Raw genomic sequence first — 72089 nt, forward strand, 5'->3', positions numbered from 1 at the left:
TTTTTGGGTTTTTTTTTTTTTTGTTTGTTTTTTTTTTTTTGTTTTTTTTTTTTGTTGTTGTTGTTGTTGTTGTTGTTGTTGTTTTTTTTTTGTTTTTTTTTTTTTTTTTTTTTTTTTTTGTTTGGTAGGGTTTTTTGGGTTTTTTTTTTTTTGACTTCTTTGTCTCATTCACATTACTCAGCAGTTTGCTTGGAAAAAAGCACAAAAAAAATGGCAAGAATTCCCTCCAAGAAAGGAATGAGAAAGACAAAGAGAAACCAGGAGAGAATAATTATGTTTCTGCATTCACCTTTTCAGACCGAACAACTCAGTGACCCCAAAATTCTCTAGTCTGTCAGGGGAGCAATTAACCTGAAGAAACCACCTTGTTTTCTCTTTCTCCTGCAGAAATATTGGAAATTTGTACAGAAAATCATTGCCTTAGGCATCATTGAGAAGGAGAAAAAGGACCTGAAATATTTAAAACATGTAGCAAAGAACAATTTCAGAAATGAGTGCTGTCCTGAGTCTGATCCTGAGATGGTGGGCCCTCAGCTAAGGCCATGCTTGGTGTCACAAGCATCCTAGAAAATTGAAAAAATGCTACTGTACAAGACATGACTGACTGTTCACATGTACACTTTCTTAAAAAATTTAGAAATTTTTACTGAAAGGCAATTCTATTTTTATTACTTATGTAAATATTTTTTTTTTTCTCCAAGAGTTGTGTGGGTTTTGAGCTTATTACTCAAATATCTATGTTTGGACATTCTTGGCAAGACTTAGCTTTTTATCTCAAGGCATTATCTAAATATTAAATCTAGTTTCCCAGTTTGGGAGGGAAACAGGTCAGGGAGAACTATTGCTCTTTACTAGGTGAAATAATAACTCAAAATTCCTCACTGCAGTTGTGTGATTCTCAGTCAGATTAATTTTTAATTCTTTAATTTTGTAAAGGGCAAATCTTTAAAGTATTTTTCCATCTTCTAAAATGTATAAAATTTAAAAAATGCCATGATCATCAATCAAACAGCCATAATTATACAAGGGACTTCTCTTGGTTCAAATTCAAATACCTCAGTGCTGACTAAGTAATGGTTCTATAAAGAATGGCTGATATGTACTCTTTCAGTATCTCATTAAAATAGCAATAGGCATGATAAATTTCTTTTAAAAGGAGCCATATAATTCATATTTAAAAAGCATATATTTATACAATATATACTTTACACACCCTCAAATACAACAAGAAAACAAATGCACAGACATGTCTTACATCTTTTCTATATATGTAGCATATGTTTTTAAAATATGTCATTAGCAAGAGTCAATTAAGTTATTCGACATCAACATAACTACAGACAGAGTTTGGGCATGGGGTTTTAAAATGGGGAATGGTTTCTGATTCATTTCTTCATATCACCTTTTAAAAACTACACCACATAAACAGAAGAGTGAGAAGTAGTCTATTTTCAGCACAGCTGTAGCTGCCTCTATGAGGAACAAATACTTTATCCTGAATTTGCAAGGCCCCTTCTCAGAGCACTATGAAGCTATGAATTATGCTGTCAGAGAACATTGTTTTGGCCTTCCATGGAATTTCTTTCCTATTGTTTGCAGTCCAGCTCAAATTTTAGTTTCTGACTCTTGTTACATGTCATGCTGCTAGCCACCCTGTCGCAGACAACTATAGATTTTCCCAGCTAAATTTGGTTACAGTACCTAATTTAAAAATACATGCAGGGAAAGAAATGTAATTTACAGAGGGTACTGCTTTGTCTCCTTCATAAAGAATCACTAATAATTACACACGTACACACAAACACACACACTCCAACAGCTGGTCATCTTTCAACTGTTCTACAGCAATTTCACCATTAGCAAGTAACAAACCTAATTAAAGATCAGCATTCTTTCAGTCACAAGGAAAAATTAGAAGTTTTCTTGTCAGTCCGCCAAGGACTTACTGCAGAATTTCTAAATCTTCTGTGTTCCGTTAGTGGTGTGTTTTAAAGTTCAAAGAACTCAAGGAAATTAACAGTCTGACATAAAAGAGCCATCAAGAACAAAATACCAAATCAAAAAGTTATTTAATACAATGCTAAGTACACTTAAAATTATTTCTTACACCTCTCCACAGTGATTACACAGTGGCCCTTCACATGTCACTTTTACAAACTGGCAAACACATTCTACACAGCAAAGGTTATCTACAAAATTTATTAAAGATCAACTTGATCAGTATTTTCAAGACTGATATGTTAAAGATCTATGATTTCATCCTTAAAATAATTTACTATTTGATTTCCTTTGTAATTTATGACACTCTTTTCATAACACTTAATTATAAACATCTGTGTAGAAAACTGTATTAGATTAGCCTTTTATAAGCATTTTAGCTGACATGGGGACCCAGAATTTTTAAACAAAGTTGCACCAGAACTTTTAAGCTGTAGGCAGAAAGGAAAGTCCTAGAACTTTGTGAAATGAGCATGTACCTCATACTAGTTTCAAATGTTTTCACTTAGAAGAGAAAAGGCTTTCTACAGGCGCTGCCATATAATGCTAAAGAATTTTGAATCCCTGGCATACATGATAAAATTTGACTGAGCATGGCGAATTAACTTTCTGTTTGGTTAATGATTGTATTGCATACTGAAGGGATTTGTATCCCTGCATCTTACTGGTAAGTCTTTCTGTAAGAGGCATCTTAATCATGCTTTTAGCTTGATGTTAAAAACTATTGATCCTTACATAAAGGATACAGTGATGTATGAGTTCAGTATTAGAAATCAGGAATCTTAGTGGATTTTTTTTAAACTGTGTATTTTTATAAAATATATTACTGAGGGGGAAATAGACTGGCATTAATAGAAAAACCACAAAAATTTAATTCATTTAAGAATATGGTGAAAAGATGAGAAGGAAATTTAGAGTCAGTAGCTATAGCTCTAAGAGAATTTTTTTTTTTTTTTTTTTTGCATTATAAGAGTTATAACAAGAAAGGAGAAATTTACAGATCCAATCTGATGGACCTTGTTTCACTTCAGTCCAGCTAAGCTAGCTATGAAATTTGAGAACTTGAGTTTCAGGAAATTTTGTTAATGCATCTTGAATTACTCGTCTTGCCTTCTCTAAAATTTGTGGAAACAGGACACTGGGGGAAGCCTTATAGACAGAAAAATCCTACACTTAAAAATAAAAATGTCTTTAATTTTAAGTATAGAGACTTCTTTAAATAAAAAGTAATGAGAGGCAAACAAGCTAGATTCAACCTAAACAAATTGAATACTAAATAATGCTTGATTTTTGTCAAACTCCTTGGAAATAGCACAGCTAATGTGTCGCTCTTCCCTACATTCATGGTAAACATATTTTCTAAAATAAATATTCATATCCTGCTACTTCCATTCTATGACCAATTGCTGAATGATAAAATCCTCAGGTTCTTTTGTCCTCTGAAGTTTTTGAGGCTGAAACTAGACCTGTTGTTTCTCTTAAATACCTTAAATCATCCATTCCATTCTATTCCTCACTTTTTCCCCCAATTCAGTGCTTAAAAAAAGCAAAAGAATTGTCTCTTACTTTTCTTAAATAACAATATAAAACTATTAATATATTCAGTTTTCAATCCATAATCCTTCACAAGGCTGAGATTTTCTTGGATGACATTTTTAAAATTTCCATTTTTAAATCTTACCTGCATGTTCTTTTATATTAAAAAGCCATCAAAACAAATAAAAATCAATACTATAACAGTATTTTGTTTTCTGCAAAACAATACTTACATGTCAAATGATTTCTTATCTGCTGAAATTTGTTAATTATATAATGTGCACAGAAAAAAAAGGCACTCCTACCTTATAAAAGCAGCATTAACAGAAAAGGGACCTTGAAATTAAGTGCAAAATTAACCTGAGATACTTCTTGTCTCAAATGCATCATTGGTGAAAAATGAAATTATGTTATTGTCACAGAGGAGTAAGGCAGAGAGCTTGCTTTGATTAAAAACTCTGTTTAATTTACCACCTTGTGAATTAATATCATGCAGTTTGGTACTGAATTTTAACCCAAAAGCTGCAGCATTCTTCAAATTCTCTTTGGGCGTGTATAGGTATTTCCGACTACCAGGTACCCTTCAAAAGTTATGCCTATTATTGTCAGACTACTTGAAGTCTGAACAGGAGCACCAATATGCAAAAAATGTATAGAAAAAAACTGCACTCATGAGCCCCAACTTTGATGTTTGACTGCTTATACCAATAGCTGCCACATTCACTCTTTCTCCCAGGTCTGGGGCAGCTCCGACGCCCAGACTGCCGGATCCACCACTTCTCTCCCACGTGCCGCTGCGGCTGGCACACCGGTTGGGGTCTGCTGGGTTTGGTCGCCCGCACGCCAGTCTGAGGCAAAGAGGGAAGGAATGTCCAGATCATCCACGAGGAAGGCAGGAAGGCTTTATTACCACTGAGAGCTGCAGTGGAGGGGCAGCAACCCGCGCTTCCAACTCCACGTGGGGGAAATGGCGGCAGGACCTGGGAGGGAGCGGGATGATATAGGGGATGTGATAGGGAGGGCAGACGCTACCCCCCCAATCCATACGGGTGCCATGATGATGATGTAGGACAGCAATCAGCCGCGTAACCATAGGCGCAGACACCGAGCCTCGGGCTGAGTGGGATCGTGGGGATGGGGCGGCGGACACGGGGTTTCCCAGGGCCAGACAGGGGAGTGGTTATAGGAGTGGTGGTGGGGGAAATCCAACAGCAGGCAGCATGGGGCCAGAAACCGCGGGCGGAGGGGGGGGGGGGTGGAAACGACACGGCAGGTTCACAGGACTCAGCTAGCTAACACAAATAAGAACCCCTAAAACCCAATCCCAGGATGCAACAAATAGCCTTATTCCCTGAAATCAGAAGCTCATTCTGTAACAAAAATTGTTGTTCTCTCAAACTAAAATGTGATGAAGTAGTGCATTCCTTCCAGAAATGCCCTCTCAGTTTCTGCTGTACTTTAAAATGGCCACTGAAAAGGATTCAGATACAACTGTAAAACAAACAAATATATACATACACACACACACACACACACACACACACTCCTTCAGGTCATAGCTGTCAAAGATCAGGAAATGGTTCATTATGCATTGTTTCTTCTCAAAGGAGATAGCCCTTAAGACAGGACAAATAGCAATAATTTTAAAATACACTTAGGTCTGGAAAGGTTTGGAATCTGCAGTAGATCTGAGCTTTCTTGAAGTCTAAGTTTCTATAGTTCCCAGGGATAATGAGAGAATCACATGGAATGTGCAAAACTTAAGTACAAATATTCCAAGGTTCTTTTCTCTGCACTATGTGTATCAAGATGTAAAAACATCTATTTTAAAATATGTACTTAGACAGAGCTCTAAAACTTTATTCCTCAAAAAATTTTATCCTAATTAAAAACCTTCATCTGTAATTACATATATGAACAAAATATTCTTGTAGAACACAGTCAACTCCCATTGTAAGGTTTTCTCCTGAAGAAAACCTTCACTTATTTGTGAAAAAAAAAAAAAAATCAGAAGCATGAAAAACAGACTTTGCAGATAGATCAGTTTCTCAGGGGCTTGTTATAGTCCTAGGTTCTTTCTGAAAACAGATTAATGACAGAAATAGCAGCTTTATTTAGTTTGGACAATGTAATATGTGATTGTCTGAGGAATATAGTGGGACTCAAGTGATATTTTAAAAGCTCACATATATTATGTAGAAGACTTGTGAACATAATGCACTTCTTTGGGGTTTTTTTCACCTAAGGTCACCAAGGAGCTCTTTGTTTTGGACTTTTGTCTCATCTTCCCAGCTCATTTTAAGTGAGCCCTACAAAAATAAATTCTTCAATCCATTTTAAATACACAAATATCATAAACCGTAAGAAAAAAAAAAAGCCAACACTCTTGGATCTACTGTTTAGTAACATGCAGCATTATAGTAGATAACATTAACAAGCACCAAAGCAAACATGAAAACTGACCCATTTGTTGCTGACTCCTGCTATGAGATTACCACCTTATATCCTTTTTGACTCTCTGTCTTGTCCCTCTATCCTTACATAAATGTTTATCACTACTTAAGAATTTTCTTATTCATCCTCTGATTTGGCTTTTTTGAGTGATTCTGATTTAACTCAAAGGATTTCATTTTAGTCTGATGAGTGCTCTACAGAGTCAAGTGAAAGGACAAAGAGGTGACTAACAAAACAATAAAAACAAAGTTGAACAGTTTTGAGCAGTTGAGAACTATGACCTCTGAATCCAGACTCTTCTCAGTAATAGTTTCCTTGGAAACTGAATAATATACAGAGATGTCACATTTGCTTAATGTCCTCAACACACCTTTCAAAAGTAGGTTCCTTTTGTTTCCACACAAAGATTCCATTCTGCAAAAATGAAGTTCAGAACTTAATTGATATTACTGCCTTTCAGGCAGTAAGATTAGAATTTTAGCCACAGTGAAGTTAACCTTTTCATAAAATTCTGATTTACCACTGCAGTGAAACCTTCATGGTTAACAAGACCATAAACCTTCCAAGTCTAAGAATTTTTCCTGCAGCCAATGGCTTCGTCAGCATTCCACCCAGGAGTCTGCTTCTTCCACATCAAGATTTATGTGACTGAGAGAAGATTCATAAGACAGCACAAAAAATGCTGCACAAAGCCCACCCTTTTTTTTTTCCTTTTTTCATTTTTAGTATTTTTTATCTGCATACAGTTGATTAAACACAAAAGAAAAAAAAAAAAAAAAACAAAAAAAAAAAAAAAAAAACAAAAAAAAAAAAAAAACAATCACCCAAAACAGGAAATTAGAATCTTAAATGTAGGCCATAGAAGTTTTTAAGTTCTCAGTGAAAAAAATTACTATTGCACTCAAACAATAAAGTCCGTGCTTGTAACAAACTTTAATTTTGCATTATATGTTTGGGGTTTTTTTTGGATAAACTTACTTCTAAAAGCTACCAAAAAATATTATACAAAGCATTCCAGGCATGGATATGTAACTTTCTACATACAAATACATATTTTGTATGTGTGAATATTGTATTTAGTGTTAGCAATTGGAAACTTTAGAAAAATCATACAGGGCATCAAGTGCAATTTTTGGTATAAGTTCCTTAACATTGGACATTTAGAAGATACAAAATTAGATGCATGAACAATCATGGGTTTACTAGTCCTAACTCCAGAAATTCTTTTTGAATTCTTAAACAAGATAGTGTTAATAAGTAGGGCTAATCTAATTCATTTTCTAATTAGAGAAATGAGGTAATTTTCAAAATTAACATAATCAGGCTCAACCTTGTTAGATAAGTTTTTAGCTACTCTATCTCATTAACGCTAATATGATACCTGGAAGGGAAAGATTTTACAAAAACTTAAAATGTCACCATGACATTATATCTATCCCATTGCTTGGTGATGGTGTTGCTTTGAGCCTAATTTGAATCTGGAAAACAACATTATAGAAGGAGTTTCTCAGTAATATCCCAGACCTGATACCGTACATGCAAGGTACTGAAAAACACGAAAGTTAAAACAGTGTGTTGGAAATACACATTTAACTGATAAACTTTTGCAAATAATATTTCCATGAAGGCCAGCTGAATCACCAAAGCACAGTCACTGAAATTCTGAGATGTCTGCTTGGCTCAGCAGTTTTATTACACAGATCAGTTTTGCATTACCTCCTCCTGGCTGTGAGTGCCTGTAAGTGCTTATAGAGGGAAGTCATAAAACATTTATAGGCCTAAGAATGTAAATTGCAGGAAAGAGTGAATCCTCAATCTGTGGACCGACATTTGAAAGAGATTTTTCTGAGAAGTCTGTGGTAATCACCTGCCCCATTCCACACTGTGTAAAATGTTCATTTTTATTTTCTTTATAGAGTTTATCTTCAATTAGTATTTGGCATTCTAAAATGTAACTGTAAATGATAATTTATTGTAAATTACATACACTGAAAATAATATGCAATAATTTGCTTATTAATAATGCCTCATGTCCCAGAAAAGGTGGAAAAATAGACAAGGTTTCAGTTCTTCTCTAGGTGATAAAGCCAACAGTCAATTAAAGAAGAAAAAATAGAAGGATTTGACTGACAAAAGACTATATAGTAGAACTCTGCAACACAAGGGTTGGTGTATTTCTGATTAAATCGGAACAAAAAATGGTTTATTTAGTTTTATGTCACATTACAAAGTTCATCTTGAGTGCTAAAAATGCCCAACTTCTCCATCAACATTTTGTCATTACAATTTAGAAAATCTTTTTAGTTAAACATGCTGTAGTCATTGATCTCCTAATTAAGTAGTCCATTTGAGGCCTTTGACCTAACAGCATGAACACTCAATCCTTTCTGAATGTCTACAATATAAAAATAGAACAAATATTTCAAGTGCTGAAACATACAGTAATTCAGTAATAAGAAACCCACATAATTCTCACACTCTTTTGTGTATGGACATCTTATGTGAATTGTGGAATGGTTTACTAACATAAAAAAAGGGATAAACTTGGCCAGATAGAGAGGATCATTCCTCCTGGCAATGATTAATAACGGGTGTGACCTCTGTCACAAATCAGTGCTGAAACTATTCTATTAAGAAATGCGAACCAAGGAGAAAATAAACTATGAAATAATTATACAAATCCTGTGTGTACCATAATGACCCAGTGAGTTACAGGTACTGTCCACATCACAGAATTCTGTTGGGAAGAAACTATGAAATAAGGAAGGTAAAAAAGTCAATAGTGCTGACATATTAAATCAGGAGAACATCAAATGCAATATATATTTTTATTTGTGGCAGAGGACTGATATACATATACATGAGAAAACGGGGTAGTCTGTCCTACCGAACCCATGCTTAGACCTCCTCCCCCACAAATGTTAAAAATTAATTCAAAAACTAGAAAAGTGCTAGTTTTGAATCTGATTATAATCAAATGACTAAGAAGCAGGCAAGTATTATATGCATATATACATCTTTTTAGGCATATATACATATTTTTATACATATATACATGGGGATATTTTTAGAAGGCTCTGGTGCTACAGAATCACACAGAAGTTGAACTTAGAAGGGACCTTTTGAGATCTTTTTGTACACCTCATGCACCTCTTTTCACACACCCAGTTGCAACTGAATTTCTTTCTTCATCAATACCTAAGCTGTTCTTTTCAGTCCACCTCATGCAAAGCAAACAGTACATTCCTATAATCAAGTGCACAGAAAAAGAATCAGCAATTTGCTGAGTTCAGTTAGAGTGACATTTATTAAGCTCTGAAATTCTCATCTGAGTGTCAATGAATGTCATATGCTGATTTTATAATATTTACTTCTTACATACTTCTATGTTGAAATGACATTTATATGCCTTTCTGTGATACAGAAAATTGAAATCTAATATCCAAAACATCTCACTTTTTTTTTTTTTTCTACAACTTACCAATAAAATTCAAGCTTTAACCACAGCTTGAGTTTGGTCTTTGAAATTACAAACGAAACCTTGAATATCTATGCAGGGCAGGTACTGGAAATATATGCAAATGCATAAATGTAGGAGACAGAACATACAGCTTCTCTCTTACAAATACCAGGGATTTTTGTTTTCTTTCAAATCTGGAAGTCATTAAGTCTTATCTGCATAATGGGGATAAAAGCTACTTGACAGGGTGCTCAATAACATATTCAATTTTTTTGATCCCTGGTGATGCAAATAAGAGCTACATATATTTCTTCCTCTGTCACCTCCAGCCTCCTTCATAAGTTACAATCTCCAGCTCAGCTCCTTACCTCTCATCCCAACCTGCTTCTCTCTTTTGCTCAGTGGTACAATGTACTTACAGTCTTTCCTTGCTGACAAACTTTTCATTTCAGTACCTGGTCTTGCTAAGCTCTTTCCAAGGACTCATATGTTATTTGCCTTTCTGGACTCTGTTATCTCCTATGGCAGTAAAACAAGCATACCACAAAGACCAAAAGTTTTACTCAACCATTTTCAATCCCAAGATTAAATATTTACAGAACAACCCATCTTCCACATCACAAAATTAAATGCTACATTCTAACATTAAAATCTTCATTAATCACATGAAAATTGTAGATTTGGTTTTTTTGGGCTGGTTGGTTGGTTGGTTGGTTGGTCGATTTGTTGGTTGGTTGGTAGGTCTGAACAAACACATCATCTAAACTAAATATCCAAAAAATTATGCAAAGCTTAAAATGGGTATTTCAAAAGTTAAGTCTGCTATTTGAGGCAACGTGGTTACCTGAACCTCCTTAACAATATTGGGTAGTATATGACAGATCATAATTTTCAGAAAGAAGAGAGATACACTCAACAAAAGCCTAGGAGTTAACTTTTAGAACTTTTTAAAGTTTCTTTTTTTTTTTTTTTTCCTGATGAGGTCAGAAAGGTATGGGTGGCGAAATAATACAGTATTTTTGCAGAAAAATCTGTAGCAAATAAATGAGTGCAGTTTTCACATTTCTACAATCTGATCCTGACCACCAGATTCTACATGAAAAAATGCATTTATTCCTTTAGCATTAGTAATGGTACTGTCTGCAAGTGCTGATGTTTGTCCATCACAGCACGTCATTCAGATTCTGTACTCATATTTGTCTGTTAAAGCTACAGTTAATATCAAGCATTTAAGATTATCATTCATTTCTACATCCAACACCAAGGGATTGTTCCACATCCAAGTGCATCCCCCACTTCTCTTCACTGAGAAGTGTAGGCAGGGTTTTTTGATCCCTCCAGATTATTTCCACACTTTGTCAAAAAATAGACCATGGAAGCAAGGCAATCAATGTCTGTTTATAACTAACAGAACAACAATATCATATTTCAGTGCTTTGAGATGAATCATGAAGTTCCTGTAACTGTGAGAACCAGGGCAGAATATTTCAGAAATGCTCTACAAAATCCAGAGGTGTGACAATTTTAGTTCCAGACAGTTTTGTTCCAAGAAAATAATGAATGATAGTCTATAGCACTATTTTTAGGATTACTTTGGTCAAGGCAAATCTTATGCTAGTATTTCTTAATGCTTGGGGCCAGTTATGATATTCCAGCAAAGATGGCATATTCTATACTTGTAGCCTTTGACACAGGAAGCTTACATGGGACTAAGGTAGAAAAAATATGCACAGGTCTAGGAACAGAAGTCAGTTTTTAAGCATTTTAATTTCTGAGATGAACTTTCAGAGAACCATGGCAACTTCATAGGTATTGTCTGTTTATTGATCTGACTTATACAGGCATATTAGCATTAATACTACTGTAATTCACACAAGAAAGATGTGTCATGTCACCATGGAATTTCACATAATAATGTACAAATAACATTTGGTTCTGAATTACAAGTGCATGCCAACAGTCTTTGGTAATTCAGAGGGGAAAGAAAGGTAGAAAGGATGAGTGATGACTCATGAAGCTACTGCTTCAATAATTGGAACAAGCTGATAGGAGGAGTATTTTGATAGGGGAGGAGGCATGAAAATGTGTAGGAGGAAGGGAAGTATCTTCCTACAGAATTCAACCCTTTATCTTTGCTAAACAAAGCTGAATTAACCCAGTCTTGCTCCCTTTAGAAATTACCAGAGAACCTCAAGTCAAATATGATGTTTCTGGGGAGAAGGAAAAGACATTGAAGAAATATTTTATAAACAGCAGCAATGAATTGGTAAATAAGTTGAAACCTGAATGAAGTTTCATTTTCATTGCTTACACTGTATTTTAATTTGTTCATAACTACTGCAGAATGAAAATATAATTCCACAGGATTTTTACGAACACCACATTACATTTTCCCCTTCCTTTGTTTTATTCATATTTTAATTTTAATATTTCTGAAAAACTCTTATCTGATATGAGTTTATCCCCATTTTGCCTTGTAGGTTCATGTTTATTTTATAGAAGGATTTCTGTTAGTTCCTGTTACTTCAAGGTTTATTTCAACCAAAATGCATGATAATAATGCAATATCAAACACCTGTTTTTGGCAAAACTACAAATAGCACTAAATGGAAGAGCAGTTTTTGCTTTTTCTTTAACTATCCTCAAGTAAATGGGATCTCTGTCTTCCATTTAGTCTGGTATTTCCTTATTTTGTATTGTGCTCTTTTTTTGTGTGTTAATCTTTCCTTATGCCTCATGTATGCATTTTTTTTTTTTGATTCTCTGGCTGAGTCTTTGTCTTTTTCAGTGTTTTGTGACATAAAATGTTAGCTTATAGAAGCAAATACCATGAGATACCATAGAGACAACAACAACAAAAGTAACTTCTTAAACAGATAATAAGAAAACTCCAAACTCTAAATTGTGCTTCATTTAAATGTATTCCCTGGAGGGTAAACAAGATAATTATAAATTCTCCTCTTGAAGGCTTTTTCACAGCTTTCTATCTCCAAATTTCTTGGTTGCTCTTCTGAACCAAAGAATACATAAAGTGAACAGTAAAATTATATGTTCTGTGGACTTCTCTAACATGGCTTCCCTATTTCTAAGTAAAATAAAAGTATCCTTAACATTCTATAAACAAGATATTTATACATACATGCTATACTAATTTTCTTTCTGAGCCAATGACACTGATAACAGGGGTATTTTCATACCTAAGTAATAAGGGTTAGGGTGAAAGGATGGCCATATGCCTTCCAAGTAATTCTGACTCTGTAGCCTGTATCTACTGTTTTACTGTGCTTCAAGGATAGGAGGAATTAGCTTCCCTAGTCATTCACTGCAGTTTCATCCAGAAACACTACTGAAATGACAATGGCTATACAATTCTTGAGTTATTTATTCTGTGGACAATGCACACTGCACTACAGGCAACAAGCATAAAGGTATCTATGTAAGCTAGAAAATAAACTAATTATCTGAAGTTCAAGTTGTGCAGGCATGGAAACTTTAAACACAAAAGTTGGAGAGCAGGATCTAGTCCTTCATGATTATAACTAGTGACTGCAACAGTGCTTTATGGAAGAAAAAAGGTCAAAAGTCTATTTAGCATATAAAGTCTATTCAGTGTAAAACAATTATTTTCTCACTTAAACTTGTATATACAGTTTGGTATCCCTTGCAAGCATGCCACTTTTTCACAGGTAATGGATTACAGTCTCCCTTCCTCACATTTCATAACAGTTCTTGTCAGTAGTCCATGAGAAAAAAAAAACCCAAGGCGCATCTGATACTGCACACCTGGGGTGGTGCTACTTGAGATTCGTTAAATATTATACAGGAGCAGATCTTCTTACCTGTGGCGGCTACCTGCCACAACCTTAAGCAGACGAAATGAGCCAGCTAGCACTGTCCGTGTGAGGCCGGTGGATCGCCACATGAGAGGGCACCCCAGGGGAATGGCATCTGCCACTCTGGTAGTGCTGAGTGCTGCGGCATGGGTTACACAGCTTTGGTAGCTTCACACGCTGAGAGGAGATGAAGAGACAAGAGAAGGACACTTGTTTGCAAGCCCAAAGAGCTTTTATTCCCCCAGGCATGAAAGGAACAAAATGCTCTCGGAGCGGATGCAGTGATAAAATGCCGAAGAACAAAGGATGGGAACAGGTTAAATGGGGGTGGGTGGACAGGGGTGGAAACCTGGCTTGCCCAATGGGGACAAAGGATAGAGAAATGACATCAATCATAACAACCAATGGTAACATAACAGAGGTGGGCATAAAGTCCTGGGACAAATAGAAAGGCTAAATTGGAGTGATTGATACAGAACATTCTTGAAGAAGCTGGGGGTGGTTACAAGATTGACACCCCAACAGGGAGTGAACAAACCTTGACTGATGGAACCAAATTAGGAGAAAACAGGGAGAGGTGAGGAGATTGACAGATAACTGTGGATCCGAGTGGCAGGAACTTTTGGCGTAAACAACTTGGAGCAAACCACTGTGAGGGGAAAAATAGGGATGTACAAGGAACAAACCTAACTAACATTAATAAAACATCTGACTAAATAAAACCAACCCACAACACTTACCCTTAAAAAGGTTATATACATCTGCTGTCGTGTCCACTCAGATACCGCTCGAGTGGCCCGGCCGGGCGACACGATGATGGCAGAATGCACTCCCTTTGGGTTCCCCGAAGGGTTTGCAAGGAGTGCCTCCGGAGGAGAGACGGGACGGCGAAGCCACTGAAGAATGAGGCTGACTCTCCTCGGGGGCGAATGTCAGGTTTTATTGATAACTCCTGGAGCTCCAATAACACCTAACTCAAGCCGACTGACGAGAGCCCCGAGAGGGACTCTGCAGCGACTTATAAAGGGGGGAGTGGAAGGGGAGAACAGCCAATAGCGTTAAACTGGGGAGTGATTTTCGGGGAGACGGATAGTGATAACAACCTATTAGGGGAAGACTGGGGAGGGGTCCCTGGTCCTGATCCAATCACTCGGCGCCCCTGATGGAAGTTTCCAGGTGGTGGGAATGGGCTGCCAAGTGATGGACAGGGCACCAGGGAGGGGACACGGGAATGACTCAGCAGTTCTGCTGAGTCAAGGGGCAGGCTTAGGGAGGAGTGACAAGGGTAAACCATTTTCAAAACTTGGGTAACCACAATAATACAAACGAACATAATCAAACACAATACAACAATTCCCCCTTTTCGTTTTAAAAAGAAGGGGATGTAACTTAATGCTTAAACAGAACTTAAGAACTAAGAAGAAGTGAATTCAGTCCGGGGTAAAAACTCAGACTCCGGGTACAGGTCCCCAAACCACGGTTGTTGTGTCGGTGCCGTCTCATGCCATGGTTGCTCCTCTGCCGGGGTCTCCTCTGGTGGTGTTGACATGGAGACCCGGTTCACCTCAACCATCGTATTTATTAGGCCGACTAGCATCCGTTTGAGGACACTGAACCCAATGATTAAGATAACTAAAACAAACAAAATTAAGAGTACAACGTGAACTAAGGACTGTGCCCAACCCGAGAGTCCCCATCCTTCGAAAACATTCCCCAGCCAGTCTGCTGATTCTTTTTTAATGTCTGATATCATGTCCTGCATTTTGTTTGTTGTGGCGTGGACGTCCTCAGCGTGGGATGTTAAATTTAGGCAGCAAAGTCCTTCAAACTCTTCACATCGATGATTATGAAGAAGGAGGAGAAAATCAATTGCCGCCTGGTTTTGGAGGGTGGCCTGCCTCGTTATTTCCTCATCCGATAGGAGGTCCGAAAGCGCAGCTGACGTCAAATTGGCTTGTTTAGCTACCCAGCATTTGAGGTGAGCCAATTTCCTGAATGCTTTGGCCACAGCCACCCACGGCAAAATTGCAATGTTGGCAACCCCTTTTGGTTTTGACCAATGGATAATTTCGGAATCACAATTTGGGTCCAATTTTTAAGTTCTCTTTTTGGACGTGCCAATTTACGGGTTGCATTTTTCTTTTGCCAATTAGCAATTTGTGTCTTGTTGGGAGTAAACAAGCCCAACCGGCCAAAGGTACATGGGCCTTCGATCAGATGAGGGGGGATGCCAGCCCAAGCCCAATCCCCACAAATTAAAAAGGTGCCTTTGGGAAGGGAATGGGGTCGATTGTCTGGGGTAGATTTTGAGGGGATATGGATTACTTTTCGGCACCAATTTTTTGCAGTATAATTGAGGTTGTATTGCCTGATTTCAGTGAAGGGATGGACCTGGAGGTCAGGGTCAACAGCAAAGTGGATACAAATGTAAGCTCTTGAAGAACCTAAAAGGTCTAACTCTTGGGGAAGGGTTTACATAGCAGGTAACTTTCTGACCCACTCTTTCCAAGGGTTTACTTCCTTGATGACGAAAGAGCAGGTCTTCCTTCAGGGGGAAACTGAACCTTTGGGAAAAACAAAAGGAAACTCATCTAGTTTTAACGGGATCCCCACAAGGCAGGAAAGCATAGGGTTGGCGACGGAAGAGGTTGACAGGCAGATATGGTCTTGATTCATTGCCTTGGCCAGGGTGGTCCAAACGTTGGCCTGCGGCTGAGGAACTATCCACGCCTGCTGGGGATGTATGATGCTCAGCAGTACCGTGAACGGGATGAGGCTCATTTTTGATGTTACGGGGAGTTGGGACATCAGCAAAGGAATTCTGTAGGGGGAACTGAAACAAGACAAGGTTAGAAACTTAAAACTTTAATTTTAAAGGAAGGACCTCCGGCGTCGCTTCCTCCTCCACGCTGCATTTCCTACCTGGGAACTGTTATTATTCTTCGGGAGCTTCGGGATGTAAGGTTTGACAAACTTGGAAGGGACCCACTTCAAACCTGAGGGAGTGGTCATCAAGCGTACCCATGCCCCCAAGTTATCATGTCATAGGGCCCCTCCTGCTCCCACGTCTCCGGGTTCTTGACTAGCACAGGAGGTCTGACCTTCAGGCTGGTCTGTGCACTGTTGGTAAAGTGCCTAGCGATCGGCGGATTCAGATTTTCAAAAGAGCAATTCAAGATATTTAGCGTGAATAGTGCTCTTGACAACCGGACCTGGGGGGGCTCCACCTTCATAGTCGGTTGTTGTTGGTGTAAAACCCTCTTAAGACTCTGGTGGGCCCTTTCCACCACGGCCTGACCTGTCGGGGAGTAGGGGATGCCGGTCTTATGTTCTACTCCCCATTGCTGCAGGAAGCTTCGGAATTCCTTGGATTTGTACGCTGGGCCGTTGTCTGTTTTGATGACCCTTGCAACACCAAGCATGGAGAAGGTCTGTACTAGATGTTTTTTTGTATCTGCTGCCTTCTCCCCTGCGTGGGCAGAGGCGTACACTGCGCCAGAGAAGGTATCAATGGAGACGTGCACGTATTTCAGTCTGCCAAAGGACGTGACATGGGTAACGTCCATCTGCCACACCTCACAACTGTGCAACCCGCGAGGGTTGGCTCCCACACTTAAAGAGGGTAGGGAATGCGATTGACATGAAGGACATGTGGCCACAATTGCCCGTGCCTGTTCGCGGGTAAGGTGGAATTGGCAAACCAGGCCGGGTGCATTTTGATGGAAAAGCTGGTGGCTGATCTTGGCCTGTTGAAACACATCAGGGAGCGGGGCCATTCTAACTGCTGCAGCTGCAAGGGCATCGGCACGCCGATTGCCCTCAGCGATGAACCCCGGCAGGTCTGTGTGTGACCTCATATGCATCACATAGTATGGTTGCTCTCGGTGGGAGACTAATTTTACCAGTTTTGAGAGCAATTTATACAGAGGAATGTTGGACACCTCCTGCAATATTGCATTCTCTGCTCTGTACACTACACCCGCTACATAGGCCGAATCTGTTACCAAATTAAATGGTTCAGAGAACCTCTCAAAGGCTCTGACGACTGCAGCCAACTCAGCTATTTGGGGTGACCCCCCTACCTCGGCAATATCTGCCTCCCACCGCTGAGTCTGAGGATCCCTCCAAGTCACCACTGACTTGTGGGATGCTCCGGATGCGTCGGTAAAGTCTGTCAGAGCTTTAAGAGGTGTTTTACTCTGAATGCTTTTCACTGATAATGTAAATTGAACATCCAAATTGAAAATTTTGTGGGCCGGTCTCTGAACAGAGATTTCCCCGGTGTAGCTGTCCAGTGCAAATTGTAGGGCTTTGTTTTCCTGAAGCAAGTGCTCCAACATTCCTTTTGAGAAATGGCCCGATTCCAATTTTAAAGGGATGTGAATGCAAGTGAAGTCACAGCCAGCTAACTCCCTGATCCGGACCCTTGCTTTCCGGATCAACTCTGCCACCAGCTCTTGTGGCCGTGTCATTCTCTTGGACCGTTGATGACTGAGGAAAACCCACTCTATTATGGAGAGTGGGTCCCTCTGGTCCTGGTCCTTCTTCTTACCCTGGATGATCTCCCACTGGAAGATCATCCCGTGGAGGTGTGGCAGCTTACCCAGGATGATAAATTTAAAGGGCAGGCCCGGTTGGTAACGGTGGGCCTGCCTGGCAGACATCGTCTCCTGAACCTTTTCCAGTGCAGCTTTCGCCTCCGGGGTAAGAGCCCTAGGAGAACTCGGCTCCTCTCCCCCTTTCAATAAATTGAAAAGGGGGGCTAGGTCTTTGTTGGTAATGCCTAGCCAGGGTCTTACCCAATTTAAAGACCCACACAGTTGCTGGACATCCGCGAGAGTCTTGGTGTTATTTTTGATGGCCAATTTTTGCGGCACAATGGTCCGCTTATTTATTTCCAGGCCCAGGTACTTCCAAGGCGGCATCCATTGAACCTTGTCCTCGCGAAGCTCGAACCCTGCAGCAATCAATGCATTGATTGTCAGTTCAAGCGCGTGGGTAAGCAGATCGTCGGTGGGGGCACAAACAAGAATATCATCCATATAGTGGTGTATGATCACACCCTCAACGGCTGCACGGACAGGGGACAGCAAGGAAGAGATGTACCATTGGCAAATAGATGGACTGTTCTTCATCCCCTGAGGGAGAACTTTCTAATGGTATCTCTTCCTTGGGGCTCCCCGGTTGATGGTAGGAACCGAGAAGGCAAAACGTGGGACATCATCAGGGTGTAAGAGAATTTGGAAAAAACAATTTTTTATATCTACTACTGCCAAATTCCAGTTTTCAGGAAGCATCGCGGGGGACAGCATCCCAGGTTGGAGAGAGCCCATATCTTCTATTACTTTGTTGATTTCACGGAGGTCGTGAAGGAGCTGCCACTCGTCTTTGCCTGGTTTTTTGATGACAAAGACGGGGGAATTCCAGGGAGATATTGTTTCCTGGATATTCCCTTTGGCTAGTTGCTCCACCACGAGCTCCTTTAATTTTTGCTTGCTGAGCGGCCACTGCTCTACCCACACTGGAACATCAGTCTTCCAATTCAGTTTCTGGGTAGGGCGCTCATCAGTGACCGCTGCCCGAAAAACCTGGGGAGTCGGAATGTCAATTGTGACTCCCCATTGGGCCATCAGGTCTCTCCCCCACAAGGGTTCCGAGTAGTCTAAAACGAATGGGCATATGGAAGCCAATTGCCCATTCGGCCCCTCAATTTTTACGATGCCCTTTGATTGTTTTGCCAATTGAATACCCCCTACACCTTGCACATGTCCAGCCACGTTTTGCAACTCCCAATGTGACGGCCACTCCCAAGAGGGACTGATCATCACATCTGCCCCTGTGTCTAACAGTCTTTTCATGTATTTGTACTCGCCTCCCTGGTGCAGCCCGCATGAAATCCTGGGTTTCTCTTTTCCCAGCACCTGAGTCCAACACACTGTGGGGATGGACCCCAGGTGGTCGGGGTCCCCTGGGAGCTCAGGTACTGGGAGAGCTTGGGCGATCACTTGGCCCTTCGGCAGGTACACCAGTGGGTGAGTACAGTGCAGCCATACTACCAAATTCCCCGGATCAGCTGTTACCAGACCCAGGGCAATGGTGATGTCGAGAGGCGTGTGTTTCATGTCCCCAAGGATGATGTACTTACAATGGAATTCCTTCCCGGGTCCCGGGTCCCGGGTGTCTCGGTGGCGACAGACACGAACCACCAGTCGCTGTCTCTGAGATGTAGAGGTTCTGTCAAAGCCAGCCTAAAAGAGCCAGAAGAAGTGGTGACAGTTAGGATGGAGTTAGGATGGTCTGGGTGTTCCCCCAAGGGGAATGACAACCCCCCAACTTCTCCTGTGCTAGCCACTGGTTTAACGGTAGTCAAGTCCGGAGAATGAATGTCCAAGTTCCCAGGCAGGTCCTCTAATTCCTTGTCCCTCCCTGCAGATGGTATCCGACCCGCCCCATTTATGTCCTTGCCCAGGGAGGGACTGTGCTGACAACTTAGTTTTTTTGCTGGGTTCCCTCCTTAGGAGGGCTTCTTTGCCCCTGTCTCTTTTTAAAATCAAAAAACTCCGTCCTCAAGGGGCAATGCTGGACCCAATGCCCCTTCTGGCGGCAAAGATGACACAATTGGTCCCGGTTGGTCCCTTTAGCTGGTGGTCCCTGGAACCGCCGAGGTGGAACAGCCGGTGGAATGGGAGACGGCTTGATGTTGGCCGCATCTGCAGCAGAGATCCTCCTCGTAGAGCAGTAGCGGTCCTGCGGCTCCTTCTGTGGGATGGTGACCTTCCTTTCGCAGACCTCCAGCATCGAATTGAGGGTGGGGGTTGGATCCAGAGGCAAGCTGAGAATGGCGGCTTTGCAGGGCTTGTTGGCGTTGAGCCTCGCCATCTCAGTAAGAATCCCCCGCTTGGCCTCTTCACATGGCACTTGCAGGTCGATGGCCTTCCGCAACCACTCTACAAAACTCACAAAAGACTCAGAAGGCGACTATTTAATATAGACATAATTGTCTACAGGTGTCTCAGGCTTGAGCTTGAAAAAAGCCCTTTCAGCCGCCTTCAGACTCTGCTGCAGAGCCCCCCTTGGGATCTTTTTGTCCTGTTTCTGTCCTGACACCCAATCTCCTTTCCCACATAACTGGTCAAGGGATAGAATTCGTCCCTCAGCGTCTAATGATGTGTCCTGATTGGCCCACAAATCCGGCAGCACAGCCCGGACCTCTCTCTCCCATGCCACCTCCCATAACATGAACTCAGTCTGTGTAAGCAGGCATGAGAAGAGGGCCCTTAGGTCTGCCGGGGTGTATTCGTTTGATGTTAAAGTGGCCTTTAAGAGGCCTCTAAAATATTCACTGTCTCTCTTGAATTCCTTTTGGGCCTTACATAATTCTTTTATGGTCTGTTGAGGGATTGGTGACCACTGGGCAAGAAGCCCACCCTCCGGCCGCGGGACGTATGACACTGGTGCAGCCGAAAGGGTAGGAAGGGTGTCAGGCAGGCCTGGGTTCCCACGATCCCCCGCCCCGGAAACCAAAGCGTGGGAACTGGAAGGAAGGTCGTGGGAACTGTGGGAATCGGGGGCAGGACCAGAAGGGACGACACTGGGACTAGTGGTAGGGGCATTGGGTGGTGACGCGATTTGGCGGGCACTGTTGATGGGAGGAGAGATAGGAGTGGCGGGAAAGGTAGGAATGGCGGGAAAACCAGAGGACCAGGAGGGGTTGGGTTCCGCAAGGACAGGGCTTGGGGGAGGAGAGGGAAGAGGATCACGAGGAGAAGGAGGACAAGTGGCGGGAAACGCCATGTGGCGCCCGCCATCTTGTGCCTCCTGGGGGCCATTTTGAGGGGAGATGGGATCAGGGATATTGAATCTAACAGAGGGTTTTCTGGACAGGGCTGTACATTTAGGAGAGATTGGGGAACAGGGAAGATCCCGAGCAGTCTGGCCAGGACTGCCCGGGCGGGGGTCACAAGAATTCTGTGGGGAGCTGGGGAGACGGTGGCAACCCCGCACTGAATGGCGGGTTGCTCCCCTCAGAATTCCCGAATGAGGGGCAGTGGGAGAGGAAAGAGGGGTAGGATGGGATGAACCAGGTTGTGAACTGGGTTGTGAACTGGGTTGTGAACTGGGGAGAAGTTTGTCACTGGATGGCTGTTCCTGCATTTCATTTTTGACAATGTAACGAATTTGTAAAGCCAAATATGTAAATTTGGATAGGGATGGATCCCCTAATCTCAGGATCTCATTCCCTACCCTGTCCCAAAACGACACTTGCAATAACTTTTGGGCCGAAACATCAGGGAAATGCAGGGACAACCATCTGACAAACTTCTGAACTTCTGATTTTTTAAACTTCTGTTCCCCCCCCGCAAGGATGCCCACAACTTGGTAGTAAAGCCTCTTCTGCGAGACAGACAGCCGCGCACCCATGCTGTCAGTTGTTACAAGTGTCTCGGAGACCCGATCCCCAGCCAGAAAACGTAACAACTAAAGTGCAGTCTGCCCTAGCTGCCCAGCAACCTGCCTAGAGGTTGCTTAGCAACCCGCCCAGTAACCCCAAAACAGAGTGGGCAGAGTTACTTAAAAAAGCACTCAACCTCCCTTAAGAGAGGAGAGACTACAAAGAAACAACTTACCGAAGTTGCGAACTCAATGCCAGGGCAGAAACAGAAAATCCAGGGTAGAAACTGAAAGTCCTTGGCTGGAGGGCTTCAATGGGGGTCTGACCTCTCGGGTGACGGAGAGGCTACCAGACCCTTCCCTGGGAGCGCCACTCCCAAAAACGGAGTCTGCTCCCACCGGGGTAGCTTGACGGCCACAGGTGGAAAGTCTGGAGCCACAGGAGAGCAGCCTAGTCTGCCAGGAAAATCCTGGGAAAGACGAGCGGTCCCCCGAAGCGTCCGGTCACCTCCTCCATGGGGTCCAGTGGTGTTCTCGGGCCCCACATCGGGCGCCAAGCTGCCGTCATGTCCACTCGGATACCGCTCGAGTGGCCCGGCCGGGCGACACGATGATGGCAGAATGCACTCCCTTTGGGTTCCCCGAAGGGTTTGCAAGGAGTGCCTCCGGAGGAGAGACAGGATGGCGAAGCCACTGAAGAATGAGGCTGACTCTCCTCAGGGGCGAACGTCAGGTTTTATTGATAACTCCTGGAGCTCCAATAACACCTAACTCAAGCCGACTGACGAGAGCCCCGAGAGGGACTCTGCAGCGACTTATAAAGGGGGGAGTGGAAGGGGAGAACAGCCAATAGCGTTAAACTGGGGAGTGATTTTCGGGGAGACGGATAGTGATAACAACCTATTAGGGGAAGATTGGGGAGGGGTCCCTGGTCCTGATCCAATCACTCGGCGCCCCTGATGGAAGTTTCCAGGTGGTGGGAATGGGCTGCCAAGTGATGGACAGGGCACCAGGGAGGGGACACGGGAATGACTCAGCAGTTCTGCTGAGTCAAGGGGCAGGCTTAGGGAGGAGTGACAAGGGTAAACCATTTTCAAAACTTGGGTAACCACAATAATACAAACGAACATAATCAAACACAATACAACATACATCTGATGACAACTTCTGCATCTTGTTCTGAAATGCATCATAAAAGAAAATAAGCCAATTTCTTTCATCTTTCCAACTTTAATTCTAGGAACCTGAGCTACAGTTATAGTATTGCCTATCATTTTTATGATTTAGCATAATTGTACATGAAAAGTTTATGCCTCTCAAGGCAAGTCTATACCAATTATCAAATAGCTTTACATTGTGCTATATTAAAATATATTAAACATTTATTAATAAACACATAAAAATCAAAGAAAAGTTAGCAATGTAAGTGAACCATCCTGTGTTTCATATGCATGAAAAATGTCATGTCATCTATTTAAGTAAATGAAGCATTTTACTAGATAAGCTGGAGAATGATACCTGGATACTTGTTGTGTGACTAGTCTGTACATATTTCTCTATGTGAAATTTAGGGTATTAATTTAGTAATTTTGTTTCTGTTAAAGACTCTTGTTTTACATTCCAATTGCATTTCTTTTTCTTTTTCTTTTTTTTTTCTTGTTTTGGTTGGTTTTTTATTTTTGATGATTTTGAAGTTTTATTATTATTTTATATTTTAATCTGGTTTGGAATTTATGATATGTTAGTTTAGTGGTTATTGTTTACAGTGACAATGTCTTTTTTTAAAGTCATTAAATTTTTTTAAAGTCATGAGAAATTTTTTCACTCACATGCTAGTGATGCCAAAGTGTTGTGACCCGTGTGTTTGTGCAAGGTGTCATTACTATTCAATCTCCCGGCCCAGGCAATACAATTCAGTCTCATTCAAAGTCAGTCTGTGTGAGAAAAAGTTGTTTTATATTAAAAAAATTGTGAGTTTTTCAGTGAGTGCTAAATTTTGAGCAGGGACTAGAAGTTGCAGCTCTACTTTGAAAGATTATTTCTTTTTCAGAAAGGGAAAATGGACATTTCTCTTAAAATTTGTTAATGCAAAGATACAACAAAACTTCCTTTCTCTTTTGGTACATGTGGTAGCTTCAGGCACAGAGAGAATAAGGAAAGCTGTCCGTTTTACTCTCAGTGTATCTTATTAGACATGGGCAGACTGAAAGAAAGAGAATAACTCAATTTGAATAAAAAGAGAAGAAAGAAGGCTGCTCTGGAAAGACTAAAAAAATTACTAGGAACCTAGGAACTCCAGGCAGAAAGGCTATCAAAAGGAATGGATAACACCTGACAACAGTGGAAAAAGAGGCCTGAATTGGTGAGGCTAGAAGGAAAGGAAGCAGGGAAGAAGAGATTTCACCAAGCTGTCTATACAAGTTTTGGTACCAGACCAACTCTGGCTGGTACTCCTTTCCTAACATAATTCCATACAGAAGTAATAAAAATGCAGAGGAAGTAGACTGAAATAAGATATATAAGTTCTTACATCTAATTTCACTAAAAAATTAAGGAGATTTAGGCAGAAGACATTGTATCTGGGCTTCTGCAATTTTGTGATTCCAAGTAAATGACTACATGTCTACCGTAGAGATGGATTTGAGACTAATTGGGAATAATGAAGAAACAACTACAAAATCCAATTTAAAATATCCCTCTTTCATCCACTCTATGCTACAAATGATGTGTTAAGGTTTGTTTTGATAGTGGTATCGCCTAACTTGTGCTACGTAGCATCTAACAGTCCTATTAAGAGCTGACTTGAAGCAAAAAACAATAACTCTGTATCTGTACATTTGCCAGTAAAGGAATTAGCAAAGGGGGATGTATTAAAAAGATTAAGGGGGAGGCAGATACTCTATGCAGGAATAATAAAAAGTCATATGTTTGCAGGCTGTCAGTACACGTTCCAGTGAGAGACTGGGCTTTCTCCATGTCACTGACTTTGACCTCAACTTGTTGCTGTATTCAAAGGTTGTGGATGGTCGTCTCCCACAAAAGATGAAAATGTTGTCGGCAGATTTAGTGTAGATTCACCTGGGCAGCAACAATGAATCTGCTGGGGAAGGAAAGGAAGAAATATTAGAAAACTCAAATATTAAAAAACTCACATCTAGGTTTTTTATTAAATCTCTCATTTACAACACCAGTGTTTATTTTCTCCAGATTTATAGAATCATACACTTATAAAAACATTAAGGCTGGAAAAGATTGAGTCCAACCATTAACCCAGCACCTTCATGGTCACCACAACATCACATCCCCAAATGTCACATCCTTTTGAACACTTCCAGAGATGTGATTTCACCACTTACCCAAGCAACCTATTGCAATGCCTGACCACTCTTTCAGTGCAGAAATAATTTCCAATACCCAATCTACATCTTTTCTAGTGCAACTTGAGGGCATTTTCCCTTGTTCTGTCTCCTTTCAGGTAGGTGTAGGGAATGACAAGGTGTGCCCTGAGATTTTTTTCCAGGCTTAACAACCCCAATTTCCCTAAGTGGTCCTCAACACACTTGTGTTTCAGACCCTTCACCAGCTTTGTTGCCCTTCTCTGGACATGCTCCAGCACCTCAATATTCCCTTGCAATGAGAGGAGCAGAAGGCAACACAGAAATCAAGATGTAACCTCACCAACACTGACCACACCATTTCTGATAGAGGCCAGGATGCCATTGGCCTTCTTGTCCACCTGGTAGCCAGCACACCTAAAGAAAAGGCATGTGATTTTGTCTTCCTTTTCATCTTCTGAAAATATTTGATACCATCGTGTGATATGGTATTTTGAAAAAAAAAAAGCCCTGAAGATGGTCCATATCCTAAAGTCATATGAAAGTATAATCTACTCTCCAGAAATAAAATATGTCCCTAGAAACCATATTTTAAAGTGCAAAATGTACAATCCTTCTTTTACTCTTAATTGAGATTTCAGATTTTAGTATTATTATTTATTTATTTATTTATTTCAGATTTATTTTAGATTTGAAATAAAATCTTACTTTTGCCTATTTTATGTTTTTTCTTGCAAGCCTTTAATTTCTATCCTTTCTACTTTCTAGTGTCAAAGAGTTCCCCAGCACATAAGCAGCAATCTGTGGTACTAGTGTATGCCAAACAAGTACCAAAAATTTATTGTTTTAAAATTATTTTGGTCCAAATCTGGTACTTCTTTCTGTAGTCTTGTCTGACAAAATTTTAAAAAAGTAATCAGTACAGTCACATTCAAGAATCTGGAACTTGAGCAGCTACGGAGATTAGCTTCAATGTTTCTGTTCTGACATCTCATTTTTTTTTTCCTAGACTGGCAAGTCTTCACCTCTGTCTTTCATTTTTCTTCATGTAGCAGCTTTTTAGGTTAATGTTGTACTCTAGTTTACACATGATTTTCCTTAAACAAGATGACCCAAACCCACCCTCAGAAGTTACAGTTACATTGCACAGCACCAGAGAAGCCTTACTGCCTAAGGGCCAACAGTGCAGCTCTGTGAACCTGAACCAGGCTGCTGTTGGCAAACACATCTCAGTTTTCCCTTGTTTCCTTCCATGAAATGCAGATACCATTAATTCTCATCCCTAAGCTATTTAATAAATAAATAGGCAATCTTTAATTCCAGAGGCTAGACCAGCACATCCTGTACTTTTACCATTACAAGTTTGACAGATGCTGTTTTCTGCTACAAGAGCTTGATGGTGTATCTATCAGTCTATCATTTGTATACCTTGAAGGAAAAGGCAGTGTTTGTAACATGTTTACAGTTTCAACAAATGTTGCATGAACTCAGCCAGCAAGGGAGCCAGAGTGTGGACTGGAACACTTTTCCAAAACATTGCAAACCACTGTAATTGTCAACTCTAAACAGAAAAGAAGCATTAAGAGCCCTGATGTTCTTTTTTCATCTTCTAATGCATTTAAGGAAATAAAGAAAATTGCTGTAAGTCAGAAACACAGGTAGGAATCAGCAATGGGTACAGAAGCTTTTTGATATGTAGGGCTGATGTTTCTCCAGAAGCTTGATTTCTTTAAATTTTTTTTTTTTTTTTTTTTTTTTTTTTTTTTTTTTTTTTTTTTTTTTTTTTTTTTTTTTTTTGCGAGCAAAAATGAATCCATGACATTCTTCCTGTGGTTTTTCAGTATAAAATTTTCTGGTGAAACTTTCAGTCCTTAAATATATATTGACAGTCTTTGACACTAGTCTTCCCTTCTTTTGATGCACTACTCAGGAATTGTTGGCTGCTCACCACAGCTCCACAACCAGCTCCTTAGTTCAGCTCCTGGCTGAGTTGCAACAAAAGCAGAGGGTTCAAGTTTGCAAATCACTGATTAATTTCCACTCTCATCTAAAGCACTTTTTTCTTCATACTTTTTTCTTTTAATAAAATGCACAACAAATGATTTAGAAATATTTTTTTGCTGTTTCTTTTTTAAAAAACTGCAATTGCTCTTTGTGGTAAAAATTATACTTAATAGCTATGCAACGTAGTTCCTTTTACTGCTCTGCAGAAAAAGCAAGATTTATTCAAATTATAAGACACATGCAAGTGATTCAGGTCAGTATGAAACCTCCAAATGCACAGTTAATTTCAGCTGTTCCTACTGAGCTGTCAGTACTTCTTATCCCAAAAGGAAGACATTTATCCCACTGTGCTCTTGGCAGGACACATACATTCCTCAGATGCTTCATTCCTTGCTTCTTTAAAAGGCAACTGTCATCATAAATAATGAGCAACCCAAGCTCTTCTGGGAGATGGATTTTTTTGACCAGGAAGGTACAGTAAAGATAAAATTATCATCTGTTTTCTTTTCACATATTGTGTATGAAAAAAAGGAAAGTTCCCCCCCTGCAAATAAACCATGTGGACTGTCACAGTGTTGTCAGAGTGAAATTGGTTGGACTTGGCATGTGGGAACAAGGTAAAACAACATTTCATTTTTTTGGTAACTTCATCATGGTTCTATCTTTATAGATGCATTATAGTACAGTTACTTTAAAATGGCAAATTAAAAAAAAAAACAAAAAAAAAAAAAACCAAACCAAAAAAAAAAAAAAAAAAAAAAAAAAAAAACCCAAAAAAAAACCAAAGCAACAAGAACAAAAAAACACCAAAAACAAACAAACAAAAAAAAACCACCAAAACCCAAAATAACTAACCTAAAAAAAAACCCACAAAAAAATCCAAAATCCAAAACCAACCAATCAAACCACAAAACAATACAAAAAACCAAACAAGTAAGAAAACCCACCTGAAGGGGAAAGCTCTTATTTTGAATTGTGAGAGGGCCCAGGTTTAACAGCAGTTGTTTCTTTGTACTGCTGAATATATGAATTTTTATATTCCTGACATTTCTATGTGTTTATCTAGTAGAAAAATCAGCACAAGTATTTACAGAGGCTAGAAACTAATAAATCTAATGTCTATTTCAAAAATATGTTTGCTTGGATTTCGTGCACATGAATGATAAGGAAATCAACACAGTCAGGTCAAAAGTAAAGGACCCACTGTTTCCACCACAAGCATTATAAACTGAATGATGAGTATTTGGGAGCTTTAGATGAGACAAACTGGAAGCAAGTCCTTGAAAAAATCAGTCAGAAAATTAAATTCACCTAAGTTTCTACAGGAGGTAAAGGGAGTCAGAACTGAAAAATCAGGTAGCTAAAACTATCAGATAAAGTCTTCAGGGCTAATTATCAGGCAGAACCTGAAGGTGTAGAGAATCTCATATATAATGCCTGTAGTCAAACATGAATATTGTCAGCAACTTTTAATTTATGGATACAGTTAAGAACAACACATTATGGCAATGTGTTTTATTTTGTGTGTTATATGTGACATTTCAGATAAACATAACTTTGAGTTAGGAGAGGCTGTTAATTGTGTTTCATCATTCTTGAATTTACACAATTTATGTTTTATACATTATAGGGCAAAAGCAGATAATTTCATTTAATTTGTTTTTCTCATTAAAAAAAAATGCATTCATTTTCCCCTTGTATTTTACCTTACAAATTCTGCATTGTGACTGTTAGAATTTCTCTTGTATCACACTTTTTCACACTCAAACATGGGCATCACACTTCTATCTTTCTATCTCTTCTTTTACCTGTCTTGCAGCTCTAGCCCCCAGTATCTCTTATCCTTCTTCACATATCCTCCATTCCCACCAACTGAACTGCTATTGAAGAAAGTGTTCATTTCTATCCTATTTGGATTTTCCTGGAGGGAGAAGAAAAGTGTGTGAGGAAGTACATTTATTTCTCCTTTCTCTTGTCCCTTGGGAAGAATTACTATAAATCTTTTCTTTGCTTCCATATTAAAATAAAAGTTAATAATTTTAACATTCTTGCAGCACAAAGAGGGGACTGTTCCAAACTACACAGTGACCCCTTCCACTTTTTGGCTGTCATGCTCTTGCTCTCAATTTTCAGTGCTCCACTCCCTGAAATTGGACCCAATGCAGCAAATGATAAAATACAATGGGAGAAAGACAAAATCTTTGCATCCCTTCCATATCTCTTCTTAGACCAGTTCCAGGGCAAAAATTTTCAGACAGCAAATAGGACACCTTTACTGGCCTAGTGCAGGTATAATCCCTTGAACAAAATCAAACATGGCTCTGTGGAATGCAGAATCTTCCAAAGACCTCTTGTATCACATCAGTAACCTTTTCTCTGACAGGACTCAGAGACACTGGAAAATAATGCCTATTTTATTATGTTCAAGGAAATAAGCATATGCCAATTAGAAGCCAGTCCTGCTGAATAACAAAAATGTTCTAAAATATGGAGCATAACCTTGGATAGGGCACAAAAGGAGCTTTTGTCAGAGAATTAATAATAAGGCAGATGGTCCTTTGGCTTACAGAAGTCATTTGACATATAATAGCATTGTCTAAACTGGGCTTCACTGAAAATATGGGAGAAACTGACACATTTGTAGAAGAGCAGCAAGGAAAGTTTTTCTCCTTCCATGAAATTCTACCATATTAAATTCTGAGAATTCTCTTTTTTTTGTACTTTGTAGCACAGAGTGTTATTAGAATATCAAGCCTGATTTCACTGGTAAACCATATACACCAGGCATCTCTGTAACATGAGCTGCAATTCAAACTATCTTCACGTGAACCTTTTAGGAATAAATTGTTGAAATAGAAAGACAAGTGAATTTACAAATTAAGATTATGTCCTTTCTTGTGCTAGAGTTTTAGAGAATTTTCTGTAAGAAGCACAGCTGCCCTCTCCACTGCACTCCACTGCTTCCATGTGAGGACTAGAACTTCACTACCTTTCACTTCATTGCCACCACGATAACATCTTGGGTTCAACACAGATTTAGAAATTCACATTCTGTATTTAAGACAGTTTGGCTGTCATTTCTGTCTTACTCTAGTCTTGCTGAAACACATATTTAAAATAAAAAGTCCTTTCCGTAACCAGGCAATACATATTGCATAATCTCTCAAGCATCTGCTGAATAATTTTTTCAGATTTCATCTTTTTCTCCTATAATAGTATTTAATTTGACAATAAAAAAATTAGATCTCTCTTATTTGAATTTTTATTCCTCAGTCTCTTTATGATTTTCTCCCATGTATCTAAGTTGCACTTATTTCTCCCAGTTGCCAACACAAATACCCTAATAATTCTAACTATAATTTAAATTTATCAATTGTTTTGACTCAAGTAACATCAGATAAGAATTTCCCATAAGCCAAACTTTCTGACATTCCCCACACCTGATTATTTTACTCTTACTTGTGCTCCTGAGCGCACAACAACTTTCAGAAATTGTACCATGCTTTCACTAGAATAGAGCAGCAGGTTAAGAGGGCAGTTACCTGAAATTAGAATCAAAGCTACAAAAGCTAAAGGAAATTTCAGCTTAAGGTTACCTAGTCAAATATATTTTAAAAATATTGTTTTAGCAGTCAGTAAAAGGCTTTTAGGAGTAACATTTTAAATTCGTTAAGTTTTCATTTCTACTAACAATTTATTTTATAGAATTTAGTTTGAAAATGTCTATCTCTTGGAAAAATTATAATTTTTTAATTCAAAATATTGAGGGTGAACAATTTTTAATATATTTTTAATTTGAAAATTTTACTGTACTGTCCAAAAAAGAACACTCTATTATGTTACAAAGATCAAAGACAGCTCTAAACTCAGTCTTCTTTCCTTAAGTTGGGAATTTTTAACAGAGGATGACACAAAGTCCCTTTTTATTGAGTACATGGCCCATTTTTCTTATTTTAGCTAGTAGAACTCAGTTTCTAACAAGTATCTCTTAAAAGATTATTTTGATTTTCCTTTTTTCCCCTTAAATTTTATTTTCTGTAACTGTTGATGTAACACATAACATAATTTTAGGACAACATCTCACACTTGGAATGTGTTTGTACTGTGGGCAGAACCACCACCTGCCACTTCCCATTAGCTCTCACTTCATTGTCTATTTTCCCCATATTTTGCTGTACTTTTCACTGGAAACGTCTGTAAATACAAAAATTTCTTATTGCCTCTCTGAGGTCAAAAACCTATAAAACGAAACATTTGGAAAAAAGAAACTAATCATATTGTTTGGATTTACCACCTCTTGGGTTCTACTATTTTAAAAAGTGCAAGCCAACAACAACAAAAAAACAGAAAACAAATCAAAAAAAAATAGCAAAGTCTACATTTTGAATACAGTAATGAGTAGCTTTTAAATTATCTCAAAATACTGTTGATACCCAAAGCTTAGGAGAGTTAAAAGTAAATAATTATACATCTGCACATATTATGAAAACAACAAAATACTGAAAAAATGTTGCATATCGGACTTTGGGGTTCTGATGTGTTAGCCTATTCTGTGTACCCCCATGTTCCTCCCGCATTTTCCCCCCATGTATCCCCCAGGTTTTCCCTCCTGCGGTAGCTGGTTCCCAGGTTGCCTTACCATGCAGGCCCAGCTCCCATCCCCCCTGTCCATTCCTGTGGGTCCTTTCCTGCTGTTACCCCTCCCCCATGGCCGGGGTCACCCCAGCCCCAGTGCCAGCCCCGGCCAATTGCCCAGTGGCTCCCCCCGGGCCACGTCACACCCCCTGTGGCCACGGGACCCCCCCCGGGCCCCGGCAGGGCCCCTGCAGTGTCCCTGTTGGCTCCCCTGGGCCAAGCCATGCCCCAGGATTATCCTGGGGCCACCCTGGGCCCCGGTGCCGTCCCCTATTGCATCCCTATTGTCTTCCCCAGACCATGTGACACACCTCACTCCACCCCCCATAAAAGCCTCACGCAGCTGGGGCCGCGCGGCCATATTCCCCAATACAGGAACGGGGAGCACACCAATAAAACGCTCTCAGTTCCTGTCGTGGGGAATTTGGTTCTTCCTTCACCCCCTTATCGAGGTCCCTCGCATGTGGCAGTAGAAATGGCCGACCCACCTTCCCAGAGCACACGGTGCCCAGGAACAGGGACTGGGATTGGAGGAGCCGCAGTGCCCCACTGGGCATGGCTGCTGCTCCGGAGCCAGGAGAGACAGCAGAACGCCGCAAAGTGGCACCCAACCGTGGGGCCAAGGCCAGAGAAGCTGCCACCACAGGCAGAGAACCACCACGGAGCACCAGGATCCGTGGAGAGCCATGCCACTGCTGCAGGGCCGTGCTGCCGCTGCCGCGGGGCTGGGCTGCTGGGCTGAGTGTGCTGTGGTCCGCGCGGGAGCAATGCTTCGTGCCGGACTGAAAACGGGAGCAGAGCCTCCCCAAAGTAAGTCAGTGGACCCTCTGCCACCCATGAGGGAGCATGTGGATGCTTTTCCCTGCATGAGAGGGGAAGTGAAACCTTTCACGGCCACAGAGTGCTGAAGGAAGGAAGCTTTCCGGGACTGAGGACCCTGGTGGCAGCTTTTGTTTGCAGTGATCCCAGTTGGGTGAGTATTAGTCGTGCAAAAGGGTCCAGCTAATACTCTTTTGGAGGGCTTGCCTGCATTCCCAGTGGGGTCAGGATGTGCCCGCGCACAGCATGAGTGGCAGCCGCTGGGGTCTCCTTTGCTTTTTGCTTTTATTTCCTCTTTTACTACACCAGGGGTGGGGTCAGCTTGGTAGTAGTAGCATGGGGACTGTGCTAGCTACCCAACAGAAGGAATTATCCCCTGAACTCGTCTCCCCACCTTCCTTTCCTACCCCTTCTTCCCCTAACCCGGATGGGCAGGGGGAGTACTCTGCTGTTTTAAGGTGCAGGGCAGCCCCACAAGCGTGGGACGTGCTCCTGGCTCCCCCAAGCTCCCCCGGCACCCCTGCCTTAGTGAAATCGGCCGATTTGCTGAGGAAACAACCCTAAACCCTCTTTCCAATTCTTTTTTCCCTGCTGAAAATCCCAGTTCTACAGCTGCCCTGCACTGCTCTGTTCGTTTGAATCCCTTTCTTTGTTCTCCTGGGGAGGCTACAGCCACGTGGTCATTGCCTTTTTCTCCACAAGATGGAGGACGGCCACGTGGAAGGGCTTCTCCTTCCCATAATCCCTTTCTGTCCTTTGCTCCCTGTATCCCTGCCTTTGACCCAACCCCCACCTGCCTCCCTGTGGACCTGGGCGCCGCCCCCTCGGGAGGTCAGGTTACTCCCTCACCCATTGTTCCCCCTCGAGTGGGCGTTCCATCCAGTCCTTTGCATGTCCTCCCTGCTGAGTCATCGACCCCACCCTCTCCCAGCGGGGAGAGCTCTGCCATCTCTGCCCCACTGCCTCAGGGAGGAGGCAGCCCCTGTATTGTTCCCCGAGCCCTGCCCCCATCTTCCCATGAGTCCCGGAGATCGGCGGGGGGGGACGAGGGGGGAGGGAGGAGCGGGATCCCCTACCTCCACATTCCCATGGGCCCTGGAGATCCAGGGGGGAAGGAAGTGGGGCCGGGGGGGGGGGACAGGAACCCCAGCCTCCACATTCCCATGGTTCCTGGAGACCTGGGAGGGAGGGAAGGGTGGGGGGGGGACGACAGGAATCCCCGACTCTGCATTCCCATGGTTCCTGGAGACCCAGCAGGGAGGGAAGCAGGGAGAGGGGGGAGCAGGAGTCGGTTTCTGGGCATTTTTCAGATTCCACGGATCGGGTCAAGGTGGCAGTTGAGAGACATATAGAGGCCCAGGACAAGCTTGTCCTAAAAGCGACATCTATGAACACTGAAACACAGAAAATCCTTTCCAGTTACCCCAGTATGTTTGTGTCCCCTGTCCCCGTGCCTGTAATAAAGTTGTCCCAGTTCCCCTATCTGCAAACACCCTGGGAGGAACCACCCCCAGCATCATCGCAGCAGGCCCTCTCCATCTGCAAAGGGCAGCCATCGCAGCAGCAGAGGAAAATAGAAGGAGCAGAAGTTGAGTGAAGAAGCAACCGGACAAGCAGCGAAGAAATCAAAACAACTGTCTTTATATATTTTAAAGCGGCAAGATGTTGCATCTCGGACTTTGGGTTTAGATCGGGGTTCTGATGTATTAGCCTATTCTGTGTATCCCCGTGTATCTCCTGCATTTTCCCCCCATGTATCCCCCAGGTTTTCCCTCCTGCGGTAGCTGGTTCCCAGGTTGCCTTACCATGTGGGCCTGGTTCCCATCCCTCCTGTCCATTCCTGTGGGTCCTTTCCTGCCGTTACCCCTCCCCCATGGTTGGGGTCACCCTGGCCCCACTGCCAGCCCTGGCCAATTGCCCAGTGGCCCCCCCCCAGGGCCACGTCACACCCTCTGCGGCCGCGGGGCCAAGCCACGCCCTGGCGCCACCCCTGCCATGCCCCTATTGGCTCCCCTGGGCCACGCCACGCCCCGGAATCGCCCCGGGACCACCCTGGGCCCCAGTGCTGTCCCCTACTGCGTCCCTATTGTCTTCCCCAGACCATGTGACACGCCCTGCTCCATCCCCGATAAAAGCCTCACGCAGCTGGGGCCGTGCGGCCATATTCCACAATACAGGAACGGGGACCACACTAATAAAATGCTCTCGGCTCCTGTTGCGGGGAATTTGGTCCTTCCTTCACCCCCTTTATTGAGGTTCCTTGCATGCAGTGGTAGAAACGGCTGACCCACCTTCCCAGAGCACACAGTGCCCGGGAACAGCGACGGGATTGGGATCGGAGGAGCTGCAGTGACGCACCAGGCACGGTGGCTGCTCTGGAGCTGGGAGAGACAGCAGAACGTCGCATAAAAAAAAACCTCTAAAAATGCAGAAATGTTATTTTGTTACAGAAAGCACAATTCCCATGTTTCAAAGGATATATCAGGAAAAGGTGTTTGTCACACAAGCCTCTGGTATTTCTGGCACTATCAAGGAGATAATACCACTGCAGGTAAATCAATGATCTAATATACTACAGTAATTTTGCCTCTATAGCAGATTTTTGCATGTCTAAGCCAAGAGGTAACAAAAGGACAGTACATAAACCACAAAAAAGTACAGAAAAAATATCAGTCATATTAGGAAAAACATAATCACAGAATGGAAAAAACCCAATGCTTGTAGCGTTTATGAAGGAGAGCTGAAGCTAGGAGAGGGTGGTGAACAGAGAGAAGAAAATCAGACAGCTCATTATTAAGTCAAAGGATTAATAAAAGCAGACTATATTTTATCAAAACTTCTCAGTTTATCAATCAATTTAAATGAGACTCTTTCCATTACAATGAGAACAATCAGCCTAAAATTATGACCACTTATTGATGGATAGAAGGTGGAATAATTTTAGGGTTGTAAGAATAACATAAAATGACTACTCCTCTTTACGTTTTTAACCCCTTGAAGAACTGACAGATCTACCACAGTAAAATTAAAAATCAGCAGAGATTCGGAACAAGATTTTTTTTTTTTTTTTGAATGGTCAAAACATGTATGGTTGCAGAAAATACAGTTTAATGCTTTTTTCTTCCAGATTAACTCACTCACCAATCACAAATATCTATGAACCACAATGTGGTAGTGTGGTTTTGAGTAATATTTCTCTAAGTTGTTGTTGTATTTTATTCAAATCAGTTTATAATGGTTTGATCCTATGTACCCCGTTGTTGGTTTAGCCCAGGATTGCCTCCTCCCATCTCCCTGTCTGTTAGCCCAACTACCTACCCCTTATTCCAGCTCCTTCTGTGTCTATTATTGTAACCCTGCCCCTACTACCTATTAGTCATTGTAATCCTTACCCCTATTTCCAGAACCCTCTGTGTCTATCATGTGATCCTTAGATCGTTATTGGTTAGGTGAGAGTGTTCCCCTTCCCTTCAATCCCCTCATTGGTTTTGAAAAATTGTAATCCCGCCTCCTGCTCCGCTCTGCTGTATTCTGATTGGTTCTTGTGTTGTCTCCTCCCCAGAGACCTCCTTCCTTTATAAGTTGCAACATTGTATTGTTCTGGGTTCCTTCGTCACTGCTTCCCTTCAAGCTTGTTCCTTTGTATCTCTGTGTCATCATCTCCCCCTCAGGGGTAGAATAAAGGCTGCTTGGAGACGCAAATGAGGACCCTCCTTGTTTCCTTTGCTGCAACCCTCGATGCTTCATAACATCAGTCCGCTGTGGAGATGCGGCATCCCGTCCCCGGCTGAACCACTATCCTCCTTCCGGCCAGTAGCAGAGGCAGGGAGTGGCCACTCGTGACACACGATGCGAGGGAGGAAGCCGAGCTTGCCTAAACCTTCCCTCCCTGAAATCGGATGCAGGGTTATACACTTTATTTCATACACGTCAGTGACATACACACAAGTTGTGCTTTGACAAATAAACAGATCTAAGATAAACCTCCATTATTTTTGTTTACTGATATTGATTTGCCTTAGAGGAAACAAAAAGTTTATAATTAATAGAAGAAAAATCAATAATATTAACAATTATTATAATAACCTGTATTCCTAAGCAAACAAGGTTGACTGATACTTAATGATATATCAGTGTTATGGAGAAAAGAGATGCTCCAAAACTGAAAATGAATGTGATCTTACACAGAATTTTATATATCTAGATACACGCATATACACATGTTTTGTACTGTCTGCATAGTGTCTGAATGTGAAATTGGGCATTCCAAGTTGGGATTTGGTCATCGCTAAAAATGCTTGTTGCTCATTGACCATGTAATGGTCTTTTGACAGCATCCACTCATGCCCCTGCCTTCCACTGGCCTTCCATTATGCCTACTCGCACATCCTTCTCCCTCTTCAACTGACGCTAAGGTTCCAGGTGATGCACAGCTTAGATGGAGAGGCCACAAAATGCTTCAAGTGGCAGATTATGCTCAGAAGTCAGCTGTTCATGTATTTTAGTAGACAGTAGGAAATCTTTGGAAAACTAATGGATAAAAATCAGTGAGTGTGCTGATATTTTCAAGCATTGTTTTCAGTTTTAACTGTTCTCATTAAGAGGATGATTATGGCTGTTCACAGGGAAGCAGAAAAAACTTATACATTTTGCCACAAGGACAATCATGTGACCAATCAAATAATCTGATCTGCCAAAGAACATTTCTTTTAGGTAGTTGCTGCTATGTATTCATGGTATACAAAGTCTTTTGCACTCTAGAGTAGTCTTCAAATTCAGCCTTATAAGAGTTTCTTGAATACATACAAATAGGCAAATAGGTAGCTTAAAAACATAACCTGTATTTTCTTTATAGTTTTATTAAAGCATGCTTTCTGTGTTTATTACTTTTCCAAATGCAATAGGAGAAATCAAAAACAAATACAACAGATGAAGCATAATAGATTAATTCTGTAATATTATGTTAAATATATTTTTCGAAGAATTTAATTTTAATTATAAGAAGAGATTTAACTTTTAAATTTTTTTTTTCACCAAATGAAAGCAAACAAACCTAGCTGTATTTAGATTGCTTTTATTTTCACTTTCAGAAAATATTCTGGGTAATTTGGCTTCTGAGATTGAATAGTACTACAGTAAAATAACCACATATATTTTACAGGTTAGAGATAGAAATACTTCTTGTACATTTTCTGTTTCCTCAGGTACATATTTAAAATTGAAGTGTTTATTCAAGCCAATCACAAATAATCTTCAGGATGAACTCCTTTTGTTAGGGAAGGCCCTGTGGCTTGGGAAATTGTTCTGAGCAAGGTCAAGAACTTGCTGTTTGTATATCTCTTAGGATCTGACAAAATTAGGGTCTGATTAGGAAAATGAATGTCTTTAGAAAGTAAACTAAGATGTGACTCTTAACATCTAACCTGTACTGTCAGGTCTCTCTCAATTTTATTCTGAGGACTATAAAATTCTCCTCAAATTCTGACTGCAGAAGTATTCCTAATTCCTGTATTCCAGATGTAAATGTGTAATCTTATATTCCTCAATAATGAAAGCTAAAAATAATACTAGTTACATTTTTATTCATCTTCTGGTTGTTTAAATTTGAAGTGTATATTTTCAAAGGCTCCTAACCTCTGAGGTACAAACTCTGAATTCATGAGATGATGCTTCTGATCCTAAAGAGGCTAACATTTAAAACTACACTAGCTGACTATCTTGTAAATCTAAACCACACATAGATAGTGTCATTGAAAATAATAGTTCCCATTTAATAGTGAGTATTAAGGCTTCTGTCGTATCTTCTTGTTTTAAAATTACCCTTTACCCATCAGACAAAGCAAGGAATAAGAAGGAAATACAGTAGCACACACCTGTCAAAAGAAAAGACATATATTTGATGACAGTATTAGTTTCATGTGTTGAAGGGTGCAGAAGGAGCAGCCAGTCACACTCACCCATTAACAGGAGGCAAAAGTTCACTGCTACAAAGTCTGACAGAAATGTAGAACAATGGGTGCATTTTTAAAAAATAGGAAAGCTTATACAATTGGCTTTCCTATCAAGTCTCCTTTCTTGATCAAGTTAGTCCTGCTAAGGTGGTCCTGGCTCTTGAGAGAGAAAAAAGCATTGGTAGATACACAGTGATTTCTTACACTACCACTGATATACTAGAATTATGCTTATTTAGGACTCAGAGGCAATTACTCAGTTGGTAATTAGTTGTAATTGCTAGTGTATTCTGGTAGTATTAAATTACCTCATTTTAAGTTCTGATCCATTATGTTTCTAATTTCCCCCCAAGTATTTTGTCTGATAGTATTCATTTGGAAACCACAGATACGCTAAGAAAAAATGAGAAAACAATGACATGTAGACAAAACACTGGATTGTATAAAATCTCATTGAGAGTACAAGGTATTTTAAAATTCAGAAGTCTAAAAAAACAGCCTCCTATTGAGTGTTTGGGAAAATTTCCCTATGGACATAGGGAAGAAAAAGTAGTCTGAAGAGAGCAGTAGCCCTTATATACACCACTAATAAAATACATAGTCCATGTCCTTATCATGTTTTTCACGTCCACAATCCATTCATGCTGGAGATGTTTCAGTTCAGTAATAACACATGATATAAATAAATAAAAATAGGATGTTTCCTATCGGCATTCTTTGTTCTTACTCTTTTATCTAGTGGATGTCTTGCAATGTAAGACTGGAAGAAGGTTTTTGTTTCCTTTTTCTCAATAGTAATCTGTACACATTTGACATTCAAGTAAACATTTTGTCAGATGTTCTGTAAGTAAATGTCTTTTAACTGGTGGTGGATGGGTGGTGTTTCATTTTTGCAGCATTACTTTTAGGCAGTGTGTTTTAAAACTTCCTTTAAAAAATAAGCAAATATGTCTACCTAGGTAATAATATTCTACTGTAACTGAGGAGAAGCTGGATGAAAAGCCATACTGACTTTCCACAAGCAATAGACCACATGCTCCAGAGTTCATTTAACTGAAAAATGATCAGAGCAAGATGAACAGACCCCAGATTCATAATCAGTGGCACAGGCCCTAGTTGGAGGCCTGGGTCTCACACCAATAGTGGGCCCAGTCATGTTTAATTTATCCATCAGTGACTTGGATGAAGGGGCAGAGGCCTCCTCAGCAATTTCACTGACAACACAAAGCTGGGAGGAATGGCTGATACCCCAGAGGTCTGTGCAGCCCTTCAGAAGGACCTCAACAACCTGGAGAGATGGGCACAGAGGAGCCTTCTGAAATTCAGCAAAGGCAAATGCAGGGTCCTGCACATGGGGAGGAACAACCCTAAGCACCTGCACAGGCTGGGGGTGACCTGCTGGGAAGCAGCTCTGCGGAGAAAAGCTGGGGGTCCTGATGGACAACAAATTCTTTTGGTGACTAAGGCCCGTGGCATCCTGGGCTACATTCAGAAGAGTATTGCCAGCAGTCCAAGGAAGGTGATCCTCCCCTCTACTCAGCCCTGGCTACTGAGGCATATCTGGAAGACAGACAAGGAGCTCCTGGAGCAGGTCCAGTGGAGGCCACTGGAGATAAAAAGACCAAAGAGAATAAAAGCTAAGTACTGGTGTGAACTATGTCCTGAAAATTAGATAAAAGATAAGATAGAAACCAGACAGTCACAATAAATAGCTGACAGAGCATTTCAAGTTTCTGGAGCGAAAAAAGCCACTGCTACACAGGAAGTCTAATTCTGATGATTAGTGCTTCACATGTCTAAATGGCTCTCAGTCTCTTTGATGGTAATTATGTAAGAAACAACTGGGACATGGTGTTTATTATTATTTTTGTTCTATTTATAATCCATTGTAAAGGCAGCCTAAACAAATCAAAATTCCAGCTAAGCTAAGAGGTAAAATATTACAAGGACTGAAGTTCAGAAAAATATTATATGCCTTCTGCTATGAAACCGCTCTGAAAATAAATTCATTCTAAGACCAGTGCCAATTGAATGAGGCAAATCTTACTTCAATCCATTAGGTTCTGTTGATATAAATATGATGACTAGCAGGTTCTGGGACAAGTGAAGGAAGGAGAACCTGAAAAACCTGGCACTTGATAGAAATAGGACAAATACTGTGACAAATCTGTCAAGTACAGATACTGTCGCAATGAGCTATAGTACAATTAAATTAGAGGAAATGAGACACTATTTAAGCAAAATTGCAAGAGGAGTGAAAAAAAGAGAAAAACCTGGTATGATGCCAATTGTAGCTTTCAGTTTTAGGAGGAACATTCATCAGATTCAGTAAGGACAGGGTCAAATATATACAGCAGTTTCCATAACAGTGAAAAAAAAAAAAATATAGTAGTAAGTGTCAACATCAGCTTCAACTAGATCATTAGCTCTGTGGATACATGTATATTATAGTCTTAAGGCAAGAGAGTAACGTTACATTTAAGGTTGTGCTGGAGTTTTCATTTTACCATGTTAATGTATAATTATAGATTGAAATTATTTTAATATGTGCGTACGTACAAACATATGTTAAATTACAGCTCATACTAATATTCATAATGAAATTTTTTGAAGCATCTCTGTAAAATGCTTTTGATTTGCATGTTCCATTGCACAAAATGACATAAATTAATACATCTAGAGCTAAAGTAGAGGGAGAGGGAGGGAAAATCAGAGAAGGAAAAAGCAGAGAAAATACATCTGAAAAAATGGAAGTTAGAACAGGGCTACCTGCGTTTCCAGTTCCATAGGACTGGGAACGCTGTAAAGCAGCAACAGTCTGGGCAAACTGTGAGATAAAAACCACAAAGTGTTGTGATGGTTATTATTTTTATGGCAGAATGTAAAAGCTGCTCAAGGTAAGCAGAAGGGCGTGAGAGCTGGGGAGAAGATCTGACAACAGTACTAAGACTGGGTGGAAAAAAATGTCCTCAATGGGCTGTAGAGGGAGTATTAAATTTCCCTCATTAAGGAGGCTTTGTTACTTCTGCTCTGCTTACTCATATATTCCAGACTGGATTAAGTACTCAACATAAAAGAAAACATGAACATTTAGGTTGGTTGAAGCAGAAAAGTATCTCCAGATACATGATGAGGTTTTCCTAGAGCAAATTTTACATCTTTTAAACTATCTAAAACATAACACAAATTCCAGACAGCAGTCTCTTGAATCACCACATCACCAGTAAATATTTGGGCCAGGAATTCTTCCCATTTTTTATGCTTTGATTTGTAAGACTATTTGGTAGGTATATATATCAGGGAGCTGCACAAGGGACACTTCTTAGACCTCTTTCCCAAAAAACCCAACCCCATACAACCCAACAAACACAAACAAAACAAAACCAAACAAAACCAAACAAAAACCAAACCAACAAGGAACAAAAACCAAACTACACACACATCAAAAAACCCTGTCAAACTAACTCATTTGGAAAATATTTCAGTAATTTGCTGCATTTTCCTCCATTCCAGGACCTCCCAGTGTTTCCCATCAAGGGTTGCCTGCACACATGACTTTTTTCCTTTGAAGATAAAAAACACAGTCAGAATGCTTCTAGTGTTTTAGTTTCAACCTGGATTCACACTTTTAAAATACTTAAAAAATAGACAGTTATCAGACTTCAAAAATAGAAACAGTACATACTTCTTCTAGCAAACCAAAGGACAACATTTGTAATTACACAATCAGAAACAAAATTACAAATGAAACATAAACTTTAAGAGATTTAGAGATTTTAGAGGAGCTAAGATTTTAGTTAGAGATAAGCCTTACTAGAGTTAATTAAAATAAAAGGATTCTGTAAGTAGGCCTTGATGAAGTTAAGAGTTTACTACTAACTAATGATTGATTGCTTGTCAACACAATGTTTAGTTAGCTGGGTTTATAATGAAGAATATAGAAACTGACAAATAGCTTTTAGGAACATAAGACAATTGTGGGCCTCCTCTGTTCTGAAACCAATTGAAGACAAGGAATGGGAGTTCTACCAAGGTTCATTTGTCATATTTGCATTGAAAAGGTAGAAAGGTCAGAATGAGGAAGACTTCATTTACTTCCTCATTTTGGGACCCCTCCCCATGAAAGGGACCACCGACCCATTTCAAGGAACAAACTACACATGCTTAATAGCTCTTGAAATGATTAGCATACGAAGCAAGGAATGGGATGTACCAAAATTATGAATATGTATTTGTATTTTGGGTATTCAATTCTTGTGTGAATGACTCTGTAATCATTTGAAAGGTGCGGTGTGTATTTGGGAGCTATACCACACGCTGCCCAGCGTCACAATAAACATACACTTTCTAACTTTAAACTGTTAGAGAGTTTTTGTCTGTCACAGTTGGATATTGGTGCTAGATCAATATCCATATTTCTTTAATAAATCACAAAGAAAAATGAGAAAAACCAAAATATATCCTCAGATTACCTCTAAAATTTCTAAGTAATTTCTTGTGAAATACATGAAAAAGGAAACAGATATTAATTTTATAGAAGCCAATTAAATGGGATTCTGATGTCCTCCTTACAGGTGAATCTGACAGGAATCAGACATCCCAGTTCATATCCTCTTCTCAGTCAGCACTTCAAGACAAAATCCTTCTCCTCATTTCACCACTTTTAATTTCAAACTTTATTTCTGGTTCTTTCACCAGTGGATTGGTATTTTGTTAGCAGAAATGTGTCCGAACATCTCTTCAACTCCCTCACTTTACTGTAAACAAATGTGATGCAGGAAAACCACAGCTCTTCCTAGAGCTTTTCAAGATGGCCATCTTACTTTGGCTTTCTTTAACTGGGTTGTCTCTTCTATTTTAAATAGCTTTCTTGCTTTTCAAAATGTTTTCAATGCTGTTATAATATTTTTATAAGTGTTATGTCACAAAGAATATTGACTGTATGTACAGCTTTATCAAAACTGCAGATTTTGATTTGGACAGATGCCCTGAATGTTTAAGCTATAGCTTATGTTTTTAGAATTAGATGCCATTTCAGTGGAGAGCATCCCCCACGCACCCCTCAGCCCAGATGTGCAAACACAAACACACAGATACTTAGGGAATTTTATGACCTTATAGGGTCATGCTGTGGAATAAAAGAGCTGTTTTTGCAGACACTGAAAGAAAAACTTTGTGCCAAAAAAACAAACAACCTCTTTCTCAAATATGGCAGAACAGTAAAGAAAAAGAAATTAGAGAACAAGAGAGAGAGAAATTTGTGTTTGGAAGTTGTGAAGCTTCTGTAATGCAAAATCTTCAAAAGAGTAAAGAGATATGACTGTTTTCCTTCCCATATGTAGGGAGCTATACAACTTAAGATGTTCACATGGATTAATGGGAATCTCCATATCTGTGTGCACATATAAATAGGGATGTAAATATACAATAACCATAAGTTAGAAATCAGGAAGTTAAACTACTTTCTGCAGTTTAGGGTTGTGTCAATTTTTCTGCTTCACAGTAAATTTCAAGAATTCACGGAAGCAAAATATGCTTTGCAATTTGTAAAAACTAGCTGTTACCTGTACTAGGAAATACAACATCTCTTGTAGTATAAGAAAACATCATTATCTTAACTGCCTGAATTCTGGGGGAAAAGTACTGACAGCACAGATATCTTGACAACATGTGAACAACAGCTGTCCAATGAAGAAGTTGTCCAATGAAGCTGCCTTTTTGCTTGAGTGGTGGAAATGTCAAGGGCATTGTTTGGCATAGAACAATTTCATGACACTTTTTTTGATCATTCCTTTATTGTAGGAAGAAACGAAACTGTTTCCTACAATGTGTACCCTTGATGAATGTAACATGGAAAGAAATTTTATGTATCAAACCTACATACAGAATGGAAAAATAAATCTAAAATTATATTCAGGACCACAAAGAGAAGTATCACATCAGAAGACAATTGGAAAAAAGGAGAGCAGACTAAAATAAATTCTTTTTTATCCTTAAAGGAAATTATTCTTACTGATGTAAGAAACAAACACTTAGTTATCACTGCAGTAATTAATTTTCTAAAAAAACAGCAATTCTCTCAGTGTAATGACATTTCCCAGTAATCGTTCTTTCTGCTTGTTGAAAAGAAAAAGGTACAGAACTATTGATAGGCATTGTTCTGTGTATTGTAAAAAAAACAAACAAATTTTTCTGTAGATTAATACTCATTTTAGAAAGTTGATTCATATGCCATGCTGACAAAATCCTATCATTCTGTAGTATGATAACAAGATATGTTAAAACAATTTCTCCACAGATCTCGAGGAACACCATGAACTGGAGACACACTGAAGAGAATTACATAAGGTCATGAGGTCATAGTGAAAAATTCATAAAGAAAATTTGGGTCTCCTGTACTCCAAGTGCAAGGTCACACTGTATGTTTACCTCCAGTCCTCTTCACAAGTAACTGCAAACCAGTTCTGTTCCCACCATTCAGTCAGGGTGTAAGAGATGAAAAAGCTTCCCATGTAACCAGAGATGTACATCTCTTCCATACAGCAGTGTAATAACCTGACATAAGCTAAGGAGTAACAATTTTGCATAAATTTTGTCGTCGTAGTCACTTCAGTACAGGTTCTTCATAGCAATGTAGTGTTATCAAGAGAGGCATAATGAAAGAACTAAATTGGCAACACAGATACACTCAAGATGTGTCATCAACTATAAAACCATACCTGAAAAAAATAGTTATTATGATACTTAATTTCTCCACTGCAGTAACAGGAAGAGTTACCTACCCCTTACACGTCCAAGTAGGAATGAACAGAGCAGTAAATCTTAAGGTGGAGGTAAAATGGTTATCAGCCCATCCAGCTTCTTATTCCTAGGAAATATTTATATGGAAAAAACAACCAATCTTGTAGCAATTAACTACTGAAAATAAAGGAATAAATTTACTTTCTTGAACAAGTCTCCCAAATGCCACTGCCAGGACAGAAAGACAGAGCTAGGGATGTCTCAGCACTGATCCCATTAGAGCAAAAGTGCTGAGTCAAAGGTTTTTTATAGAATTTAACTTCATTTAACATTCTCAATATTCAGTTACATTTTTTTCAAAGAAAATATCACATTTTCAGTTTAAACATTCTGTATTTGATAAGCACATGCAAAAAGATTTTGCAGTTTAGTTCAGTAAACAAAGAGATTATATTCTGTTGCCTTTTTGTTGACAGAATTATATGAGTAAAATTACATTCTATTGACAAAAGTTTTATGGAACTTAGTTTTAGAATACTTTTCAAAATGAATATCTAAATAAAACATTCACAGAAGAAGTGGCAATTACTGAAAGTGTCTTTTGAAAGCAAGATACTTTAACTCATGCATGACTTCTACTAAGCTCATAGAACTCCCTTGATTCAGAATCTTTTTGGTAAGAAAATTTAATGGCAGTCTTTGTAGTGGTTAAGGAGAAAGTAAATTTAAGCCTGATCATGGCAATATAATTTTAGGCTTTGGCAATGAAATTTCAAAGTATTTTTCCATTTCTAAGTTCAAATATGTGGGGGAGGAGGGTGGAAAAAGGAAATATCAGTTATTTCCATCTTAAACCAAAGGAAAAGATGAGTGTTTGCTCCTTCCAAATGCCATTTCAGCACACATCAGGTACATACGTAGCTGGACCCAGGCATCTGAAACTTCTGTCTTGAATTTTTAAGATTATTCAGTGACACTGGGAATTAACATATGGGCACCCTATTTTAAAGCCCACCAGTTTAATGCACTGTGATAGAATTAACTCTCTATTATGCCAAATAAATTTCTACTCTTTGTAGAGCTTTGTAGTGCTGGTGCAAGTCTGTTCCGCTTTGCTCACTCAGCATGTTTTACACACTAAATTCAAGGTACAGAACAAATTAAAAATTAGAAATATTTCTTTGAAATGGAGCCTCAGTCCTGTAGCATTCCCTCAGACTTCTGAGATAATATTTTGTCTGATTGAAAACTGCCAAATAAAGGCCTTGCAAAATTAATATAAATTGAATAACCTCTTTAGGTTTGTTTCGCATGTGTTTTTGTAGACACAGGTATGGATGAGGTTCTAACTAAAGAGGATACAAGAAAACTGGGGGAAGGAAGGAAAATAGAGCATCTTTTTAAAAGTCTCTATATAATGGTTGCAGCTTCTGGTAGAAAATCTGCAGCCAGGTAACCTTTTTGATCATAAGATGCTATATTCATTGTGACCACTTGAGACACTGTGACACACCTATTGACAAAAGCAGTTTGGGTATGACTCCAGTGATCCACTCCTAGAAACATACCAAACTACCTCTGTTTACCTTAAGAAGTCATGGCAATTTGATAGCCACATGTAATACCCAGGAGAAGAGACATATGCTCACATTCTTTATTATATATGATATCAAAATACGTTTTAAAAACAGAAAAAAGATGAAATTTAACCTTTTCCTCTGGTAAAACCAACACAGTGCTCTATCTTGGTACACTTTTAGGGGTTTGTTACTGGATCATTTCATAATACTCTTTGGAAATCAATATATGCATATGTTTGGCCAATGGCTTACTGTGTATGAAACTTTGAATTTGTAACATCCATGAATTGAAATTACCTAGAAAACTGTTTAAATTAGATATGGTAATAGATGTAGTATTTACAAGAACAAACATACTTTGCACATTTTCAGCAACTACATGGCCAAAAAGAGAAAAATGTATATGTATGTGTATACACATGGTTGTATATTCATACAGCATTATGTTGTTGAGTTAGAATTCAAAAGAATAAAAAATGAAGTATTAATATGTACCAAGTAATACCACATCTGAGATTTTTCAACGTTTTCCTCTCACATTGTAAAAATGTATATATACAGTGCAGGTAGTTCCGCTTTTCATAGAAAAGAGTTACTCAATCTTCATGGCTTAACTGAAGTCTTCTCTTCGCACATTTTCTCTCTTCCAGAGATATTGTACCTATACTCTAAATTATTTCCTAGTCTCATCTGACTGTTATAAGGTATTATTTTCTTTCTTCAGTGAAGATCTGCAGTGAAGGGGTGGACATCATTTAGGAGGGACAGACCAGGAAGGCACAGTGGTGGAGTTGTTCTCTGTGTGAGGCAACACTTGGTAAGTGTCAATCTTTGTTCTGGAGTGGATTATGAGCATGTCAAGAGCTTATGGAGAAGGATAAAAGGGCAGACTAGTTAAAGGTGACTCCAGTCATGATCCTGTCATGTTTCCTCCAGGAGGAGGAAGTGGACAAAGTTATCTACAAGCTGCTTGAAGCCATCTTAAAGTCACAGACAATATTTCTTTTAGGGGACCTTAACTACCCAGACTTTTGGAGAGGCAATGCAGGGAAGCACAAACAGTCCAGGAAGTTCCTGGAAATCCTGGATCACATCTTCCTGCTGCAGGTAGTAGAGGATCCCACAAAAAATGATGTGCTGCTCGACCTTATACAGAAAAATAGGGAAGGCCTTGGTGGAGATATGAAGGTTGGGAGCAGCTTGGCTGTAGCTACCATGACTCTGTCAAGTTTTAGATGATTACAAAGCAGGACAGAAATTAAGATTGTAACAGGTATCTTCCTGAAAGAATCTCATGGAAACAGGCCCTACAGAAAAGGGTGGTCCAAGGGTGGTCCAAGAAAGCTGGCTTATATACAAGGATCACGTCCTTCAGGCTCAAAAACAATGTATCCAAATGAGCAAAATATCAGGAAAAGCAGGCAAGAGAACTGTATGGATGAATAAGGAACAATCAGACATAAGAATAAAAGAGATGGTAGAAGGAAACAGAGTCAGGCCTTTGCATGACTTGAAAGAGGTTGTCAGATAAAGTAGAAAGAATTCCAGGCCATCTGGAATTAAATCTGGATACAGATGTCCAGAAGAACAAGATGGGTTTCTTAAATACACCAATTACAAAAGTAAAATGAAGAATAATGTAAGCTCTTTAGCAAGTGGGGAGGGGACTGTGGTAACTGAAGATGCAGAAAGGTAGAGTTACACCACCTTTGCACTGGCCTTCACTGACAAGACTTTCCTTCAACTAGGTTCCAAAAATTAAAGATGACATGGATACATTATTCAGTTCTGATAAAATAATGCTATTTTTGTGATAGCTTCAGACACCCTCGAGCTGATTGAATGATCTTTCAAATAAGTTTTAATTTATAGTATCCCTGATGTGTTTTGGTGACACAAAGGTTATGCTTAGCCTTACATTCTTTTGGGTTTTTTTGTGAGAAGTAAATACAAGTCTTGTGTAAATTACAAATGCATATGCAGTTTCTAAAAGCAGTTGGGATTTTATTACTGTCATAAAAAGTACAGATTAAAAATAATTTGACAAACTTTAACAAATAAGTGACCACTGTTGGTAACTGGATAAAGAGAGAGAAAAAAATAAATGAAGGAGCAACAAGAATCAATGCTTCAAAGATAAAAAAAAAGCTTAGAATGAGGGAATAAATGAAAAGGATTGAGAATGCTGTGATGAAAATGATTGAAAAATAAAACATAAGGTGAAATGATAAATAGTAAATTATCTTACAAACATATAAAAACTAAGAAGTTGGCAAGGGAGGCTGTGGATTCTTTGTGGAAAGGTGAAAAAATGAAACATCAGAAAATGTAAACATTGCTGGAAAATGTAATGTTAGAGTGGGAGAAAGATTTTCAAGGTGAAATGAAAAAGAACTAAAAATGGAGATAAAGAGTTTCCTAGGGGAAAAAGAACCCCATGAAATCAAGAAAGCTATTATTATATTATATTATATTATATTATATTATATTATATTATATTATATTATATTATATTATTAGAATATAATATTTATAGAATATTTGGTAAAACTGGAAATGCAACCTGTCTCAGAAACCATGAGACAAATCATCCCAAAAATTCAAAGCAAAGACCAGGTGGGAAAAAAAGGTCTCCCCAAACCGCTCAAGACAGCAATTCCTGACTTTGTGTTTATTTACTCCTATAAAAGTAACATCCTACTCCATAGGTATGAATGGATCAGCAGTGATTTAAATTAATACATATAATCATATTAAAGATGATTCAAAGGACATAATGCAAAAAAATCAGAAGGCTTAATTTGATGGGTTTAAACTGGAGCAACTATGACCTTCTGCTAATCTACTCTGATTTATTTAGAGTCTTGAATTCCTTCCTAGTATTTTAAGAATTTGGGTTTAAGAATCTGCATTGTCCCTCTGATTTCCTGCATTCTTGAGACTTAATGTCACACCTTCATATTTAAAAATGAAAATAAAAATAATAGAAATCATGAAAAAATGTTCCCTATTGTTTCTAACCTCACACAAAGCCTACTGCATGATGCAGATTTATCAGAGCTGACAAGAAACACCAACCAAGCATTGTTTCAGACAGCTAATCTATGATTAGCAGAAGGAATCTTACAAATTCTTTTCTACCATTTGGACTATAGATTCTCTCCCTCAGATGTATTCAGACCTTCATAAAGTTCCTTTACCTAAGACATCTTAATTAACTGTTTTGATGCCACTAATCAAATCTGCATTATTACTGAGACCTTCTATTTGGGAGTCCTTAGTTTTGGCACTCATAAGAGCCTTAGTGAAAAGTATTTTCAGAAATAAGGTTTGTTCTATCACTAGAAGCTTCAATAGTGACACACCCAATTGTGTCTTCTGTAGTTTTTGTTGAGGATTAAACCTACCTCTTACTTTGAAAAAAGTAATCTCAAGGCCACCACATTATTGTTTTTACTTTCATTTATACCTAGGATTGTTGCAGTTAAAAAAACCCACAGCTATAGTAAACCACAATAGAGACAAACATTTTGCATTTTGGCAGCAAAATTGAACCACTCTTTTGAAACCAGGTGCCCTAGTTCCTCATTAGTCAACATATTCTTCTAGGTAATCAACAAAGAGAGGTGTCTAGAAGAAATTAATGTTGCACTATTCATTTATCATGATAGAAGAGGCATCAATTCTGCAATTCTTAGAGGAGTATTTTGAGATCTTTTGAGAGGCGTATTCTTCCTTCCACTAATAGGAAAGTAATGATAGGAAGTATTCAGCTTCTACGGATGTCATAGCTTTTTAGCACTATTCTATGAAAAGATACAAGTTTTATAACAGTGCATGTTTATATTTTGACTTCAAGCATAGAAAACTTCCACAAACCTATTAAATGACCTTCTTACACTCACTATCATTAATTATAGTCCCATGTAAAATATGTGAAGATATTTAGCATTTTTCTCTTAAAATAATAGTATCTGGATGTAAAAACTGCATTATTACTGTCCATTGCATGGACTACCAGCAGTCTGAGCAGGTTATAAGTCTTTTTCATTTTATGGTATTACCTTTCAACTGCAAAACTTTAAGGTAAGTATCTCACCTTATGGAACAATAGAAGAGATTGAGATCGATCTATCTATCTATCTATCTATCTATCTATCTATCTATCTATCTATCACGTTAGAGTTACAGTACTTAAGCTAAATGCCTCCACTTCATTTTAAAAGTAAGATGGTTGACATTTTCAGAAAACTCAAAGCAAGTTTGGAGGAAATTTTTCAAATATTTTTACTTTTCCTTAAACATTTCATTTCCAACTTTCAAAAAAGTGGAAAAGGTTGAAGATTACAACAAGAGGAAAGATGGAAAGAAAAATCTTTGCTATTCAACAGTCTCAAGCAATCTCTAAATGCAATTATTTAATTAATAAAATTAATAAATTAGTTTGATTAGGAAGTGTTACACTCCTCTCTATATGTCCACTACTTTAGAGAGGTTCCTTTTTAAAAGCTAGGAAGACAGTACATGAGCAGTTTCCCAGTACATTATCCCATCCCTGAAGTTATGTAGTGATAGATCTGTTCAATCAGAGAGCAGCTGAAAAATTAATATTTTTAAGAAGAAAATGGGACCTCTCACAAGGTGCATCTGATTTCACAGCAATCTAGGATTTAAAAAAAAAAAAAAAAAACCCTAACTTGTATGATTTATTTGGTATGTTGGGGGATAAATAGCCGAGGTTGAAGAAAATTTTCAAAGTACTAGTACAAACATATTGTTTCAAAATTATGGTCTCGTAGAGGAACTGACTCAGATAACTACTCATATTGTGGAAAAAACACATTTTAATTAATGACCTCAGTGCTGAAGAGATGTACTGCATTTCCTTTTCAATACAGCCTTTCCTTTTCAATACTATAATGTATTAAGTGAATTTCAATTTAGAATATAAAAGGTTTATTTTCTTAAAAGGAAATCCTTTCATTTTCAGATTATCTTATAAATATAATTAAAATTAGACGGTTGTGTCACACCATACTTTTTGTTGTTGTTGTTGAGTTTTTTTGTTGTTGTTGTTAAAATTGAATTTTAACCTAATTCAGACCAGGATTTTAAATCACATTAATTCAGGTCCAATCATTGTTTGCAGTGGCAAAGAAATTCTACAGTATTCCATAGTGCCACTGTAGGTAAGGAGGTGTGATAATTTAGTTCCCTACTTTTTGGAAGTCTATAACACCCCTAGGAGATGGTTTGTTGGGGTTTTTTTAAATGCCTTATGATTGAGAAAGCCCACTGTGAATGTCTTTCTCTCAGTGTTTAGTCCATATATATTTTACACATCTTTACCCATGTTTTAATCTGGGATGAGTTGAAAATTCAGATGTTTGAAGGGCAAGAGATGAAACATTTTTGTTGCAGAGACAGTCAGCAGTGCGACAAACACAGAGCCTCCAAGGCTCATGGGCTCAAGAGCATTCATACTTCACATGTCCTCTTCTAGAGTTCATCATGTTTAAGAGAACAAGGAATTCAAGAAAATTTGTATGCTAGGGCATTTTCACTGCGCTGTAAATTCACCTCTTCTTATAATACTGACTTTCACTATAGTTTTTGCTATTGTGTTTCCCATGAAAATATCTTTCACTTCACTTCTCTGCTCTTCTTCCAAGAGTCATATAACACTTCAGTCTTTATGTTTATTGTACCATTGTAGTTTATTGTAGCATGAAATATTTTAGCAAGGAGCTGGAATGCTCAGAAATGCTACAATTGAAGCTGTGATTTTCACACTGGTCCTGTCATGAGACATTTCTTGCTGCACACTTTGGTGGAATTACTCAAAGAATCAGCTTGAAAGAGCAATGAGGTACCCTAGGAATTAAACTAGAGGGTTGCATATATATCTGAGAGGAGTAGAAATTATAGATATGCTCAGTGAAATACAGATAGTCAAAGACATTGTCTTCTAATGTTTCTAAGATTTGCCCTAGTAGACTCTTAGTATAAGACAGAGTAAGAAGATGCCCTGGCAAATGTTGGGTTTAGCAGCTTTTGCATTTAAATCATTCTTAGCTTAATGTAATACTTTTTATCCTCTATTTTTCATTTTCTATGTGAATAGCTGCCAAAATACAGATGTAATCCAGGAAGCCAGGACCAGATGACCTTGCCTCAGTCCATTCTTAGGTTTCTCCCAGTTGCTCTCCACCTCTGCTCACCCTGAAATTTCTCATTTTTTCTGGGAGAAAGGAGAGGTGAACATCAACAATATGTGCTATGATTTCTATGTCTGACCTGTGCTATGGCCTGTAAGATAGTAACACTTCAAAATTATCAATTCCATCTGGTATGATTACTCAGTTTCTGATTGTAATAGTAAATTTAAAGCCTGTCATATACATACTCTGGTTTTTCTATTCTGCTGTTGAATGAATCTAGAGTTTCTAATGAAAAAAAAAATTACTAATTTAATTAAAATCAAATGACAGTGTTCAGGAAGGAACTATGATAGGTGGTAAGAAATGTTTCTACAAGAAAACCCAACCTTCATTTTTCCAACTAATAAGACTGAATTATTTAACATTACTGTTCTTTTTCTAAAAGCTTATCTATAATATTGCATAACCAGATACATGCTAAATTGAGTTACTCCAAATTTTCATAGAAAACATAGAAATACAGAGCTTGAAGGAATAAAAAAACTACATTCTTGTGTTCCAAGACAGAATTAGACATGACTAAAATAATCTCTCGCAATCAGTTCTGCCATCTGAGTCATTTTCATTTTAAGAATACCTCATATTTGCTCTTTCTTTCTGGGCTTTAAAAATAAATAAATAAGTGAAGAGAGGCAGAAACTGTAGGAAGAAAAATATTTTCCAATTTAAAATAGAGAATGGACAGAAGATAATAGATATTTGATGTGAATATTCCCTGCCTATTTTCCTTTTCTTAAAAAAAACAGCCTGTGTGAAATCCAAATTACCTACATAAGGAGAATGCTCTAGAGAATCAATCAGTTATAAAAATCTTAGGAATTTAAAAGAAATACAGCTAGAATAATATAAATGGCTTGCATAGCAAATGTACAATTTTCTCTTAAAACTGTCCACATATAGTTATTAGTTCTTTATATCCAGAAAATCAAATATAGTAGAATCCATTTTAAAAGCTTATTTATGGATGAGAGGTGAATATTTAAAGGAGGATAACTACAGGAGAATAAATCAAGATTATTTAACAAATTTTGTGTAGGAACATTTGGCTAAAAAACGTATACCTTTAGAAGAAAAAAAAATAATCAGGATATTACTTAAAATGTGGCTACTATTCTTTAACAGTAATGAAACAGAAGGGAAAAAAAAGCATAAATATAGGCCTCGCTTCAGAAGACTGCAATGTAAATTAAGCTATATCTAGTGACATTATAGAGTGAGGAAAAGAGAGTGAAGAAATCTACAAAACTGCTGAGATATAGGATGTTTAATCTGTATATATATGTATAGGAGTATATACACACATCTACATGTATATGTATAAAACAGATAACAAAGACTGAAAAAGAATTCACCTACTTTAAAAGAGGGGACTATACAGCAGAACATACTAATTTCAAGCAACAATTTACTTTGTTAAATGCATCTTTAAAGAAGCTCTGTCTTAAGTACTATTTTTGTTAGAGCCACAGCAAGTTGTGTAGAAGAGATGCATACAGACTTTCTTTGTAATCTAGATTTTTTTTACTTGCTCTTGCTTCTATTTTCTCAGCCATTCAGTAGATTCTTGGTGTGAAAAAGCTAAGTCCAAGGCACCACAGCCTTCATCTATCCCTACTCTTTACCTACTAATGTCCCATGGACCCTGAAGGAAAGAGCAGCTTTCCAGCTCTCTTAGCTGACTGCTGGCAACATCACAACTGACCACAAGCACAAGTGCAAGGGCAATTCCAGATCCTGACCGCATCAGAGAGGAACTGGGCTCTACAGGCGTTCCTGATAGTCTCCAGTCCCCAGGTGGAAATGCATATCCTAGTTTTCCTTGCTGAAAATAAAGTGTGTTTCAAATTAAAGGTCAGTGAATTAGGTTAGCACAATGAGCAAAACAGTAATAAATGCTAAGTTATGTCAGAGTTGTCCAAGTCCCTGGCTAATTACTGAACATTCTGCTCTTTTGAGCTCCACATTTAACAAAGTTACAGTGGTTTAGTACCTCACTGCAGACAAAACTAATTATAAAAGACAATTTCATGCATGGACATCACTGATGTTGCCCTCTCCACACAGAATTTAAACAGGATCTGCCATTTTTCTCAGCCTTCTCAAATGCAGGGTAATAAATGAACAAAAAGATTTGGCTCCACTTTACAGGAATTGTGTTATTTTGTGGCTTTTTCTTCAAGGGGAATACAGAGAGGTAATCACAGAATGGCTAACCAAGTACTTTTGAACTATGGTGATGCTTAACTATTGGAGTACAAAATTATTAGGAAGGAATACAATTGCCTAAAAAGATAAACAGGGAAGTAACACATTTCACTTTAGTAAAACAACATTAAAGAAATACAGTGCAAATTTTTGCATTTCAGTGAGAAACACCTTCTGTGACTCAGATGTTGCTAAGAAAAAATCTTTCCACAAACATGCTTAATCAAGTAATCAAAGTGTAAAACACTGTAATAATTATAATGGGAGGATTAGCAGGCCATAACAATGAAAATGCTATTTTCTTTCTGCCTCCTTCTTAAAAAAATATGTTAGATAACATCATCTTTATTTCCATTATCCAGATGTAGTATTAATGGAGGGAGAAGCTGAAGGGCAAAGAATGTATACATAGGTATTCTAATCTTTACCAGAAATTAGAATTTGGATAAGAGGGTTGGGTTGGTTTGTTATATGCACAAAAACCTAATCTAAAATTAAGATATATCAACACCCATTATATACAGACCGTATATGTATGTACTGTACAGTGTGTGGCTGTAAATGCTGGTGAATACAGTGTTCTGTTTCTTTGATGCTGAAAGAATATATGCATGCCATTAATTTCCATTTAAACAATCAGCATTACATTTAAAGATTGTAACAGATGTAATTATTTAAATTGACAACTCAGAGGTAAGACTCTTAACCACAAAAAAATGGCCACCAAAATTTGTTTAAACACAGTCAGGAATCCAAAGCATAAGTTAAATAATATCCCATTATACTTTGCAACACCTTGAAGCCTTAGCATGTCCATAGGCTCAAAAGACAACCCTAATGCTTAAGAACTTTAGAAGAATTTTTAAAAGAGGCTGAACCAAACATGAGACTAATGATGCCACCATGCATGTCCCCCAGTGGTGACTTTCCCTGTGAATCAACACTATTTAAGTGCTCTATATCTCCAACCATCATCTCAAACTCTTACTAGATATCTACCAGTAGATGATACAGTAGAGAAAATGGGTTGCCATCCTTACAGATGCACTAAAAGAACCAAATAATGTGTTTACCACCAACTTTCACTTCTGTACAAACTTGGGGCTCTGGCTCAGAGAGCACATTTAAGGTAATTTATTTTTGAGTAAGTAAATGGTGCACCTACTACTACTATTTGGCAGAAATAGCCAAACAGTTGACGTTGCTGCTAAAATAATATAGGAATGTAAATGAAAGAAATTACCTGAAGTTACTCCCAAATTCTAGACTGAGCAACTCACAGTAAGTCATTGAACACTTCATCCTCATACAGCTGTGTTGTGCAGAAAACAGGTAAACTCTAAGCCATACCAAAAGAGCATTTGGTTCCATTCACCACTTAAGGCTTTTGCCTATAATATTTGACTTACATAAGGCAGCCTTGAATTTGGATATCATTTACATGCTGGACATATTGTACTGATCTTGAACTTACTCAGTTGCAACAGGAAGGGCAACATGATGCAGTGTTTGATGTCAGGCCTTTTTAAGGCTGTTGGGAGTAGTAGCAAAATAATATTTGAATGAACCAGTTCTGCTGTACTGCTGAAAGAGTAAAAGGCAGTCTTGCCTGCATGAACCAAGAACTGAATGGACACTAGATATTAAATAATTATGCATTACCTTCAAAGTGATCCTGCCACAAGTATTTTGGGTATGACTTACTTACATTTTCGTTGCCTCAGATAAACTTGATTTTGTATTTATGGGAATTTAGTTCCCAGAAAATCAAACAAAGGATAAGGTTTTATGATGCTAAAATAAACAAGCAAGAAAATGTTCAATTCACTCAAACGAGCCTCTTAATTGTAAAACAATGAAATCTAAACGAGATTAAGCCCACAGACTTGTCCCTTTCCCTAGGGTGGCTAAAAGCTTCCTCTTCTCAAATAGTAATGAAAGGTGAGCTCTCTAAAAGTGCCAGTCATTCATGGAGACATATGAACCCATAAATACTCAGGGTACTCAAGTACTGCTATCAGCAGTTTCTTTCAAGCTAGATGCTGAGCAGGATGATACATGTCAAGAGTTAGGGGTTGTAGCGCTGTGCAGGTGCCTACACTCTAAGACTGGGCTATGTAAGAAGTGAAATGCTGAAAACCCTTCAGGTGCATATGGGAACTAATACAGTGCTCTCAGAGGGTGAGAAGCTAGCAAAGTAATTTCATACTTTCTTTTTTTGTACCTCTAAGAGCCATAACCAGATAAGGAAATTAACAGTTCAATGTATAGTGAGGTTGATAGAACTCAAATTGCATATGATGACTGCCTAGACTAACTCAATTTTTATTATCATTATTGGAGAAATAGATACTTGAAGGTTATCTATCTATCTGTACACACTCTCTGTAGAATTCTAAGGCATGTATTTTTGGTACTTCAAGCACCATACCAAGAAAATAGCTCCACTCAGTTCCATTTGATTGTGCCAAGCCCTTCCTCCACAAAACACACAGATCTCACCCCCTGTATTGTTTAAGAAGCCCAGCAGAGTTCATTAAATCAGCTGTCAAACATTAATGTATCATCAACTGTTTAAAGGTTATGTAAAGGTGCCGTTTACCAGCTGAGTAGCTCAGAGAAGCCCTCCTGCTGACTGCTGTTGGCAGAAATCCATGCTATCAGAGCATTGTCTGCTAAAGACTATTGTTGCCTTTGCTGTGTGGCTGCCATGAAGGAGCAGATTGCACAAGCAAAAGGCAGGATAACAAAAGAATTTCTGGAAGAAAGAAGATGGGCCATGCAAAGAATATGACTGAATTGTGATATTTCAATTTCGTTCTTCTCTAGCCTTAGCCATTTTCTTCTCTCCTTCTCTGTCTCCTCCAGCAAGCTATATCTTGCCTTCCCATGGGTGTCTTTTCCTTGAAACACAAGACAAAGTATACAGGATTCACCAGTAGGGAAACTGCTATCTGTAAAATCCAATACTAGCACATAAGTATCCTCTTGCTTGGAAAACAAATCATTCTCAAACGTTTCAGTGAAATCCAGGTGGTTTCCAAAAGGAAAGACATCAAGCCTTTATTCTGGCATAGCACAATCACCTGGGCTTCCAGGAGGCGGTTTTTATCCTACAAATTGTCCCAGAGACCAACTGTACCTACCCATGACACAACTGCCAGGGCAAAATGGTCATGGGCATCTGTGTCCTTAGCATTCCACAATCTAATTTACTGATACTAGTAATATAATAACTAAGTCAAATCTAGAGATCCTCTGGCAGTTTCAATCTGATCCAACATTCATAGAGACCAGTGGTAGATGTCAGAAGTTCAAAAAATGCATTTTCTCGTATATAACTAAAACCTCAAAACCTCATTCACAGTGTTTTTACAATTATTGTATTTTGTTTCAGCATACAACCCTTGTCAGTGACAGTAGCACTCATAATTATTCAGCAGGCTACCAGCAAGATCCTAAGCATAATGATGTAATTTGCACTCAAGTCAGGTGAAGAGAGATAATACACACTCAAATAAGATTAAGTCCATTCCACTAATTTGGTATTGAAAGGAACAAGTGTAATGGATCAAACAAGTAATATCAGGAAAGCAAATCATGACTATTTAACAGGACACATTTAAAACTGTAAACCATGCTGTTCTGCAATTCAGGCCTATTCACAGTTCTTCCCTGACAGATAACATATAGACAAAGCTGTCCAGTCAATAGGTTTCACAACAACATTACTACCAGAGCACTGCCTTATCATTTAATTTGGATACAGGGATGCAGATGGATTCTTCCAATGCTGTGATATTTATTGATTAGGATTTCTGATTCAGAGCTAAACATGATGCTCCAGTAAACATCGCAGGAATCACAGGCTACTGGAGAGTACACAAAAGACGTTTGATTAGTTAAAATTTTTTGCCTGATTAATCTGCAGCCTGGCTTCACATTTTCTATGATTTACAATGCATATTAAAAATCATAAAAGATTCGTATCTGGTTACTTTAAACAGATATTACAAATGCTGTTTCTTTGTCTGCCTTGTCAAATGGTCTTCAGCAGACAGGAAGCTTTAGACAAGAGAAATTAGAGAGGTGTCAGGTATAGAATTTCATTGACTGCATGTCTGCAAATAGCTAAAGGGGGAAGGCTTTCACTTCAATTTTTTCTGTTCCAGACAATTCTCTAGAGTCCTGCTTACTCCTGAAAATTTTGAAATGGCTTAAAACCAGTAGTTAATAGTTTTCTTCCACTCTTATTTTGAAAAGAGATTAAATTTTTGCTTTTGTGCAAAAGTTTGTGTAATGCCATATAAATAGATCCATTAGAAAGGATCTGAGTGGGATATAACATGCAATTTTTACACCACATTTTTATTTCTGTATTTGCTGGGACTTTCACCAGGGGCTACTGGAGAGTACATAAAATAAGTCTGACAATTGGTTGGCAATGATGTGTCCATCTATGAGGCAGGATCATAACATATTCCTGGATGGGAGGGTACTGGTGACTGCTGAAGAGGACCACAAAGACACAAAGACAGGATGGAAGCAGAGACTGGAAATGCTGCTTTGGCAGACCTGTATATTTGTAGACCTCCAAGAAAATTTATTAATAACACACCAGAGACTGATAAGGTATTTAAGGACCCAGTTCAACAAGCTAGTTAAACTAGAGCAGGTGTCACATTCTGCACTCTGGTCACAAAAATCCTGTTAGCACAGCAGGTTTGACAAAGAGTGGCTGCAAAGCTGCCCAGCAGAAAAGGACCTGAGACTGCTGGTTGACAGTGGCTGAACATGAGCTAGGGATCTGCCCAGGTGGCCAAGAAGGCCAATGGCGTGTACTAGGAATTTTGCAGCCAGCAGGACCAGGGCAGTGACTCTTCCCTTCTACTCGGCCTTGATGAGGCTGCACATCAAATCCTGTGCCCAGTTCTGGGCTCCTCAGTTCAAGAAAGACTTTGAGGTGCTGGAGAGTGTCCAGAGAAGGGCAGTGGAGCTGGGAAAGGGCAACAGAAGCTGATGAGAAGCCACTGAAGAAGCTGGGGATGTTAGCCTGCAGACAAGGAGGTTCAATGGAGACATTACTACTTTCTACAAGCACCTGAAAGGAGGCTGTAGTCGCATAGGGATCAGACTCTCTCCCAGGTAACAAGTAAGAGGAACAGGAAATGGCCTCAATATGCACCTGGGAATGCTCAGGTTAAACATCAGGAGGAATTTCTTCCCTGAATGGATTGTCAGGCACTGGAATAGGCTGTCCAGGAAGGTGATGGAGGCACCATCCCCTGGGGTTGTTCAGGAAGTGACTGTGTGTGACATTTAGCGTCATGGTGTACTTGACAAGGTGCTGATGTCAAAGTTTGGACTTGATGATCTTGGAGGTCTTTTGTAACTAAATAATATGATTCTATGATTTATTTCCTCCTTATCATTTTTCACAGACTTAATGCCTTGCTCCTAAAGACTGCTTTCTCTGAGTTCTAGACTACTGGTAGGCAGATAGTATTGGTACTTCCTGACATGACATCTTTTGATTATGCCTACTAGAAAACCTTGTTTTCACACAAGATCAGATTTAACCTGAAAATAACAGAAGATGAAGTGGTCAAGGTTGCAACACCCAAAATATAATTCCATATGCATCTCTGCAAAAAGCAAGTCTTCCTTTACATAATGTGAAAAATATAAAAAGATAAAACTATGTATATTTTTATTGCAAATAGGTCATTTAACCGTGACTATGACTACTACCTGATGGCTTCAATATGAACAGAAGGAAAATTCAGCTACAGAAACACTTTAAATTTTATTTTAATTTCAGAGATCAGATCATCATATCTTCTGCCAACAATATCTGGTAGAGTTTCAGAAGTGTGTGCAAGGTTTTAGATAGACAAGTCCCTTTATTTGTTGTGAAGGGACAAATATAAATTTGTATATAAATTATATATGTATATAAATATGTATATAAATGTATATACAAATATGTATATACAAATATGTATATATATGTATATAAATATGTATATAATTATATATGTATATAAATTTCTATGTACCAGGCAGAAAATAGATCCCTACTGTTTCACAAACCATACCACTTACTTCTAACAGAAGTCACTGCCCAAATACTAATATACTCTGTAAATCTATCTCAATCAGTTAGTCACAACATCTGACTATATGCCTTTTCAAATGTTAATTTTAGCTATTCCCCTGTATGTAAAAAGTTGTCTTGAAGGTCAGTAAAGGATTAATAAAGGAAAACACAGAAAGGCTGAAAGAGCTTGTGTTCAGAGATGCATGAAGAATTACAATGAGTTTTCTCAAAGAGTGTACTATTTAACTAAAAGGTGAAGATTTTAGCCATTTTTAAACATAAGGATTCATTAAAAATACAAATTCAGAGGTCCTTGCAGAGCAGTTCCCCCAGTCCTTCCATTAGACGTACCAGAGAATGGCAAATGATCTTCTAACTGAATCAGTGGCAATTAGATTTGACATTTTCCATTTTCCTAAAGCTAAAATGCATGCAGTAAAATACTCTATGGACAGAAACAAACAAATAAATAAAATTAAGCATGTTTCCTTCATGTATTTGTTATAGAAGGAAAAAAATATAAGACCTTGGCTATGCAACCCTCTTTGGAAAATTTACTGAAAGTTTTATAAGAATTTTTTATTTTTACTAATATCTAGCATGCTAAATATTATCAATTGGCAAACTTATTTGAAACTAACAATAGTTACCTGTTTCTTCTGTAGCAAACATCTCATCTTCATCTCTTGCCCTTAAGCACTTATTTAAATGGTTTCCTCTGACCTTAAACATAATTTTCTCTTACTCTCCTGAAGAGGAAGATTTGTCAATCAGAACAGAAGAAAATCTTTCATGAAGTGTACTACTTCTCTAAAGGCTGGAAAACATGTAAATTCTTGTTTAGTCTCTGCTCTAATTCTTGACATTTTGATTAATAATTTAAATGTGCCCATTTTTCCTTCTCCCAGTTAACCCATATACCTTATTATGAGCCTCATCAGGGCTGGCCTACATAAAACAAAACAAAACAAAACAAAACAAAATAAACAAACAAACAAACAAACAAAAAACCCAAACAAAAAAAAAAAAAAACCAACCTATTTTGTCCATCATTTACCTAAAAGATTTCCCTTAGCCCTAAGACAAGAAGCATAACCTTTTTTCAAAGAAGAAACGCAGTGACTTATTCCAGCTGCCTATGCAGTGTGGTTGAGACAGAACCAAGTGTTTATGCCATGATACCCTCCTTACATATGAAGAACATATTTACATGGCAAACATCCACCTTACATCCTGTCTGAACCTCCAAAAATTGCAAGAACTGTTTATTGGAACCTTAATCAAAGTTGGCTTTAGCAATATTTTTGCCAATTTCTTTATCATTTTTGGATGCAGTTTAAAATTCAGTTTTTGAAAGATTCCTGGTCCATTCTAGCATGTCCTTCATCCACGTCTCTTTTTTTGGCCCTCTTTGGTCCATTTTTGAACTGTAAATGTTGAAGCATTTCTCTCACTTTACAAACCTCTTTACCAAATATTCCTATTTTTTTTCCACTAAGAATCTCATTTTAAATATTAAAAGGGAACAGATTTCCTCTATTCATTCACCCTTACTTATTTTGTTGAAAAGTGGAAGAAGATAAATATATTTATTGTTTAACTCTTGTCAAAGAGTTTAATCCTGGAAAATATACACACACACACACAAGCACAGCTTTCTGTAAGCCATAAGAAAATTAGAATTTTTTTTTTTTACTATTGTGAATACAGTTAAAAAAATCCAGAAGTACTTCCAACTCAAGTACTTTTCAAGGTGAACAATGAGTCTGAAAATGAAGCAAAGGACTGGGACGAGTGCTATAGACCTAATTTTCTTTTTTCTCTCTATGTAATTGACATATCATGTGACTGTGGGTAATTAATCTTTTCTGTATTCTTGCAGTATGGTATTTCCCTCCCTGCACATATCCAACAAAATAACAGTTCAAAAGTTAAATACTTCATTGTTCATTGTTAAATACTTGGTTTTGATTCTAAAATGAAGGAATATTACCTCCAGTTACAACTAGTTACAAAAACTGGAATCACATTGACCTTGTATGACCTTTTCATTTAAAAGGTCGAAGTAAATCCAGGAATATTTTAGGAAAAGAGAAATTCTTTTTACTGAAAAAAAATGTATATTTGGAGGTTGTTATAGTTATGTTTCATAGAAATAATTAAAATCTCTGAAGCCACTACAAGTGCAGATGAACATGTTATCACAACAATATATATTAAGAGAAAAATGTATGTAATGATCTCATTATTTCCAATCAAAACAGGGAATTTCATACAATTTTACAGAGGTATGTTTTGTAATTTACCTCTACTTATTTTTGAAAGTGTAGTCCATATTTAAAATACTTGAATACTTTCTATTATTGATTTGTATTATATTTATATATAGTTATATTATTATAACTTTCCAGATTTCAAATAAAAATGAGAAAAAAATGTCATGCAATTTGTACTTCAGAAAGGATTACTGTTGTCTAGGAAATAGACAACATTATGTTTTTTGACAGGCATTAAAGTACTGAGATTCCCACATTCAGAGGTTATATTCCTAAAAGTACAAGCAAAATCTGTTCTGTAAGAGAGTTAATTTTAAATCCTACCTTTTTTTGAAACATTGCCTCCCTCATTAGAATGATATAAAATTGAATGACAGGTGTAGTCTGCCCTTAGGCCAAACTATAAACAGAATTAGTTCATCAGTATGAGGAAATCTTGTCCTCTTTGGTCATTAATCTAAATTTCATTAATCAGATTTGAAGCTGCAATTTTGTTTGTCTGTGTCTGGATGGTCAAAAAATCAGGAATAAAGATGACACTAAGCAGATTTTTGAGCTGAAAACTATGGGGTCATTATATGGAGTCACCCTAATAAGGATGTCTTTAATTAATTCTGGTTTTCTCCAGGAAACTAAGAATGATATAATGTTTATAATCTTACTAAAAATATGGTGTGTATATATGGGCACTGGTTCTTCTAGCAAATACTGGTAAAGCAAAATCTCAGAGTGTAGGAAGTTTTATGTTTTTGTTTTTCCGACACAGTTTGAAAAGTAAAAGTATGCAGCAACCCAGTAAATTGATGTAAAAAACATTTCTGTTTCTCACTCTTGGTCTTCTCAGCTATATTTCTACTTCAGGGGTCAATCTGGAGCACATATTCTAGCATTATCTGTCAGGATCTCAGGTGCATTTGCAAGGACATTGGTGTTATTTCATTAGTTGGTTGTCAATAACAGGAGATGACGTCTGATTATATTTAGACTAAAAGTCATGCAGGACTTACAGTGTGCTTTTGCACAGTAGTTAAGATTTTGGAGGAATGATGAGCTACAGACATCCTTTCTAAGACATCTACAGCTAAATAAAGAAAGTGCTTATTTAAAAAAAATGCATTTCCAAAAATTTTATAGATACAATTGAGGCATTAATTTTCTTCAGTAATTTCAAACTACTTAGCTAAACCATTCCATTAAACTTTTGTGTTCTTTGACATATTTAGTAACATTTTTTTCAGCCTAATTTACAATTAGCTATTCTTTTTCAGTCTATATTAACTCCTAATTTAGATATTTAGTGTGCCTGTGTCTAATTTGCTATGTATTTTGACATATTATTTGAAGAGCAACACCAATATCATCTATAAGAGTCTTCTTATATAGTGATTTGCTAATTTAATTATCACATTTTTAAAAGTAATACTTTTTTTATAGTTTCTATTTAGCAATTGAACTAGAGAAACCAAGAACTTAGTGCAACTCTAAGCATCTAGGAAAGACCAATATGTGTCCAGCATTCAATTGTACTTGCATATGATTTAAAAATTTTGGTTGGATACCCATATGGGTAAAGGAGAAACAGTATGTTTAAATGGGAGTGTTGATATTTCTCGTAGGATACTTAGATATGCAGGGGAAATTCTAGCTATTTTTACGACTAATGACATAACTATTTTCAGTTTCAGGAACCACTAATTAAATTTGTGATTTCCAACTGCCCTCATCTCTTACATTTCCCTTATAAAACATTTCTTTATTTCTCTTCTAATTCCTGTTACTTCTACACAGGGGAAGCATTGAGATGCATCTCTCCCTTTCATTTAGAATTTATTGGATAATAATAGCACATTTAATATGTAGATGTGTTTACTAGGCCTTTATAAACCATATCATATCAGCTCAAAATAAGTAACTCCATTCACCTTTCACTCTTAGACATAATTCTATGTGGGAGATCCCCATGCACGCATTCTTTAGTAATTTCAGGATGTTTTTAAATGGCCATTTTCAACCAAAAATATACAATAAATATAATATTACTATTTCTTGAAAATCTTAAACAGTGAACTTCAGAAGCAAATTTCAAAAACACATCTCCTGTAGGTGACCCTAGGATACCTCTCATGAGAATAAATATGAACACACCAATGTAAAAATCATATAAATATTAATATTTGTAAAATATTAGTACTATTATAACATATTGTTGGGGTCAATAACTTAGCCATTTTCTTTTAGGAAATATTGAAACTGTATATTTTTATAAATAAGTAATAGCAGTTCTCAAAGCTACACATATCAGCACTGATAATTTAGACTTTCTGTTGCATAACCTTTGAGAAGGAGAACATTTATCATTTTTGCAACTGTCTAGGAAATGTCCATAGAAATGCAAAAGGACAGAGGATAGTATTTCCACCTCAGGCTAGGAACTTTTAAGATCCTACAACAACCTATCTGCTTAAGGTTCTAATCTTATTACCACATTTCAGTTCCAAGAATTTTACAACATTTTTTCTTGATTCTTTGTAATTTCTATTAAATTTAGAATATTTTTGGAAGATTTTTTCCCCATCAGTCTCCTTTGCCAGTTCAAATACTGCTCCATTAAAGTTAATTACCTGATGAAAACAAATATATGTTTTCATATATAGAAGTGAGTATAGACTCACTCCCAGTGTTTGCTTTGTTCACTTTTTATATAACAACTGAGTTTCTTCTCTTCCCATCAACTAGAACAATGGAAAATTTGCTTACAGAGATACATGTCTCATACTTGACACTGAACTTTGGATTGTGGAAGAAATGGTGAAATGCATATCTGTACAGAACATTTTTGTCTCTGCTTTTTTTGCAGCATTTTTGGACCTGTTGGATTTTTGTGTCTTCATTTGTTTTTTGTGGCTTTTTCTTCAAAAGTATAAAGAACTGATCTCCAGAGAAGGAGCTTAACTATTGGGAATGTCAAACAAATATTCTTTGAATAGTTAATTTTCTAAATGTATCCATAGATACTAGATGGCACAAGGAAAAAAATAATCAACATTTCATTCTTCAAAGATAAGGGTTTATTGGTTATTACTTCAGTAAGTTTACATTCACTTACAGCCAACATAATTCAAACTATTTTGAAGTGAAATCTTACAGAAATGAAAAAAAACATCTGAGGTGGGTATATAATGAAGAATTCCTCTTAAGCAGACAGAACATTCCCTCTATGTTATACATGTAACACTTATGGCTATTTTGTAGGGGTAAGGACCATGTGAAAAATTGCACAAACAGGTGATAAATTACCTTGTGACAAATTAATTTTATGTGTGCTTTACCTGCCTTCTACTCATGAATCCATCACTTGGGATTCTCTTTAGCATCCAAAGCCTGAACAGCCTCAGATCTATGCCATCCTAACTCTAAACCAGCTAGAGAGTAAAAAAAAATTGTCTTGCTATTTCTATCCAGAAAAATGAAATAAATCAATCATGACTCACTGAGTATGATGTTATCTTTTGTGGCTGTAACATTTGGAAAGAAAAACATAGGTATGAGTGTCCAGGTATACATATATACATGAAACTAATTTCCCAATTTTAAAAGCTCCTAAAATAGTTTGTTCAAATAGGCTTTTTGTGATATACAGAGGGTCCTCATTGGCACATAATCAGTGTAACAACTTTCAGAAGTGGAGACCTGCAAGTCATGAGCACAGTACACCCCTAATACGTCATTCATTCATCTATTCCATAGGCCCATGTGCCTGGTCTCAAGCTCACAATATTTCAGAGATGAACAGCTGCTGGTGAAATTTCCCTGTACCCAGGAGAAATGCTGCTGGAAAACAACTACTTCTGCCTTCATTGAGATCTCTGTGATCAGTTGCCAGACTTTGCAAATAACCAGTTGCGGCAGCTACCTGCCACGACCTCAAGCAGTCAAGAAGCGCCGGCTAGTACTGCCTATGAGAGGCCAGGTGGCCACCACGTGTGTGTGGGCACTCCAGGGTAATGGCATCTGCTGTCCTGGTAGTGCTGAGCGCTGTGGCGTGGATAACACATCTTTGGCGGCTTCACACACTGAGAGGAGGCGAAGGGACAAGAGAAGGACACTTTGTTTGTGAGCCCTAAGAACTTTTATTCCCCATGCGTGGTCGGAACAAAATGCTCTCAGAGCGATGCAGTGTAAAATGACGGAGAACAAAGGTTGCAGCAGATTAAGTAGGAGGTGGGTAGACAGGGGTGGAAACCTGGCTTGCCCAATGGGGACAAAGGATAGAGAAATGACATCAATCCTAACAACCAATGGTAACATAACAGAGGTGGGTACAGCGCCCTGGGATGAATAGAAAGGCTAAGGTGGGGTGATTGATACAGAACTTTCATGAAGAAGCTGGGGGTGGTTACAAGATTGACACCCCAACAGGGAGTGACCAACCCTGATTGATGGGACTAAATAAGGAGAAAACTGGGAGAGGTGAAAAGATTGACAGGTAACTGTGGATCTGAGTGGCAGGAACTTTCGGGGTAAACAACTTGGAGCTTTTGCTACATTGCAGAAAGAATGAAATGCAGGAAAAGAGCCCAAGAAACTGAGATTTTGTATGAAATGTGATTTGCTGATATCACTTGCCTTGTGGGGTAACTTTTCTAGACTGGAAAAATGCTGAAAATAAAGAAATTAAAATCCAGAAGTGAAAGTTCACCCAAAAAAAATTTAGAAGTGTTGCATCAACTGTTGCTAGCCTTCATTATCTGGCCTTGCTTTAATGTTGCTGCTTACATGTCAGTTACTTATAGATAACTGGTCATGAATAATAATTCTTTAATCCAGATGTGGCATTTGGGAAGATACAGTTCACTGAAAAATGCAGTAGTGTAACAGCAACTAGTTAAATTTTTTTTAAAATTAAGATGTTTTCCAAGTATTCTTTGCTTAATTGCAGAGGAGGCAGTTTGGCTGAGGAACATACAATAAATATCCTTACATTCCTTACAAGGAATCTCTGTTATAGAACCTCCAGCTGATGACATTAAAACACTTTTTAGATTATTTATAAAAATCTGGCAAATGTAGCCTTCCTGAACAATTTACCTATTAGGCATTTCTACCATAGTAATATGGAAGTAAAGGAAGAACACTTTAAGGCTTTCCTAAAGATCACACTAAAAGTCTCTAGCATGAACCACTGATGCTAAATCTCTTAAATCCCATTTGTATTTTGGTTTTGTGGTTTTGTGGATTGTTTTTGTTCTGTTTTGGTTTTTTGAAAATTATATGACAACCAAAATAGCAGGTAATATGTTCAATGCCAACATTATTTCAGTAGTGATTTTGTCCAGCCTTCCGACAAACCAAGGCACAAGAATCTTGTAAGCATTCCCTCTAATTTAAGGACTCAGAAACAAAGTATTTGGCATAATTGCCAGTATATAAGTAGGTTGTGCTCCAGTGAAGTCTGCATTATGGAAGGCAGTCTGCATTCTGAAAGAGTCTGGACTCTTTAAGAAAAATATGAAACAATTATGTTATTTCTTAAACCTCAAAAACTAATGACAAACAAAGAACTTTAATCAGAGAAACATTGTCACTGTATTGGCTCATCTCACCTTTTGCTTTGATATGAGGAGGTTTTTGATGGTAAAGAAAGTACCACTTGTATCTGTGAAGGCTTTCTTAGTTGGCAGAAGTGAAATAAAATCTGCAAGCAAAGGATTTGGGATGACAACCAAGCTATTTAAACTTATGTTATGGAGAGAAGGGCAATTTTGAGAACCTATTCTGTCCTATTCTAGTCTGCTACTTTTTCCAAACCACACAGTGCTAGCATGTTGAATTGGCTTTCAGGTCCCAGGAAGATTTTTCAACATTTGCAATAGCAACAAGCTGAAGGGCCTCAAAACCACATCCCCAAACATGTTTTCAAATATGAAGTTCTTTAACAGTTTATTAATAAGCTAATTGTGAGGATCCTGTCAAAAAACATAAAGTCTAAAGTCTATTCAGACAGTCACCTGCTTCCCTGTATTCATTCTTGATGACAAGTCAACCTGTCTCCATTCCCTAGCTTCAATGGTTGCAACAGGAGATATTTTCAAAGGGATGCAAGTTTTTAAAAGAACAAAAGTACAACAAGAAAAATAATACTTTCTATTCCTTAATCTCTGGTGGCACCTTCATTCTGTCAATACGTAGCATTATTTATACATGCATAACATCTAAAAATTAGTGCCAAATTGACTGGCAAAAAAACCCTACAACTCATTTCCTAGACAAAGCATCTGAATCTTGTTTCATTTGTAATGTATTTGTCTACATAGAATACAACAAGCAATTCCATGTTTATGCTTATAATATAGTTGATTCTGTTTAAAGTGGATTTAAAGACAATTTATGATGAGTTAAAACTAATGACAGACAAATTAAGAAAAACAACTTCTTGAAAGCTGAGTAGGCTCAAAATAAATAAAGTACTTAGTGAATTGAGTAGGAAAATTACACTAAGTGATTAAGTGTTGAATCACCATCCTATTTACCTCACACTGCCATTTTTAAAAATAGCTTTCAGCATGCATGTTTGCCATTTTTCCTACTGCAGGAACACTGTCATATATTTTTTGAAACACGTTCTTTCTATTCAGCAGACAAGAAATGTCACTGTTGATCATAGCTTTGATCCATCTCTGAGATTGCAGTTCCCTTCCACACCAGGGCCAATAATTGGCGTAGTCTCACAATAACTGAAATACTTCAGAGGGTTCCCTTGCAAAGTAGTGTGAACTCTGGTGTTATCTGTACTGTTATCTGTATTGTGCATATTTTAAGATACGGACAAGAAAGGGTTCCCTTGACCACCTAAAATAAACACAAAGCAATGAATCACCTCACACACTACAAGAACATTTTTTTACAAAGAACAATAATTCTCTTTTTTATATGTCTTAACCTGACGGGTTGTCCTATAATACATGTCACCATCATTTATAGAAATATAATAATGTAGCCTGATACCACTGGTCCTAAAAGGAAACTGCAAATGCTAAATTATCTTCACTTTATATTTTTCAACACACCTACAGCAGTAATACTTTGCGCCAGTATTGTTGTACACTGAAGTCTGTAGATAAGCATGGCTAATTTTCTCATTTTTTCCTAGCCCCTAAATGGAGGCAATGACCCATATATATCTTGCATACAAGTTCCTGAGGCCAGTTAGTTCACTTTAGATATAATCTATCCAGAAAGATCTAGCACTCTGGATCACGTTCTGTTCACACAAATGCTTCTCACTTCATGCATTTCACATCCACTCCTATAAGAATTTTTGAAGGGAAATGTTGCAGTCTTACCTAAGAAGAATTTAAAATTCTTGACCTCAGAAGAATGGACTACAGAGAAATTGGAAACTAGAATAAAGACCCCTCTGGATAGTTCTTTAATTTCTTGTAGCTGTTACGGCACTATCAGGATTATGGAACATGCTACGATTTTCTTAAGAAAAAAATTGTGTGTTGAATACCTAGACAGTTTTTAATCTGTAAAGAAAAATTACTTTAAATCAGACATTCAAAGAAAGTAACTAAGAGAATGGGTTTAGGGAAAAATTTTCCATTGTAGCCAGGCACTTAAAAAAGTTTAATGGTAGGCAATAGGAATGCAGAGCTCTAAGTATTATAGAGGTTAGAAAGAAGTCAACAAAATTTGAGCTATGCTTATGCTATACAAACAAGGACAGTGTCTTATCACAGATGCTGACATTAGCTATGAAAAAAATAATCTCCCCTGCTACTTCTCTCAAGGAAAGAAATTTATAAGAATCCATTTGTGTGCAAAGATGAATGTCTGCCAAGAAATACAAATTATTATGTGTAATTCATCAGAAAAAATAGTTTGGTCTGAATTCATCCTGAGGGTAATTCCATCATCTACTAAAGACTGTTACCAATAATGTATAAAGCCTACCCATTGTGAATATCTTTAATGTATACACTATCACTATTTTTCATATAAATGATTTGTTCTTTGTGAAAATATTTGTACTTAACAGCTGACCATGAAATTTCCTGTTGTATAAGACTTCAATTCAGGTGCATTAACCTCACACCTTCACCAGCCTATGCTTGGTCTTGTGTGAACCTGCAGCTTCAGGATTTTCCTTTGCATAAACTACTCCCTGACACTCTCTGAAAACAAATGTAAACCAGCTTTTAAAATTTTGCAAAAGTACAAGAAATAACAAAGTGTTATCCTTATGAAGTGATCTGTCATTAAAGTCGCTACTATCTAGGCATTTTTCAGTTTCATTTAATTTCCAGAAATCTTATATATGTCCACATTTGCTCAGATTTTAACTGAAAAAAAAAACCAACCAAACAGTACAGAATATCTCACAGAGTGTAAAGGGCTACAAAGTATACCAAAGGCAACTTTTCTGGTATAATATAGTGCTTTGTTCCCCTTACAATTGTAGATTTTGCCTTCATTTATGTTTAGCACATTAAATGCATAACCATAACAACTTGTGAAAGAAATTGAAAATAGAAAATTGTCATGCTC

The sequence above is a fragment of the Vidua chalybeata genome, chromosome Z, assembly GCF_026979565.1.
Source record: "Vidua chalybeata isolate OUT-0048 chromosome Z, bVidCha1 merged haplotype, whole genome shotgun sequence".
Classification (NCBI taxonomy): domain Eukaryota; kingdom Metazoa; phylum Chordata; class Aves; order Passeriformes; family Viduidae; genus Vidua; species Vidua chalybeata.